Raw genomic sequence first — 72,089 nt, 5'->3', positions numbered from 1 at the left:
CCTGCCAATAAATAATTACAATATTAAGAGATGTTTACACACAATGCTTAAATATTATTAGAATTTCTTGTGTTTTTTTTTTTTTACCATTATGTATTACTCTGATCTGGACAAATGCAATCAATGACTGCCTACCTTACTAGAGTATTGATTTGAGCTGAGCAATTTGTAAGGAAATGTAGAGAATACATGTCATTATACGTATTTATTTGCTACCTTATAATTATCTAGAACAAACTTTATGTAGTCACCTCCTGCAACAGAACTTCTAATTGCCTTAATCTCTTCAAAACCCAGAAAAGACAAAACAAGGGAAGGAGAAGGAGTTTATTATCCTCTTTGTTCTGGGTTAATATCCATTCTACATTTATTTTAATGTTCATCAATTAATAGATGAATATATATTCATCTATATATATGGCACTTTCAAAATTTTTAGTCACATTTCCTTTATCAGAGTGAACTCTTAACTCTATTCTGAGTCTCCCTTACTCATGGAGTAATAATGATTTCCAAGCACGAATAAATTAAATTTTACTAGAAATTGAAATATGAATCTGGTGAATTTAATTTTTTACAATAATTTGAATACAATTGTATGATGTACATTCTTCTAATTATCTGGGACATATTATATGTTCCAAAGATGTTGAAACAATATCCATTATTTGTTCCACAGCTCTTCTAGAACCTTGCAACGTCCCTATCAAGAGGATCCCTTTGGCCCTTTCTTGACCTTGTGGGCTTTTCTGAGTGCTTTAGCCAATATAATATGGCAAAAATGATGCATTTGAATTCTGAGATTGTGTCATGAAAAAGTCGTGAAGTTCCACTTCATTTTCCTTAGGATGATTTTTCTTTGAATCCAGCAACCATTCTGAGAGGAAAATTAAAATAGTCCATGCAGAAAGGCCACAAGAAATGGCTAGGTGTGGTTGCTAGGGATGGCAATTTAGCTGAGGTTCCAACTGCCAGCACACCTCAAGTTTCAGATATGCGATTGAAGATGTCTCCAGACTATTTGAGTTCCATGTTGTTGAGTCACATCACGGAGCAGAGAAAGATTGCGCCATCTGTCCAAATTCCTGATTAAAAAAAATCATGGCTATAATAAAATTTTAATATGTACTACCAGATTTGGTGTGATTTGTTACATACAATAGTAACTGAAAAGTCAAAGTATATACTTTATTTGTATTTTAATTTTTATATTTTAGATACATATTTTAGATACATCGCCGATAACAGTGATGCTACTGTGATGCAAAGACTGGGCTATTCTCAAATGGCTCTGTGCTCTCAGTCTTAATTGTCTGGATAATGTTAGTTGAGTAGAAAATGCCTTCCTGTTCTCACAGACACACAGCTCCCGTTTCCCATTTGTCCTGTGGCTTCTGCAGCTTGCTAGAGGGCCTACAATGTCCCACACTGACCACAACATGTGATGCCAGACAACTCTTAGGAATTGCTGGAAGCCAAATTTAGAATGGCTGGTGCTGGATAAGTAACTCTCACATTTGCCCTATTAGAATGTACAAAGACAACAATATGGAAGATAGTGTCCATCTACTAAATTATGAATGTACATTTATTGTCTGACAGATGACTTGAACTCTGTTCTCTTTATGCAGGTAATGGGAAAATTAGGAATCTGTACATATTATAATTGTTCAACTGGCTTTGTGTTTTTTTTTTCCTTTGCTCGTGCAAGCCAATTTCCTAACTCATGACATGTGACTATACAATTCCTCACAAGCTCTGCTTCAAGTAAGTAATACCCGAGCGCTAACTTATCTTGCGTGACAATTAGGAAGACAGTGTTTAATTATACTTCAAAATGCTTAAATTCAGTATCACATTGAAATATTACTTAAAGCATGTGACTTCAAAGAAATAGAAGCTAGGTAAGAGTTTTAGAAAATTTAATCAGTTTTTTATTGATGCTGCAGTATTGAATAATTAGGTATATGAAACATTCATGTATCAAGCAAATCTTAATCTATTCTCAGATTCCAATTTGCTTTTATAGGAATTGCTCAATTTTCAGAATAATGTTTCTGTTATTTGTAGTAAATATAGTTTATAATTCCTATTTGGCAATCTCCACTCCAATGTTTCTTAGGTTTATGTGATTCTTTTCTACTGAAAATTTTACTTTTTAAATAAAAAAAATCCCATGGCTCAGCTGTTACTTTCACTGAATTATGCATGTTCTGTGTGTACAACACTGCCTGAATTTTTCAAATCTAGAAATGCTCCAAAACAAGTTTTTTGAAAGACCAATAATCTGCTTTTTCATAAGAGTTTCCAATTCTTTGTTACATATTTATGATGGTTAATTCAAGAGTATCTGAGCTTCCAGTTTTATGGAAGGAAGAAACTCCTAAAGAATATATCCATGAAGAGAAAGCATGAAGCTCCAAAGTATTAACCCACATATACTTTGGGTAGATATATATATGCAGTAATAAAACTGCAAGTGGTCAGCTATATTTTCAAACCTACTAGTCCTTATTGGGGTATCTTAAGAGTTGAACTATTTCTACTGACAGTTTTTTGTGATACGGTCTCAAATATTCAATCAAACTGAGCTATGTACATATCAAGCAGATAAAGACAAGTCCTTGGCAAATACACAGAGCATGGTTTAATCCACATGTTTACCAAAAACAGGGCTATATTTCTTTCACTCCTCTCAACATATATGCCTATGGCATTGAGATAGTTCTCTTGCTCCCTATATGCTATATTAGGTTAGCGCTTGATGTCTGTTATGAAGCCCAAAACTGTTCATTTAAGGAATGGCCTGTGCAGGCTTACTCTGATTAAAAAAATCTCTATGCATTGCAAAAATCCTTTGCCAGCTCATAACTTGTCTTTCTTGCTAGGCAATGGGAAAGGAAAATACTGGCATACATCCCCAAAAGATAATAATCTTTTTAAATTTAAAAATGTGAACTATCCTACCATTCACATTTATTTCAAGAGTGAGTTACACAAAAACTATGTTAGGGTTTGCTCAGATTAACAAGCTTTCCCTGGACTGAGCCTGTTTTCAGAGACAGGTATGTTGGAAAGCAGAAGCATGCCCAACAAATAAGCGTCCACCAGGAATTGAGGGGAAAAAAGTATCTATATGGAGAATATGCTGCTTAATATTTGTTACACATACAATGGTTCTCATTGAAACTTTGACTTTTCTATCAATAATCGTATTTTTTTTCTTAAGAAAATAGTCTGGGTGGTGGTTTGCTTTGCTTTTACCCATGAAAGTTGAAATGACTCACCCACAGAACACCACAGTGAGTAAGTCTCCATGTGTCTGCCACTCTTAACAGAAGTGATCATCACAGATCAGATATGAGAAACAAAGGAAAAAGAAATAATTAGCAGAAGTCTGAGGGAACACTATTTTGAGTGAAATGAAAGGAAAATTTATTTTTAATACAAATCATATTGGTTTCGTCTGCCTTATGTTCTGAGTCTTTCAATCATTGCTGTATAAAATGACTCATTCAATTTAGTATCTGGCATGGAAAATAATTCTCTCCTGCTATTTGCCAAGAATTTCCATAAAACATTCTGGCATAGTCAGCATAAGATTGTGAGTAAATTCAGTATTCTGATAAATTATTAAGTAAACATGTGAGGCTTATCCTCCTGTCAGAAGATAATCATTGCGTTGAAATAAGTTAGGTAAGATATTTGTCATTCTTCCCATTCCTGTCTTACCTTTCTATTCTTGCTGATGTGTATGCAATTTAAAAATATGCTATACTTTGTGAGGGCACACTGAAATCTGAAAAGGAAAAGGAAAGTTTGCATTCCAAATGGGATCAACCAAGAGTCCTTCACATAGAGTGGATGACTAAAACAAAATTCTAACTCCGTCTGGGAAACAACCATTTTATCAGATAACAAAATTTTGTATCAAATAATTTAAAAGCCCAATAATAAAATGTGATATTGATTAAGCTGAAAATAGCCTATGATTCTTAACTAAAATTTTATAAATATAAAATTAACCGTAATTAGGACAAAGGATCAAATTTGTGATGGTCAAACAGCATGCATCAAATGAGTGACTGTCGTCTAGAGCTTTTAAAGTTGCCCTAACTAAGACATTGCCTTTCTTTTTGTTGGAGAAAAAGTTCTATGTAAACGCTAAGGAAGAATTTATTGCTAACCTTAAAAAATGTTTAAAGAAATGCCATAAGGCAGCTGTAAAAATATGAACTAGAATCATAATATCTCAAAACTAGGAATATTTAGAAAAACGATTTAGAGTTTGAAATCTGCTAAACAGAGATCATTAACTTTCCATAACAGATGCCAGATGAAGTTACCAGATAGAGTAGAAAAGAGAAGCCTACACTTAATTCTCCAATCTAAAGTTCTGCCTTTGCTCTTTTCCAGACATCTGCTCTAAAGACAGAATAATTTGCATCACCTCTGGACATAATAGACTGTTCCTCTAATTACTAAAGGGCTAATTAAAAGTCAAATTATTGGGAAAGTTTCAATTGTAATTCACCTGTAACTCACCAGTCTGTCTGTAACATACAGAGAAGATTCTGAAGAACCTATAGAATTTTGACCATTAAGATTGTGAGACAAACATGAAAATGAAGTCAAGTTAGAAAAGATTGATTTTTGGGTGATAGAATATTTCAGTGAAGAGCACTGTTCATTTATTATTCCAAACTGAAACCTCTACAGTGCTTTCATGCCACTAAAATTGGATATATAGAACCGATTGGGGGAAATTTACAACTCTGATACTAGAGCTTTAGAAAGTAAAGGTGCCCTCTAACATGACTGCCTCCCTTCCATCTTCTTTTTTTAAACCTCCCTTTAACTATATTATAAAATTGCTTCTTAGTTTTACTTCTATTTTAGACATTATCTCCTGAATCTCTTCAATAGTCAATTTGGATGTTACTCCCTTTTACATATTTTAATAAAACCATGAGCATTTATCTTTTTTGTATTTTCAAAATAATTTAATAACAACTTTTGGTTATATTGATATTTATTGTTTAATTGTAATTTTAAACATTGTTTGCTGCCAAGTAAAGTAATAGCACATTTATTTTATTGTATTATTATTGTTTTGGGATGAATGATTTTCCTTGTGGTGATTCAATTCATTTTCCTATGTGTTTCACTAATTGACCCCTAACTCTGATACAATTCTGAAATATCTAAAAAATAATCTCTATCAGACATTCTAATCTGGTGTTTTGCTCTTCTTTTCTGAATTTCTAAATCTATTACTGTCTGCACGGGTTGCTCTCTATGTACTTCTCTAGGTAGCTTTTACATTTTCTTGATTATTCTTGTTATTTCTTTTTTCATATTAGTTTTCCTCTTTATTTGGTACTATATATTTGTCTTTCTTATCAATTATTTTGCATAACATGTTGGAACAGGGAAAGTGAACATTTTGAGAACATTCAAATCTAAAACTCTTCATATTTAATTTAATGCTTGATTGAGAGTTTGGCTGGATATCAAATTTTAGGTTAGAAATAATTGCAATCCAGAATTTTTAGACTATTTTGTTTTAGATTCAAATGTATTCATTGATCAGTCTCACTGTTATTTCCCCTTTTTAATTTTTAAAAATATATATTTAGGGGGTACAAATGCAGATTTACTACATTCCTACATATTGTGTTGTGGTGAAGTTTGGGCTTTTAGTGTACTCATCACCTGAATAGAAAACTTGTACTCAATAGGTAATTTTTCAGCTCTTACTTCCCCCACACCTTCCCACCTTTTAAAGTCTCCAATGTGTATTATTCCACTTTGTATGTACATGTGTGCAAATTATTTTGCTCTCACTTATAAGTGAGAACTTACGGTATTTGACTTTCTTCTTCTGCATTATTTCACTGAGCATTATGGCCTTCACTTCTATCCATCTTGCTGCAAAAGACACAGTTTAATTTGTTTTATGGCTGAGTTGTATTTGATGGTATATATATACCACATTTTCTCTACCCAACTCGCATTAATGAACACTTAGATTGATTCCATGCCTTTGTTTGCTATTTTTAGTAGTGCTGTGATAAACATACAAGTATAGGTAACTTTTTGATATAATAATTTATTTCCCTTTGAGTATATTCCCAGCAATGGGATTGCTGAATAGAATAGTAGTTCTCTTTTTAGTTATTTGAGAAATCACCATACTGTTTTCCATAAAGCTTGTACTCATTCACATTCCCACCAATGGTGCATAGGCATTCCCTTTTCTCTACATCCTTGCTAACGTCTGTTTCAGATTTTTCAATAGCCATTCTGACTGGTGTAAGATGCTATCTGATTGTGGCTTTAATTTGCATTTCTCTGATGATTAGTGATATTGAGCATTTTTTTCATATGTTTGATGGCTACTTGTATGTCTTCTTTTGAAAAATATCTGTTCCTCTCTCTCTCTCTCTCTCTCTCTCTCTCTCTCTCTCTATATATATATATATATATATATATATGATGGCTATTTATATTGTGTGGCAGGGAGAGTGAACACAGTATCTTCCCAGAGATAATTTAATTATTATAGATGATATTTCATCAAGATACAAATGTATATAAAGGTAAATGTTGAAAGTGCAAAAATAATAAAATGGAAGAGAGAACTTTCAACTTGAAATATTAAGAAGGACTTATAGAACAATTGGTTTAAATTAGACCTTAGAAGATAAGGAGATAAATATACGTATATACTGATAACAGTCCAGGGCAACTTGCATAGACTCTGTGCCGGAGGAAGTGACAGATCTGAAAATTAAGATGTATGTTATGAAGAAGTTTGAGTGTCAAACAAAGGATGTGGCCAACATGAAAATTAGCATAGGTGTTTATTATTAGAAAAGTTACTTATTATGACAGTTTTATTTTTATTATTTTCACTTCTAAATATTGTTTTCTTAGCAATGTGTACTATGGTTCATAGGATAAAGTTTGAAGGCTTTGACAATACTTTGAAGACTCTTGAAAATGAGAGGGAACAAAGTCCTGGCATATGAGTTAGTTCATGTGCATGCAATGGAGAAAACTGTCCTTGCATACTTTTCCATAGGACATGGTGTTTGTTAAGTAGACAGGAGTATAATAAAGAAAGAGATGATGGACCAAATATCTCCAAGAGCTGTAATTTCCAGAACAGTCAAATAAAAAGGGAGGTTTTTATTTTCGGGGTATGTATGGAGAGTGTGAGGTAGCATCGTAAGGAAAGATAATCAATAAAATTTTTAACATTTTTTGAGTTTTGTCTTTGGTGAGCCTAAAAAATTGTCTTGTAACCATATGTACTCTTATTACATCAACTCAAATGTGATTTTTTTAATTTATTAGGATGTTAAGATTTTTCTTATTAATGAGAAAGGTAATCTACTCACATTCATTTCTTTGAAAGTTGTACTTTTTCTATTGTATTCACCTTTATTACACCTATTGTTTTAATAAAAGGCTAAAATGTTGCAAATAAGTGAGCATAAAATGAACTAAATGCTTTCCAAATATGAAGTCTCTATAATCAATATTGATTGACGGTAATTTAATGGGAGAAATGTTGGCAAATTTTTCTAAACGCTTTTACCTACATCATCAATTTCTCCCCCTCTGTAATGAGAAATAAGTTGTCCTCTGTTTATAGTTAAAACCTAGTTTAAATTTTCCTAAGGGCTTTAAAAACAGATGGTAACATCTGTTTAAAGCTGATATGGATATTAAGTACAGAAGTACTTAACCACTATTTAAAATTTTATTTCTCTAAGAGGAACTCTATCTATCCTCCACGTATTCAACAAAAAGAAATACTTAAAAGTTACCTCTATGCTATGAAAATGTAAATAACACAGAGGTATAAAAATTAGATATATAAATGCTGACAGTTTATACTTTGTCTAGTAAGGCTAAAAGTTGTTGACTCAATTTGATTCATTATGTGGGCATATTTTTCCCCTATATGTTAAGCTATTTTGTCTCTAGTAACTTCTCTTTAATTTTTTTTGTTTCCCTTTACAAGAGAAATGTTTGCCATTGGTGTCTCCTGATGTTCTCTGCATTACTTTTAACATAAACAAAGGCACTATCAACACTGGTTGGTTAACCTGTATATTTATGAATCTGTATTAAGCTCTGAACATTAAAGGTCTAGAGAAAAACATCCAGTGTTTAATGGTTCAACTATTGAATAAAATAATTTTATTACTACATATAATAAAAGCCATATTGCCAATCTAAAAGACAAAATTTAGAGGCATAGAAAAGTATTCCAATGAAGAATAATTGCCACAGTCATGGTTTAAACTTAGGTCTGTTTTCAACATTCTCTCTGGAGGTTAGTTATTCAGATGGTCCTACATTTTCAAAAAACGTAGGTCTTGGCCTCTTGGACTCTTCATTAAATGTTCAATGGTATAATTTTTATAATTAACATGAATTAATTACAATACCTTATTAAAGCACTGCTTTTATGCAGTAACAGAAATAGCCAAAGTAGATATTTATTTATTCATTTAAATGTTTCAAAATGTAAATGAATTTAGTATCATTGCATTAGAAAGCTGTGAACTGAAGTGGAGGGTTGAGCCCTTATGAATGACCAGGCCTCTGTAATAAGGTGATAATAAATTGATAATGTGGAAGTGCTATTAATTATATTCTGCATTCAAAAGGTGCAGTGATTTAATTAATTCTCCTTTATTTTAAATGCAGCTTCCCAGAGTCTACATCCTTTTCTGAATTATCAAAAGACTGTGGATATTGATAGAGTAAAGGCAACTCAAACTCTGATATAAATTTTTGAAGTTTAAAAAGTGATAGAAAGTTTATTTTGATTTTAAAATATGTGGTTATTTTTATACAATAATGACAAACCAAACTTACATACTACAGTGAAAAATTTTGGAGAAATACATTATTGTTTGCGAACCATATTTCCAGTTGATTACTAACTTATAAATCCTGCCTAAACTCTCTTCCCGTGGTACTAAAATTAAGTTTTTTTCATTCTTTGAATGATTCCAGGAAATTGCTAAATATGCAGCTCCTAAACTCAGACTATTCTGTGTCTTAATCCAAGAGAAGTCCCAACCACTATCCCTCATTTTGAAATGAAAGAGCCACAAAAGGAACGGTTTATCTACTGATGCCAGACCAATATTGCACAGAATTGTGTCTCAACCCAAGCATATCTCTCTACAGATGTTGAAGGAAGGGTGTCTGTGTACCCACTGATTCTTCTGCTGATGAACAATAGCATGATTGTTCCAGGTGATTCTTATTGATGACTTTCAGAAGCAGCATAGCATGTCTCCTAATATGGAATGGTTTGCTATGCTATTGTATGGCTGAAAGGGTTGACTGGACCATCATGAGAATGGAAAATTCTTCCTGAAGAAATAATAGTGGTGTGAGTGCATTGGCAGTGGGTAACCGATGCTTATGAGAGGACATGTTAGTGAGATCTAAAGGTTCCCACGATTAGGTGGTTGGATTATTCACATTATAGGTTACTTTGAGCAGATATGAAGTCCACAGATCTAAGAGCTATGAAGCCCCGGATTAGGTGGTTCACTTGTCAATCATGTCACCATGGAATTTACAGACTACTGAAGCCTGAAAATATGTTGGTAAAGAGGGAACTGAATGGAAAAGAGTGAGGACTGATAATGATTGGTCTAATTGATTGTGGGGGTGAAGGTGGCAAACATAACACCCCTTATTTTTCTTTCATTTTATTATAATCATCCATGTGAGTGTGAAATTGTGTCACATTGTGGTTTTGATTTGTATTTCCTTAATGCCAATGCTATTGAACATCTTTTTATTTGCTTGTTGGTCATTTGTATGTCTTATTTAGAGAAATGTCTATTCAAGTCCTTTGATCATTTTTAAATTGTGTTGTTCACCTTTTGTTGATAAAGTTTTGTAAACCATTTATATTCTTCATATAGAACCTTTATCGAATGTATAATTTGCAAATATTTTCTCCTATTCTGTGGATTGTCTTTTCACTTTCTCAATAGTGTTCATGGATACACAATGGTTTAAAATTTTAATGAAGTCTAACTTATCTGTTTTCTTTCATCTCTCATGTTTTGTTGTCAAATCTAAGATTCCACTGATAAATATGAGGTCACGAGGATTTACATTTACATTTTCTTTTAAGAGTTTTATAATTTTTCTTGTTATATTTATGTTGCTGATTCATTTTAATTTGATTATTGAATATCAAATGAAGTAGGGATCCAATTTTATTCTTTTGCATGTGTTTATCAAGTTCTAGCAGTATTTACTGAAGTCTGGTCTTTCCCTTTGAATGGTCTTAGCACCCTTGTAAAATAGCTATTGGCCATAAATGTTTATTTGTTTATTCTTAATTATATTACATTTGGCCTATCCTTAGGTCAGTTGCATACATTTTTATAATTGTATAGTTTTGTTGTAAGTTTTGAAATCCCCAAATATTTTTGTACAATTGCATATTTCTTTCCAATTCTGTCAGTTTTTGCTTTACATATTTTAGGACTGTGTTGTTTTGTGTTTATTTCATAATTGTCATGACTTCTTGATGATTTGAACTTTTTATCAAAATACTTGTCCATTGATTCTTGCAACAACTTTTACTTGCAATCTACTTTGTCTTATAATAGTATAGCCACTCTAGCTATTATTTGGTTATTATTGAATATTATCTGTATGGGATACTTTTTTTTTCCATTTGTGTTTTCAAACTATTTGTGTCTCTGATTCTAAAATGAGTCTCTTATAACAATGGAAACTTGTTCTTTTTAAAAAGAATTTCTATCAATCTCTGCCTTTTAATTGGTGAGTAATCAATTTACATTTAATTTTTTTATTGATAATGAAGATTGACATTTCCCAAAGAGGAAGAAATCATCCTTAAAATGGCAACAGAGAGAACTGATACTGCCTAAGTCTCTATCTTACTGCTGTCTGAAATATGGGCTAAGGACTGTAACATCAACTCTTACCTAAATTTCTAGCCTGCTAACCTGTACTACAAATCTCAGACATGCCAGCCTCAACAATCCTGTAAGCCATTTTTTAAATCTACCTTTCTCTCTCCATATGATATGTACATAAACACTATGTATATACAATGTTAAATATAACCACTATATATATTTAACCATTATATATATAAATAATATATATTAAACACAAGAAGTCAAAATACATCAAACTATTTTTTCAATAAGCATTCCAGGGGACACTGCAAGTATTTGACCACAGTCCAGTGTTGGAAAATAATTTATTCTGATAGTTCTTGCCAGCTCAATAATTATTCTCATGGAAGGACTGGTTTCTAAAGCCTCCTACCATCTTCCATAAAATCATGCTGTTTTTTAAATTTATATCTGTTTCATAGTATAATTTTTTCAGATTCTAATTTTTATATATTACTTTTGTGCATATGTGTCCAATATACCTACACGCCATACACACACACACACAAACACACACACACATATATTTCTTCTCTGCATGATCACCCTGTTCCTGGGATTTTGTTTTATACCATCTAGTTTGCCTTCTTTCTATAATCTCTTGTTTGAATTATGTGTTTTCTTGTTTCATAGCAAATGTGACTTTCCTATCTTTCCTTTGTCCTTACCCACCCCCGCCCCCAGTTTATTTTAACTGACAGAAATGGGTAAAGATAACAATTCTCTTCTATCTTAAATCCCAAACCATGGTCTTAAATATTGTCAGATTTATTTCTTTACTTTTACTTTGTATATGTTTTACATATAAATTTCCATTTGTGTTTTCAAACTGTGTCTCTGATTCTAAAATGCGTCTCTTATAACAATGGAAACTTGTTCTTTTTTAAAAAATTACATTTTATCAATCTTTGCCTTTTAATTGGTGAGTTTAATCAATTTACATTAAATAAATTTCAGGATCAACCCAAAAATTAAATAAGTAAATGTTAGGATGATATATTACATATTTAGATATATAAAGATTTTAATATAACAGGCACAGATCTTGATTATCCACACATACTCACACATATAATTGGTGAGCAGTTATGTAATGAATTTAAGTTTAATATAATATTTTGTTGCATGAAAATATATGCAAATCCTCATCTATTCATAGTAATGATAATTTAGTCAGTGAATGAGACTTTTTCTACATGCATATCATAACACAGATAAGCATACACAAGTCTTTATGGTAATTTCTTCAAATATGCATCTTAAGGAACAAATTTCATTTTCAAGTAATTTGTTATAATTATATAGCTGTAGAAATTACCATGTAACATTTTTATTATTAATATATGATTTATTTTATTTTTACTATAGAAGAAAAAGACCTGCTTCAATTCTCAGGCTTAATGAAAACACAACTTTGTAATTAATATCACAAAGCTTTGCTGTGTGTACACCTGATTTAACTACTAATTTTATGTTAAAAATTAATCCATGCTCTCTTTGAAGTTCAGAGAAAATACCATCTTCAATCTTATTTTATACTTGGCTTATCCCAAACCGACACTAAACAAATTTATCATGGCTCTATTACCTTGAAATTAACGTTTCTTGAATTTACATGCTACGGCATGTAGACTTTAAAAACTAAATTACTCATATTAAATTTTTGTATTTTAATTGTTCTTATTCTCTAGTCTTAATAATTATGGGTTATATAGAGTTTTGATCCTTAAGAGAGTAATAAATTATTACATAAATAAATCCTTAAGTAATATATTATTACAATATCTTGAATAGATATGTCTATATAGTTAGAGGATTTTTTAAAAGTTAAAAAAACCTTGTTACTTTTCATTAAGATTTCAGACAAAATATAAATTAGACTAATATAATAAAATGCCTTGAATATTCTTAGAAAAAATATAAATGTCTTTCTCCATTTTAAAGAAGTAGTTTCTCCATTTTAAAGAAAGCAAAGGTAAAGTAACATTCATAATATGAAGATTTACTCTTCTCAGCATTTGTTGGAAAAACAGATGTTTAGGCTCTAACCCAATTTTTAAAATAATTTAACTGTTTTTAAAATGGGTAGTCAGGTTTAAAAATTGATTATACAATTATGGATTTGTTCTTGAATAAGTTCCTCAAGAATTTGCAGACAAATGTCATTGCAGCACGCAGTTAAATGCCAATTCCTGAGCACTACTGCCAGTGGTCCTCCTAAAATAATTACACAAGAGTAAAATCTTCTTGTTGTATCAGCAAACGATATTTTTTACCTGCCAACAATGTAATTGAAGTTAGTGTTTTCTTCAATTTAGAGGGTTTAGATTATCAGTAGAATTTTTAATAATGATTTTTTCATTTCTCAGCAAATATATGCATATGGAAAAGAGGTGGCAGTCATTTATGGGAATTAAAAGAGATAATGTTTTTGATAATATATTGCATGGTGCCCAATGTTCACAGGCATGTAATTGGCCACACCATATGCCAAATTAAAAAATAATAGTAATTTTCCAATTCACACAAGAAACACTATCAGCATCAGCCATAAGACATACATGTATTGACCCCATTTACTTTTATCTAAGCTTGCTTTTATGTAGTTGTTTTTACTTTATCAAATTTTTAAAAATAAACTCATGGAAGTTTATATATATATATTATTTATATATATATATATATATAAAGAAGAAATACTTCTTTTTAAAGACAACAAATCTTTGATACCAGTATGTTAGCAATAAAAAGGGAAACATAAGAAGTATAGATTCATTTTGCATTTGTGCATTATATTACTAATTTTTAAAACTGCTGTGAAATTAGTCAATTAAATTAATGCATTATTTAATCTTACTAGTGTTAGTCAAGAAATTCATCAAAAATGCTAATTTCTATGGTCATTTCTCTATTTATAACCTATTACCAACTATGAGCAACAACCCAAGCTAATTAACTTGACAAAATACTTTCTACAACTTGACTCCGGGGTCCTATTCAGTTTTACTTCCCACATGTCACTCATACCACAACCATTATAAAACCAAATTTTTCTGCGTTTAAAGAATAAGCTTAATATTAATGTCAATATTAATATTAACATCACCTCATTTAAAAAGACTTTTAAAATAATTGTTGACTATTTTTTCACATTGATTTTGTATCCTGAGACTTTGCTGAAGTTGCTTATCAGCTTAAGGAGATTTTGGGCTGAAACGATGGGGTTTTCTAGATATACAATCATGTCATCTGCAAACAGGGACAATTTGACTTCCTCTTTTCCTAATTGAATACGCTTTAGTTCTTTCTCTTGCCTGATTGCCCTGGCATTCTTATACACAAATTACAGACAAACAGAGAACCAAATCATGATAGAACTCCCATTCACAAATGCTTCAAAGAGAATAAAATACCTAGGAATCCAACTTACAAGGGATGTGAAGAACCTCTTCAAGGAGAACTACAAACCACTGCTCAATGAAATGAAAGAGGATACAAACAAATGGAAGAACATTCCATGCTCATGGGTAGAAAGAATCAATATCATGAAAATGGCCATACTGCCCAAGGTAATTTATAGATTCCATGCCATCCCCATCAAGCTACCAAAGACTTTCTTCACAGAATTGGACAAAACTGCTTTAAAGTTCATATGGAACCAAAAAAAAGCCTGCATTGCCGAGTCAATCTTACGCCAAAAGAAAAAGCTGGAGGCATCATGCTACCTGACTTCAAACTATACTACAAGGCTACAGTAACCAAAATAGCATGGTACTGGTACCAAAACAGAGATATAGACCAATGGAACAGAACAGAGCCCTGAGAAGTAAAACCACACATCTACAACCATCTGACCTTTGACAAACCTGACAAAAACAAGAATGGGGAAAGGATTCCCTATTTAATAAATGGTGCTGGGAAAACTGGCTAGCTATATGTAGAAAGCTGAAACTGGGTCCCTTCCTTACACCTTACACAAAAATTAATTCAAGATGGATTAAAGACTTAAATATTAGACCTAAAATCATAAAAACCCCAGAAGAAAACCTAGGCAATACCATTCAGGACATAGGCATGGGCAAGGACTGCATGTCTAAAACACCAAAAGCAATGGCAACAAAAGCCAAAATTGACAAATGGGATCTACTTAAACTAAAGAGCTTCTGCACATCAAAAGAAACTACCTTTTCAGAGTGAACAGGCAACCTACGGAATGGGAGAAAAATTTTGCAATCTACTCATCTGATAAAGGGCTAATATCCAGAATCTACAAAGAACTCCAACAAATTTACAAGAAAAAAACAAACAACCTCATCAAAAAGTGGGTGAAGGATATGAACAGACACTTCTCAAAAGAAGACATTTATGCAGCCAACAGACACATGAAAAAATGCTCATCATCACTGGCCATCAGAGAAATGCAAATCAAAACCACTATGAGATACCATCTCACACCAGTTAGAATGGCAGTCATTAAAAAGTCAGGAAACAACAGGTGCTGGAGAGGATGTGGAGAAATAGGAACACTTTTACACTGTTGGTGGGACTGTAAACTAGTTCAACCATTGTGGAAGTCAGTGTGGCGATTCCTCAGGTATCTAGAACTAGAAATACCATTTGACCCAGCCATCCCATTACTGGATATAGACCCAAAGGATTATAAATCATGCTGCTGTAAAGATACATGCACACATATGTTTATTGTGGTACTATTCACAATAGCAAAGACCTGGAACCAACCCAAATGTCCAACAATGATAGACTGGATTAAGAAAATGTGGCACATATACACCATGGAATACTATGCAGCCGTAAAAAATGATAAGTTCATGTCCTTTGTAGGGACATGGATGAAGCTGGAAACCATCATCCTCAGCAAACTATTGCAAGGACGAAAAACCAAACATCGCATGTTCTCACTCATAGGTGGGAAGTGAACAATGAGAACACTTGGACCCAGGAAGGGGGACATCACACACTGGTGCCTGTTGTGGGGTGGGGGGAGGGGGGAGGGATAGCATTAAGAGATATACCTAATATAAATGACGAGTTAATGGGTGCAGCACAGCAACGTGGCACATGTATACATATGCAACAAACCTGCATGTTGTGCACGTGTACCCTAGAACTTAAAGTATAATAATAATAAAAAGATAATCGTTGATATCTGGAGAGAAAAAGATAGAGATAAAGATAGAGGTAAGGAAAGGCAGAGGGAGAAAAAGAGAAAAGAAAATGATACGACTACTACAACTATCAATGCAATTACTAACTACACCAATATAATACCTCGTTATTTCTCAGACTATACTGCAAATTAATCATCTCTTTCTGTGTTTGTTATACATTATTTGTTCTGTGGCATAGATTCTTGGAATAGACAATATAGTGTTCTATTTCATAATATTACAATCATCATCATAAATATTACTATTATTGTGTTTATTATTGTAAGTATTATCTTATTATATGCCATCACCTGCAACCTCTCAATCAGTCCCTGGAAAATAAGTAAGCCATCAAATATTAAGATAGGGTCAGTAAATGCATGCAATTTAAAAAAATAACAGCAGCTTCTAAAACAAAACACACACAGCAGTTGTCAAAGCCCAACTGTGTACTAGTAATTAAAAATCTGTGTTTAATTATTCATCCACTTTACCTTTCATTTATAAACAAATATTTTGTTAATGTTTAAATGCATCACAAACAATGCTTCATAAAAGAGAAAGAAATATAATTATTAACAGATGATTTCTTTCAATAAATGAAGTATCCAGGCTAGAAGGAGAAATGCCTGTTCTGGCTAGTTTCACAGTCTGTGCTCTCTCTCCTTTCCATGCAGATTCACACACATCTCCTCTCATCATTAGAAGTTTGCTACGAACTCAGGCGAGGATGAAAATAATTTCTGATAAAGTATGAGAAGCATGTAGCTTCCAAAACCTTGAAGATGATAATTTAGTAAAACTCTCAACTAGAGTTAAATGAATATGTATATATACTTCAAAACATTATGTTGTACCTTATAAATACATATAATGTTATATGTATACTTAAAAATACATTAAAAATAAATGTCGTTAATAAGGAGGCATGTGAGAATTGTGAGCCCCTGATAGGATGCAATAAGAACACAGCATCTCTTTTTATAACCTGAGTCTAAACACAAGGAGACGTTAAACCAACCTAAATTTAAAATATCTTTAAAAAATAACTAGCCTACAATCTTCAAAAGTGCCAAAGACATAGAAATCAAAGATAAACAAGCATTCCAGATCGAAGGAGAGACTAAAGGAAAATGACAAATTCAAGAGTGATTCCAAACTGAATTATTTTAGAATAATGCTAGAAAGGGCATTATTAGAGCAATTGGCAAAATTTTTATATGGTCTGCGGATTAGATGGGAATGGTTGATCAACGTCCTTTTCCTGATTTTGATGGGTATAGGTATTACGGTTACACAGGAACATGTCCTGCTTGAGAGAAAATACATAATAAAGTTTCTGGGAATCAGACTGGCAATTTGTTTCATTTTGTTTTAAAAAATGAAAAGTTCTTTTCACTATACTTTCAACTCTTCTATAGGTTTGTGATTATTTGAGATGTGAATGTAGTTTAAAATGTTTTAAACAAACCACCAATATATTAAAACACCTCTCTTGTCAGAAAGGGATGGAATGTATGTAATTACATTGTTTTGACAAAAAATTGTCTCTAGACCATATTATTTTTCTATTATTATATGAGCTTTAGAATGAGAGTTTTGTAATATATTTTAATTTTTCTGCACTATCTGATGTAACAAGCTCATTACCATATGATTCTCACATATATAATAATAAGTCACATGTGAAATAATATTTTCTACATCCTACAAATCATATATTTCGATGAATTTCATTGCTCAAGATTGTGTGAACATTTCTAAAGATATTAAAAGTTACCATATATATACATGGAAGTGAGTATGGCTAGAATAATTTTGAATAAAAAGTATTGGGCTTAATCAACTCTGTATAGTTGAATATCAAGCTTTTGAAGTAAGAGACTGAAGTAAAAGATAAAATATTTAGAAAAATAAATCTGTTCTATCACATTAAGATATTTAATTTTCTTCTTTATTTCTATCCTAACTGATTCTGGTGAGGAAAAAAATGACCTTTCTTGCGCAATGACAAAACTATGTTTCTCAATGCTGGTGTCATTTATTTAAGTCATAGTAGCCATTTTGCACTATTATTTGGAAATAAATTTTCCTTGTAAAACACAAAACTCGGTTTAACACTAGGCATTAAGTCTTTTTAGAATATAGCACTTTCCCCATAAAGCAATAAAAAAAGTAATTGGAGGCTGAGCAGCTTGGAGAAGTTCATATAAATGTATTAAAAATGAATATGTGTGAGCTATGAACTTTTGCATTTCTTAATATAGAAACAGAAGTTACAGTCAGACCTCAGAAAGGACAGTATTTTTTTCCTTCTAGAAAATGTCATCATATCTTTAAAATCTTGCTCAGGTCCATTTCAAAAGATAGTTCATTCAGAACTTTGACCAGATTAAGAAAATATTCTCACAAAATGTCTGATAGATAAAGTTTGTTTCACACTTGGCTCTATCAATTTTTACAAGAAATGTTTACTATTTTTCTTGTTCCCAGTAACTGTATATTGAAAATTTAGTGCAATCAATGATGGCATGTTCTCTTAAGTTAATTGATTCTCTAAAAATATTTAGAGCCTTTTAAATTTTCCATATCTCTGCGTGAGTTATACATTTATTTTTAAAAGAATTCCCCATTTACTCAAAACTTTCTCTTTATTGACTTAAAATTGTTTAAGTTACCTCTTATTTTCTTTTTATATTCATGAGGGTGTTCCTATTTGCATTGCTGACATTCATACTTTCTATTTTTTCCATTAATGTTTTCTTCAGTTTTATGGAAGAATTGTTAAATTTAATAATCTTTTCAAAGAACTAATAGCTCTGTTTCAACTTCATTATATTATACCTCTAAAATATATTTTATGAATTTATGTTCTTATTTTTATGATGTGATCCATTCTCTATTTTTATACTGATTTTATTTTGATTTTCTTGGTTTCTTGAGATGGAACATTTAATCACTGAATTTGTACCTCATTACTTTACAAATATATGCAGTTAAATCTATAACTTGTTTTCTGAAAAAGTTAAATTGCATCCCACTAGCTTCATATGTTTCTAATTATCTTTCGTGGAGTTTTCTTTTAATATTTATTAACCATAGGATACTTAATAGTGTTTTTTCCTGATTTTGATGGGCATAGGTATTACGGTATAATGTAGAAAAAGAATATATTTTAATGATTTTAATAATTAATGACACAGCATGTGGTTAGTTTTGGTAAATGTATCCAATGCCATTGAAAACAACAGGGATTTTCTTATTGTTTGGTATGGTCTATAACTGAATTAGGTTATTTTTACCATGTTGCTAAGATATTTTATATTCGTACTTTTTTTACTGATCTTATCTGCTCTTAAGGGATGCAATGGTCTTACAGTTTAATTATGGAGTGGGTAGACATTTAATCCATTTTGTTTATATTTAAAGGAAAATTATATTTTAGATTTTAAAAATAATATTTAATAAAGATAAAGTATTTTAGGCTACATCAGGAAAATCTTCATGTTAATTTTCTACATAAAGATGTTAATTGGAATAAAACCTTAGAACATAATGTATCATTTTATAATACAAGCGCAAATATTTTAATACATACATATGTAGTGAAATAATTATTTCTTAAAACATTTTTCAATATCTGTAAATATTAAATCCTTAAATAATTTTTTTGGAAGAGAAATAATTAAAATAAAAATTTGTTTTTTGATAAGGTAATAATTCTTAATGAGTGATAATAATATGGTGTAAAGTAAAACAAAAATGTCATATAATGGTTTTATATATGTTGTATATGTACTTAAAATTATTTAATATTTTTATTATAAATTACTCGATCTGGTTATCAGAAACCATACATTCAAAAATGACCTTTACATATGGGAAGAAAATGGTGGTTAGCAAGAGGATTATTATCATTGACTTCTCTACCATAGATGTCTCAGAAGAAGAAACAATGGAAGTCAAATGTGCTTGTGGGGAGAAATTCTATATATCAGAATTTGTAACACACATTCAATATTATTTACTAACAAAAAGTTAATGGACAGCCCTAATTTATAAAATAATTTTAGCAGGTCACACTTGATTTATCAAGATTGCTGACTGTAAGTAAATTTGGTCTTCATAGATTTATAGGATCCCTGGCTGTCTAGATAATCAAAACCAGTCCAAAAAGCCACTAATCAATGACTATAAACTGGAAATATTTTAAAATTAAAGTGGCTTTCTTTTGTGTAGCAGTATCTCCATTTATACTGCTCAGAACCAACATCTTCTGTTAGATTTCAAAACAAAAGTGGGTCCAAATGCAGGTGATAAAAATCATTTTGGTGCAATTGCATCTGGAAATCTGAGTTCTATAAAGAAAGAATGTTTAACCTGTGACTGTTTTTTCACTGCAACTTTTTGGATATTAGTAACTTTGGGTCCTTGGAAAGATCCCAAACACATTTAATTCTTATTGACAATTCAATCTTTCCTTTTACTACATATATTGGGCCAACAGCATTATTGACTCTCAGGCCCATGTATCACAATGGTTAAGACAGTTTTTCACAAGAAAACTGAGGTTATAGAAAACACCATAACCTAACACGGGTTCAAATGCTCACAGCTTGCTGAGTCCAGTTAAGAAGAGCAAGGTCTGGTAGAAAGTGACGTTATTAACTAAAACTACTAAAGGGGAAATGGCTGGATTTCCAGCCAAAGCAACCACTTTAATTTGCATCCAGAAGTTGGGGAGACAGGAGTTTAAACAGGGAAAATTTGATATGGAATGCCTGCAAAAATTGTGTTGAATACAATGTCTGTGTATCTTGTTCTGGTGGCTATCTTGGGTCCCAGTCCACCTGAATCTCAGGCTGGCCTCATTTCAACAATGGCCATGTTGTTGACTATCTGCCTTGAAGTAATCTCTTGAATTTTGCACCTAGGTCTCCAGGCTTAGTCTGTCTGTGTCAAGATTAGCCCCTGGAACTGCTAAGAAGGCACATAGTTAGACATTGGAATACAGTTAAATAAATGTGAAGGGAGATATACAGTGAGAAAAGGAGGGACATGGAGTCTATCTTAAGGCTAGGAGACAAGGCTTCTGCAGTTCCTTTCAATGTTATATCTTGAAACCCAAGAGAAAGGGAAAGAAAAGTTTTAAAATTCATTTTGAAGTTAAGCTGCCTTAACAACATAATGAAGTTTTAATGCAGGGACAGTTTCCAATGTGTCACTAATATGAAACCAGAGCTTTGAAAAAGATTGTAGGGGAAAATATTCTACTTCTGCAATTTGGAGGGAATAGACATTTGCATGGGGCAATTGGCTAAATGAATAGACAGTGTCTAGAAGAAGGACAATTAGCAAACAATATATCCTCTGACAATTTTTAGTACCCCAGATAAAAACTAGACATAGAAAGGAGGAAGCAGAAAGATTCATACAGAAAAAAGGAAGACCAGTTTTTCCCCAATATAAGAAAAACTTAGGCTTCATGGTCATTTGGAGAGACACCATGCTCATTTTCAACATAACTCTATTAAGAATTCTGATTGTCTGAAAGGCTATACATGTATAATGAGACCATGGCCAGTTAGCACGAAACTCAGAGTGGAAAAAAATCAAGACTTTTTACTGAGAAATATCAGAAGTCTGATGAATCCCTGCTAGCATGTACTCTCAGGACAAATATTCAGAGAAGCACACCACTAATTTTGATAGTTTTAGATAAAAGAGTTTATATGAGTTAACAATCGATTTCTCAGTGGCTGCAAATGTTGTGAACCCACTCTTTCAGACAGTAGGACAATTGATTGAGCAAAGAATAAAAAAAAATTCAATTCAGCAGTTACTCAAAGGATTCGCTGGCTCACTATTTCCCCATGAAAAAATGGAACACTTCCATCAGTGCATTAGGAAGTTTTGAATGCAGTTAACTCTAGGTTGGTTTATGATATTCATAGAGATGAACCTCATTTTGTCATAGCCCAGGACAGATAATTTGACTTGGGAGCTTTCCAATCTTGAAAGCCTTATATGAGCTTTCAAGTGGGTGAAAGGAGAGAAGTCAAGAGGAAATTTTAGAAATAGTACCTGACCTGTTGGTCCAGTTACCAGTCAAGGGATTTGTCAAGTCTCTCCTGGCAAAGACAGTGTGGGAACACAACAACTGTTAATTAAAGTTGGGTTTGTTACTTGTTGCCAAGAGGGAGAACACACATCATGGGGGATTGTGGCATGTCTCCAAAATTTTTCATTCTTTCATCTATATAATTTATCTTCCTCTTTTACCTTAATCATAATGAAATGCAGAGAAATATGCTTTAATTCTATATAGACTTTGTTTTAAATGTTCACTTTACTGCTTGTGTTATCACACGATTTCTCACTCTGTCTCTTTCTCTGTGTGTGTGTGTGTGTGTCTGTGTGTGTGTGTGTGCGTGTGTAGTTCCCTAGTTCCCTAACTCTCTTTCTTCTTTGCTGGCTTCCTACTTCATAATGGGCAAAACGCCTCAGGGCTCAATCATTAACCTTTGTTACTTTTCTACATAGTCTGTCCATGATATTTCATCTAATTCCACATTTTAAGGATTGTGTGGTGATTATTCACAAAACTTAATACACATGCTAGTCCTCTCTTAAGCTCCAAATGACTCCAATGCCTATATGCCATCTTTAGTTGAATTTTAATAGGTCTTCTAAGTGTAAGATTTATTGAAGTAAAGAAAAAAAGGGCAGCAACAAACACACCCTATTCAATACATACCTCAAACTTTTTACTCCCCCAGATGCACATCATTGATCCCGTTACCCAGGCCTAAACCCTTGCAGTCATCCTTGATTTCTCTTTCCGTCATGCCTGATATATCGTCACTACTCAACATACACACCACTGATAACCTGGTCCAAGCCAGAACTTGACTGGCAGTTCTGACTCCACTTAAGACTCACTATACTCACTATAGTTTCTACTCTGCAATGCAGTATGGGTACATTTTATTTATTTATTTATTTATTGCTGTCATTAAAACTGTGGCTCTCTCTCTCTATATATATATAGATATAGATATATGTACATATGTGTATATGTACACACACCTACCCATTCTCACATATATATGCACATATAATATTTCAATAACTTTGGGGGTGCAAGTGGATTTTGATTACACGGATGAATTGTATAGGATGAAGTCTGAGAATTTACTGCACCTGTCACCCAAGTAGTGTACATTGTACCCAACATCTAATTTTTTTATCTCTTACCCCTCTCACTCTCCCCCCTTCTGAGTCTCCGGTGTCCATTACACCACTCTGCATGCCTTTGAGTACCTTTAGCTTAGCTCCCACTTATAAATGAGAACATATGGTATTTTGTTTTCCATTCCTGAATTACTTCCCTTAGAATAAAGGCCTTCAGTTCTCTCCAAGTTGCTGCAAAAGACATTATTTCATTATTTTATATGGCTAAGCATTATTCCATGGTGTATATAAGATGTTTTCTTGAAGAACTCATCAGCTGATGGGCGCTTAGGTTGGTTTCATATATTTGCAATTGTAAATTGTGCTGCAATAAACATATGTGTGCAGGGGTCTTTTTAATATAATGACTTTTTTTCCTTTGAGTAGATACCCATTAGTGGGATTGCTGTATTGAACGGTAGATGTACTTTTAATTATTAGAGAATTTCCATACTGTTTCCTACAGAGGTTGTATTAATTTGGATTCCCATCAACAGTATATAAGCATTCCCTTTTACCACATCCACAACATCTATTATTTTTTGACTTTTTAATAATGGTTATCTGGCTGGGATAAGGAGGTATCTCATTGTGGTTTTAAACTGCATCTCCCTGATGATTAATGATGTTAAGCATTTTTTAACATTTGTTGGCCATCTGTGTTTCTTATTTTGTGAAATGTCTATTCATGTCATTTGCCCACTTTTTGATGAGATTTTTTTTCTCTTGCTGATTTGTTGAGGTCCCTATAGATTCTGGATATCAGTCTTCTGTTGGATACGCTTGTCAAATAGTTTCTCCAATTCTCTGGGGTGCCTGTTTACTCTGATAATTATTTCTTTTGCTGTGAAGAAGCCTTTTAGTTTAATTACGTCCTATTTATTTATTTTTGTTTTGATTGCATTTGCTTTTGGGGTCTTAGTCATAAATTATTTGCCTAGGCTAATGTATAAAATAGTCTTTCCTAGATTTTCTTCTAGAATTTTTATGGTTTCAGGTCTTAGATTTAAATCTTTTATCCATCTGGAGTTGATTTTTGTTTGTGGTGAGAGATATGGATACAGTTTCAGTCTTCTACATGTGGCTATTCAGGTTTTTGAGCACCATATATTGAATACGGTTCTTTTTCCCAATTTATGTTTTTGTATGCTTTGTCAAAGATCAGTTGGTTGATAAGAATTTGGCTTTATTTCTGGATTCTCTCTTCTTTTCTATTGGTCTATGTATCTACTTTTACATTAGTATCATGCTGTTTTGGTTACTATACCCTTGCATTATAATTTGAAGTTTGGTGATGTGATGCTTCTAGATTTGTTCTTTTTGCTTAGGATTGCTTTGGCTATTCAGGCTCTTTTTTGGTTCCATATGAATTTTAGGATTGTTTTTTCTAACGCTGTAAAAATGATGTTGGTATATTCTAATAGGAATTGCATTGAATCTGTAGATTTCTTAGGGCAGTGTGGTCATTTTTATGATGTTGGTTCTTCCAATCAACGAGCATGGGATATTTTCCATTTGCTTGTGTCATCTATGATTTATTCCAGTAGTGCTTTGTAGTTTCCCATGTAAAAATCTTTTTACCTCCTTGGTTAAGTTTATTTCCAGGTATTTTATTTTTATTTTTTGCAGCTATCATAAAAGGGATTGAGTTCTCCATTTGATTCTCAGCTTGGTTGGTGGTGGTGTACAGCAGTGCTACTAACTTGTGTTCATTGATTTTGTAACCTGAGACTTTACTGAATTCATTGATCAAATCTAGGAGTCTTTTGGAGGCATTTTCTAGGTATATGATCATATCATTAGCAAACAGAGATAGTTTGACCACCTCTTTTCCAATTTGGATGCCCTTTCTTTCCTTCTCTTGCCTGATTGCTCTGGCCAGGATTTCCAGTACTATGCTGAATAGAAGTGAAAGTGGGCATCCTTGTTTTGTTCCAGTTCTCAGGGGAAATGCTTTCAAATTTTCCCCATTCACTATGATGTTGACTGTGGGTTTGTCATTTATGGGTTTTATTATTTTGAGGTATGTTCCTTCTAGGCCTAGTTTCTTGAAGATATTTGCCATAAAGGGATACTGGATTTTGTTGAATGCTTTTTCTGTATCTATTGAGATGATCACGTGGTTTTTGTTTTTAATTCTGTTTAAGTGGAGAATCACATTTATTGACGTGCTATGTTGAACCACCCTGTATCCCTGGGATGAAACTCACTTGATCTTGGTGAACTATCCCCTTGATGTGCTGTTGGACTTGGTTTGCTAGTATTTTGTTGAGGGTATGTATTTGCATCTACGTTCATCAGGGATATTAGTCTGTGGTTTTCTTTTCTTTTCTTTTCTTTTTTTGTTATGTCCTTTCCTGGCTTTGATATCAGGGTGATGATGCTGGCTTCATAGAATGAGTTATGGAGGACTCTCTCTTTCTCAATCTTTTGGAACAGTTTCCATAGGTTTAATACCAATTATTCTTTGAATGTCTTGTAGTATTCGACTGTGAATCTGCCTGGCTCTGGGCTTTTGTGTTCTTGGCAATTTGATTATGGATAATTTTTCAACTGACAAGTAATAATCAAATGCAAAAACATATACTTTTAAATGAACAACTGAATAAATTTTACAATATGAGAACCCTTTTATAACCATGGCCCAGGTCAAGAAATATTACTCACACTGCAGAAACTTTCCCAGTTTTATATCCTAATAATGACGCACTCCTCATCCCACGATATAACCACCATCTTGTCTTCTAATACTATAAGCTTAGTTTTGACTGGTTTTAAATTAATTTGAATATGTATCTGTGTTGCATCTTTATCCAGTATTGCTTCCTAAGTGTCACCCTTGCCATGCGTAGGTACATTCTGCTCATTCTTCATCATTTCACTATCAGTGAACATTTGGTCTGTTTCCAGTTATTTGCCATCTATTTATAATGCTGCCTTGAACATTGTTGTGATATTTCAGTAAACATAAGCACTCTCAAATACCTATAAATGGAATTATTAAATTTGCATTCATGTGTAATTCATTTTACTAGAAAATACTAAATGACTTTCCAAAGTTGTGCTATTGATTTATAACCCCACAAGCAGCATTCGAGAATCCATTTGCCTCACAATCCAATACTTGTTATCGTCAGGCCTTTAAATAGTATTCATTCTGGGAATCGTTAGTACTATCTCATTTTTATCTTAATTTGCATTAATCCAATCATGAGTTTCTGTTAATTTGCTTTCAATTTGCAGTAACATAATTGCTAATAAAATGATGCTCCTTTTCAAATGTTTGTTGGTCATTTGGAGATACTGTTTCACGCCATGCCTGAAAAATTATCTTGCACATTTTTTCTATTTTGATATTCTTTTACTATTGATTTGCAAAACTTTTTCATATTTTAAGGGAAAAAAGACTCTTTTATGGCTTGCTTTTTGCTCTCATAATGATTTTTGGTAAGAAAAGTTATAATTTTAATGTAGTTCAATTTAGTAATATTTTATGTTTAATGCTGTTCAACTCCTATTTTAAAAATGTAGATTTCTTCCCCCAAATTCACGTTAGTGATTCCCAACATAATTCTCAATATAAAGGCAGCCCAATATTCAATAGCTTCAAACAACAATATTCATTTTTGCTCAAAAGTCTTCAGGAGGGTTCGTATTGGCATACTGACTGCTTCTCAGTGCACATCTGTGATTCAGATATGTTGCCTCTTCTCTGGGGTTCAACTCAGTGAAGATAGCTGTCCAAGTGTCTCTCACCCTCCGCCTACGACCAAAGGGCTTGCTGGTGCACATTCTTCACAGTGTGAGAACAGAAGTGAAAAATACATAAATAAATAAATAAGCCACTTTAAACCTCCTAAGCCCTAAGCTTTTAAACAGCACCCTGTCACTTCTGGCTCATTTTAATGACCAAAACAACCCAAATTATCAATCCAAAGTCAGACGGGGACAAGGAGGGGGGATGAAGGTTTTCCATCTTTTCAGGAGGAAAAATAGCAAATCACAAGCCAAAAACTTGAGTTAATAACTGTATCAAATTAGTGAAAATAGTTTCACACGTATTTAACATAATTTAATGGATGAATATTCCACTTAGATGTAAATTTTACTTAATCTTATTTGTATGAATGGACTGCAGCATGTATTAAGTTTTATTTGCTTTTTGTATATGTACATCCCAACTTAACATCACTATTTATTGAAAAACAACTTTCCTATTCTGCTCTGAAATGACCTTTTTATAAATATTGGTCTACTTTGGGTTCTTATATAATACATGTTTTATTATGTGCTTATACATGTGACAAATGCACATTATTTTGTTACTATAGCTTTATATTAAAATTGGTATTTAATAGAGTAACTCCTCCCATAAATTTTTATTCTTTTTCAAGAATGTTTTGGCTCTTACTGGAACAAAGTACTTCATACAAATTTTAGAATCAGATATTCATTTACTACCAAAACTAATTTGATAGAGATTTAACTGCAATTGCATTGAATAAATAGATAAATTTGAAGAAAGCATAAATCTTTGCAATGACTAGACTGTATAGAGTCTAGCACGTTTTGTTGCAAATTTTAGCTAGCCATTTGATATTTTTCATTCAGTTGTATTGTGTCATTTAATTTTATTTTATATTTTTATTTTTTAGAAACAGGGTCTCACTTTATACCCAGTCTGAAATGCAGTGGCCCTATCGTAGCTCAATGCAGCTTCTAACTCCTGAGTTCAAGCAATCTTCCTGATTCAACCTCATGCCTAGCTGAGACTACAAGCACGTGCCACCATACCTGGCAAATTTTTAATTTTTTTAATAGAGGCAAAGGCCTCACTATATTGCTTAGGCCAGTCTCTAACTCCTGGCTTTCTGCCATCCTCCTGCCTCAGCCTCCCAAAGAGTTGGTATTACAGGCATAAGCTATCACATCTGGCCATATTACATTATTCTTAAAGTCATTTTTTATGTCACAGATAATAGGAATTCATTGACTGCAACCAATAGCCTTGAAAATAGTAAACCTAAACCATTAGATCCATTTACATTGAATAACAGTCTTTTTTTTTTTTTTTTTTTTTTTTTTTTTGAGATGGAGTCTCGCTCTGTCGCCCAGGCTGGAGTGCAGTGGCGCGATCTCGGCTCACTGCAAGCTCCGCCTCCCGGGTTCACGCCATTCTCCTGCCTCAGCCTCCCGAGTAGCTGGGACTACAGGCGCCCGCTACCACGCCCGGCTAATTTTTTGTATTTTTAGTAGAGACGGGGTTTCACCGTGTTAGCCAGGATGGTCTCGATCTCCTGACCTCGTGATCCGCCCGCCTCGGCCTCCCAAAGTGCTGGGATTACAGGCGTGAGCCACCACGAACAGTCTTTTTGAAGATTCTTTATGGTTTTCTAAGAATAAATCATATTATATTGTAGGAATATCAGTTCCTTGTTAACTTCTTATACCTTCCATTTCTTTTTCTTTGCCTATTACAGTGGCTAAACCAATAGGAGCCTGTTAAATAGTGGCCAAGTGGTTAATTATCAGTCACAGAGAGAAACCTTTCACCAGCTATGTTGTAAATTATGAATGAATTCAATTTACTTTCCATCTCTAAATACCATAATGTTTTCCCATCCAAGATAAAATCTAAACAGTAATGGGAGCCTGGCTACCTCTAACTACTTCTGCATATATCCCTTGACTATTCCACTTTAATTACATTTGAACATTTGCTGTTTATTTGCTTTTTTATTTAACAAACACGTATAGTGTTTTCTATGGGCTGTGGAAATTTAACACTTTTCTCTAACATGCTATATTGTTCACACCTAGAAATCTAATTGCTGCTCTTTTTCCAGCATTGTATTTTCATTTTGAAACTGTTTCAGATTATTTTGCACAAGAGGTTGCAAAAATAGCACAGAGTTCATGTTTGCCCAAGAGTAATATCTTCCATAATCATAGGACATTGCCAATACTGGGAAAGAGATATGAGTATAATACCATTACCTCAGCTACATAGCTTATTTGGATTACACATTTTGGGAGGAGTAGGATGGATTTGTGGGCTATCAATTTCCATGAAGTTTTATTTCTGAGTATATTTGAATAACCATCACCATAAATAGGATACACAACTGTTATATCCCCGCAGAGAAATTTCCTCATGTAATATCCTCCTTCAAGCCTAAACCCCAGCGTCCTCACAAAGAAATCTCCTCATCCCTCCTTCAAACCTAAAGCCTGGCAAACACCTATCTATCATTATTGTAATTTTGTGTCTTCAAAAACGTAATATAAATACAATAATTCAGCATGTAACCCTTTGAGATTGGGTTTTTTACTCAGGAAAATGTCTTTGGGATTCATACATCCTTTTTGTTACTGAGTAGTAGTCCAGCATATGGCTGTAGTATTCCAACATAATAATATGCTAATCCATTTACCACTAAAGGATATCTGGGTTGTTTCTGTTTTGGATATTATGCAAAAAGCCACTATGAACATTTATGTACTGATTTTTGTATGAATATTTCTCCAGTATTTTTACCTGTTTCTCAGTTTTGTTTCATTTATTCAAGTTTGTAATCAAAGGAGAAGTCCTTAATTGGACATTGCTTGATTTTACTTTCCATATTAACACCCCCACTTCAGTAATTCCATACCATTTTACTGATTTTGAATATTTTTCGTAGTACAAATATGTTTGTATATAAGTATACATACACACACACCCTATTTACTCTATATACAATTTTGCAAGACTTCCATTATAAATTAACTCCTTATGGGAACGGACTTGTTTATCTTACTAATCTCTGATATCCTGACACCTAGAGCAACATGTAATATACATTATTACCCTAACTGCTAAATGCTACATGTTAAAAAACAAACTACTTATATTTCTTGTTCTTTTGATCCACATTTCCAACTTACCTTCACATATTCCAGTACTAACCTCCGTTTCCCACTGAGCCCTTGATCTTAGAATCTCATGTTTAATATCAGAATGCTTGCTGTCCTTCAGTGCAGATAGCAAAAGTTACTATAATGCTTCCTTCATATGCAAAGCATATGTCTACTGCATTTCTGGTGTAATTCTCAACTTTAATTCTTAAATAAACATCATCAATGCCCTTGAGGAGTGACAGTGTTGTCCTCAACTTCTCAACTGTATAATGTAATTTTGGTGAAATGTTTTTCCTGTCAACATGTTAGCTTACCACTGCTTATGCAACCAGCTGTTTTATTTTGAAGTGTTATGAATAAATAATAGCAGTAATGTAGAAGTTTAGAAATATATGCATGAAAAAATAAATCATTTCCCTACAATATAAAGCATATTCATAAGACTACAACTTCATATGATGTTATAAAGGGCAGGCAGTAAATAATAGGAGATAGTCTAGATGCATGTACAAATTCATTCATTCTGAAATAGCCATCACTAGTTTTAGTTAAAGTGTGGGTATGCTAATTGTGAGCAAAAGTCATAAACACTGAGGTGATGCTGACATCTCAGCTTGTTCGTTTTCTCTATGACATTAAGAACAGAATGTTTTGGTTCAGTAGTTTACTTGGACAGAGTATGGTGCTAATAATTCACAGGACAGTTTTTATTTTAACCACTTAAAAACCATACATATTATCTGATAGAGACAGACAAAAAGCTGCATCCTGAGCCATGTATAAATATTTTTACCTATAAAAATACAAATGCTCCTTGACTTACAATGGGGTTACATCCCAATAAACTTATCTTAAGTTTAAAATATTATAATTCACACATGTATTTATACAAATAACCTACTGAGCATCATAGCTTAGCTTAGCCTACCTTAAATATGCTCATAATACTAACATTAGCCTACAAAATGTTAAGCTAGATAAGAAAAATTATCTAACATAAAGCTTATTTATAAAGTATTGAAAATCTCATGAAACTTATTGAATATTTTACTGAAAGTGAAAACAGAATGGTTATAGAGGTACTTGTATGGTTTCTACTGAATGTGGTTTTTGCACCATTGTCAGGTAGAAAAATAGTAAGTTGAACCATCATAAGTTGGGACCATCTTCATATAACTTCAATAATTGAAAGTTATCAAACACACACACAATGTAAGAGGGGAATGGTTTTCAAATTCTAAGATGGGAAACGTACAAACTCCCCCTTCTGATTATTTCCTAAGTAATTTATTCTCCTGAAAAATTTACAAAGTATTTTAGAATTTCAAATAGATGTTCTTTCTATAAGTACCTTAAGATCAACAAATCGAAATAGTTATAATTTATGTATTTACGTCATGGGATACTTGGGGTGTTGCTTTGCCAGCCAGAAACCTCTGCGGTCAGTGGCACCTTTGCCTGAGTTTTGCTTGGCCCCGCTGGGCTTGGTCCACCCACTTGGCCTGGCAGGTCGCACTTGGCTTGCGCTACTGGCCTGAATCCAATGCCCACCAAAGGTGAGCCAGGCACAGAGTGGCGAAGGGTGTATGAGCGAGCGCAGGGTCTGGCCACTGCGCACATCCAGGAATGCCTGCTGCAGTGGGGTGGAAGCTCCAGGTGCAGGCATGGGCACCAGCTCCCTGCAAGGTTCCTGCTGGACCAGCCGTACCTCAAACACCTTTCACAGCTGGCACCAGAGAATGCAGTGGCGCCAAAACCTTGGAATCACCAGTAACCACAGAATCCCAAAGAGGGTTTCACAGCCCTGGTGAGAGGTGACAGCGTGCTGGCAGTCCTCACAGCCCTCGCTCGCTCTTGGCGCCTCTTCTGCCTGGGCTCCCACTTTGGCGGCACTTGAGGAGCCCTTCACCCCACCGCTGCACTGTGGGGGCCCCTTTCTGGGCTGGCCAAGGCCAGAGCCGGCTCCCTCAGCTTGCAGGGAGGTGTGGAGGGAGAGACATGAGCGGGAACCGGGGCCGCGCGCGGCGCTTGCGGGCTAGCTGGAGTTCCGGGTGGGCGTGGGCTTGGAGGGCCCCGCACTCGGCGGGAGCAGCCGGCGGGAGCAGCCGGCGGGAGCAGCCGGCGGGAGCAGCCGGCGGGAGCAGCCGGCGGGAGCAGCCGGCCGGCCCTGCCGGCCCGGGGCAATGAGGGGCTTAGCACCCGGGCCAGCGGCTGCGGAGGGTGTACTGGGTCCCCCAGCAGTGCCAGCCCACCAGCGCTGCGCTCGATTTCTCACCAGGTCTTAGCTGCCTTCCCGCGGGGCAGGTCTCGGGACCTGCAGCCCGCCATGCCTGAGCCTCCCACCCCCTCCATGGGCTCCTGTGCGGCCCAAGCCTCCTCAGTGAGCGCAGCCCCCTGCTCCATGGCGCCCAGTCCCATCGACCACCAAAGGTCTGAGGAGTGCGGGTGCCCAGTACGGGACTGGCAGGCAGCTCCACCTGCAGCCCCGGTGCGGGATCCACTGGGTGAAGCCAGCTAAGCTCCTGAGTCTGGTGGGGCCTTGGAGAACCTTTATGTCTAGCTCTGGGATTGTAAATACACCAATCGGCACTCTGTATCTAGCTCAAGGTTTGTAAACACACCAATCAGCACCCTGTGTCTAGCTCAGGGTTTGTGAATGCACCAATCCACACTCTGTATCTAGCTACTCTGGTGGGGCCTTGGAGAACCTTTGTGTCCACACTCTGTATCTAGCTAATCTGGTGGGGACGTGGAGAACTTTTGTGTCTAGCTCAGGGATTGTAAAGGCACCAATCAGCGCTCTGTCAAAACAGACCGCTGGGCTCTACCAATCAGCAGGATGTGGGGGGCCAGATAAAAGAATAAAAGCAGGCTGCCCCAGCCAGCAGTGGCAACCCGCTCGGGTCCCCTTCCACCCTGTGGAAGCTTTGTTCTTTCCCTGTTTGCAACAAATCTTGCTACTGTTCACTCTTTGGGTCCACACTGCTTTTATGAGCAGTAACACTCACCGCGAAGGTCTGCAGCTTCACTCCTGAAGCCAGGGAGACCACGAGCCCACTGGGAGGAACAAACAACTCCAGACGCGCCGCCTTAAGAGCTGTAACACTCACCGCGAAGGTCTGCAGCTTCACTCCTGAGCCAGCGAGACCACGAACCCACCAGAAGGAAGAAACTCCGAACACATCCGAGCATCAGAAGGAACAAACTCCAGACGCACCACCTTAACAGCTGTAACACTCACCGCGAGGGTCTGCGGCTTCATTCTTAAGGTCAGTGAGACCAAGAACCCACCAATTCCGGAAGCACTGGCTTGGGGATTTCCCAGGTCTGAGCTCCCTGTAGGGCTGCAGCTCTTCTTTCCTTCTCTCTTCTCTCCTTCTTGTCACCCACAACGTGGCAAGCAAGGGGCATGTTTCAGCCCTGTTTGTGTCTCATTCCTCTTAACCCTGCCAGTAGGCAGTGCCGGAGTTCTTGTCCTGCACCCAGGAAGAATGAAGTACGCAGACAAGTGGAGGGTGAGCAAGGCAATGAGGAGTTTTATTGAGCAGCTCAGAGGAGACCCACAATGCATAGCTCCTCTTTGCTGTCAGGGTGACCCAAAGAATGTTCAACTCTGAGCAAAGAAGAGACCCTGGAGTGGGTGGTTCATCTCCACAGCTTGCCATCCTGTCATGTCCTCAAGTATGGCTCAGTTCAGGGCTTTTATGGACCTCAGAGGGGAGGAAGTGCATGCCGATTGGTCCATGGGCGGCCATGGTGGGCCCCGAAAAAGCCCCACAAGTCCCCATTCTAGTCCGCAGGACCCGCAGCCTGCCCTGGGATTCAAGTCCTCCCAGCTTGAAGGTGGAGCTTTATTAGGGACACGTCCCCTTCCACCTAGGAGCCTGTCTGTCTCTTGCCGCTGTTCATGGAGCCCAGGCTGTTTACGTGAAGCGGCACCTGCAGTACAGCACTGAGCTGCCCTTCACCTCCCCTCAGCTTCCCTCACATGCTCGTCAGCACCCAAAGTCCGGCGGGGGCGACATAGCGGGGAGCTTGCGTGTCAGCGCTACCCCAAGCATGTGTACACCCGGCCAGGCTGTGAAAACACCTGGATTCAGCACCAACCTCCCTTCAAGATTGGTGCCAGGAGCTGGAAGAAGTCAGGCAATGGGAGCAGACATCTCTGAGCCTGAAAGCGGGGCAGGGTACAGAGATGGCCGGGTCCGCAGCCGTGGCTCTATAGCTGTACCCAGGAGGGTGAGGCTACCGCTTGATATCAGCTCCCGCCCGCGCCATGGAGCATGCAGCCCAGCCACACCTACCCCACTGCAGCTGGTGTCTTGGCAGCAGCCACTGCTCATTGCTGCCATCATTTACATTATAGCAAATCACTTAATAAACATTTGCTAAGTGGTATCTATATGCTAAACATTATCCTTTGTTGTTGTAGATTTATCAGAACAGATATTATCCTTAAAAACTTAACATGTATAGGCCAAGCGCGGCGGCTCACGCCTGTAATCCCAGCACTTTGGGAGGCTGAGGCAGGCGGATCACAAGGTCATGAGATTGAGACCATCATGTCTAATACGGTGAAACCCCGTCTCTACTAAAAATACAAAAAATTAGTCGGGTGTGGTGGCAGGTGCCTGTAGTCCAGCTACTCAGGAGGCTGAGGCAGGAGAATGGCGTGAACCAGGGAGGTGGAGCTAGCAGTGAGCCGAGATCATGCCACTGCACTCCAGCCTGGGCGACACAGCGAGACTCGGTCTCCAAAAAAAAAAAAAAAAAAGAAAAGAAAAAAGAAAAAAAAGAAGAAAACCTTACATGTATATACACAATTCACATTCACATGCATTGGTACACACATGCACGTGCTCGTGCACACGCACGCACACAATGTAGAGGAGTCAAAAGAGAATGAGAAGAAAATTCCACCGTAAAAAAATGTGAAAATAATCCGAGAATGAAAACTGATAATGTCTATTGAATTTAGCAACATGAAAGTCAATGATAACCTTAGGGATAAAAATGTAGGTTTATTGATGTGTTGTAAGTGTTATGAAAGGAAGATCATGAGTATACAACTTAAGAGGAAAGAAATGGGCTAGTAACAGGAGAAAAAAGTGTGAGATATAAACAGACACTGTTATTGTGTGTGTATGTGTTCATATGTTTTGCTTTTTATTTTATCAGGAAAGACTAGAGTACACTTCAATATGTGGATGTAGTTAAATTGTAAAAATAAGGCACTGAAAATACATTTGAGATAGGATAAGATATGTGCCTGGCTCCATATTCTCTCTCTTTCTCTCTCCTCCTTTTTTTTTCATTTTTAAAATTTGAGACAGAATGTTACTCTGGAATAAGTGGAGTGCAGGCTGGAGTGCAGTGGTGCGAACACAGCTCACTCCAGCATTGACCTCCCATGTTCAAATGATCCTCCCATCTCGGCCTCCCAAGTAGCTGAAACCGTAGCTGTATGCTGCCACTCCTGCCTAATTTATTTTTGACTTTTGTAGAGATGGGGTATTGCTATGTTGCCCAGGCTTGTCTTGAACTTCTGTGCTCCAGTGACCAGCCTCAGCCATAACATCTTTTTCTAATGAAATCCATGGTCTCCCACTTAATTAGTGCATTGAGGAAAAAGCTTACAAAATTATTTGTTTTCGTAGAGAAGTTCCTCCTCCATTCTTCATTCTACTCTCAATTGTCATAATGGAATTTACTGTAAGTAAGAAATACTAGATTATTGTGAACAGAAATAACCCACTTCAAATTTCCTATTTTGTAAAGGCAATATGATAAAAATATAGAATTCACTAATGCTAACTTAATTATTGATTGATGAATTGCATCCATGTATGTTACGATCTAAATGTTGAGGACTGTGAAAAAGAACAAAGATTTCTAAAGAATAAACTTCTGATGTGAAATAGTGAAGGTATCAGAAGAAAATGAAATATGACATCATGAAGCAAAGACAAATTATTCCTGGAAACTAGCAAAATAAGATATGCCGTAGCCCTGAAAGTAAATAGCTAAATCTCTGATCTTGGAAGTAAAAGAAAGAGGCAATGCTTAAAATTTGATTATTGACTTATACTCAGATTACCTAATTTAATGGGACTGAATCCTTGATTGATTATGCTATTTCAGTACCTACTCTAAATGATAAAGCTCTTCACCTTCCCTCACTTTATACTGTTTATTATGTTATTAAATTATTCAACATATTTACTAGGTATCTAACTTGTATTACTCTGCAAAGGTCTACAGATAATAAATATGGTTCCCTTTGTGAGGGCATTTAATACTTGGCAAGAAACATGCATATATGCTATAAGCTGCAATAAAACTTGCTACATGTTATTGCAGATCTTACATAAATGTGCATGGGAACAAAGAGGACCGGCAATTATATACCTAGGGAGTTGGGGGATGATTTATTGAGAAGGTGGCATGTAGAGGTTTCCTGAGAAGTAAGTAAGAAAATCTTCACGTCCATTAAGAATGAGGGAGATTGATTTTTCTAGGGAGAAGAAGTAGTTAATTCAATAGCATGGAACACGAATTGGGCAAGGAGAAGCAAGGATGATAAGTCATCTTCTATTGTGCATTTTAAGTGCTCACTAGAGGAATTGGCATGTAACGTAATAAACTATCACATGGTAAAAACATGCATAATATGCTCAAATCACTCATATATTTATGTTCTCAAGTAGAATATGCATTTCTAAATTGTGCCCCTTTTTATTGTGGGAATCATCCATTATGTATCAATAGTGTCATTAGTGCTTCCTTCTAAGGATATTTTAACCATCATATTATAGCTAGTCTACTAAAGAGGCCAAAGCATTCTCACGAGTCTTGTAAGTTTTTAAGAGAAATAAATAAATTGAGGCTGAACAATGAATCTAAAAATGAAATATGTTCCCGCTAGAAATGGATAACTTCATATCATCATTCATCTGTTCATTATTTCATATTTATTCCTTTTATTTAGTCATGTCTTCAGTGCATGATTTTTTTTTAAAGTTTTCTATCTGCCAATGTATTATGCTACAGTCTGTGAATAAAACAATTAACGAAACAGACTTAGTCCCTACCTCACAAGGTTTATATTTGAAAGGAGGTAGTGAATATGCATTCAGTCAACCTTGACAAAATTAATTATTCAATTAAAATTGTGTTGAATGCTACAAAGGAGAAGTGCATGTTGTTTTAGGAAAGCATAAGTGGAACTAAACTTGCTAAACAGTCAGGGAATTTTTTTTTCCCTCAGGAAGATAAAACAGAGATTGGAATTACTGTGAGAGAATACAGTTCCTTCTGCAGCTGATGTTATTAATATTATTTCAAATTAATTATCGGAGCATTTTATCTTCCATATGCCTGATCGCTATTCACTTTAGCTATGTTTAGTCATCAATTTCCAACACTTTAAAAAGTAACTGTAGTCGTAGTTTGAGATTCACTACCACTCCCTCCTCTTGCCTGACATCTAGTGGAAGAGAGAATCAGTGGGAAAATCACCCAGAGGAATTAAAAATAGAGACCAAGCAGTAAAGAAAAATAGCAAAGGAAATATCCTCTTGAATCACTATATTTTAAGAATGGGTGATAGTATACACATTTCATTGTTATACAACTATTATATGTGCTTGAACTATAACAATCCTAATTTTAATATATTTTTCTATAAAATTCCCGAGTAATTGGCTAACAATACTATTCACTGATGTTGCATCACTGGCAGAAAAGTAGCTTTCTCCTCATTAAGGCTTTCTTCTTTCACTAATCTTGAAACATAAGATGCATATATGCAGAATATGCACTCAAATTAGCTCATTCCAGCTTTCCCTAGAATGTGAGTACACTCTTTAATGGTGTTTAATTTTTCTATAAAGTCCAATTTTCAAACTCATACAAATGAGAGTAAATTAGTACATGGGTTTCCAGGTTATGAAGGCAGCACTTTGATTCAAACACTAACCAATACACATGCCTTTTAGATGACATTACCCAACATATCATTGTAGATAAAGTAAAGTAGTAATTGTGAATAGCCTTAAATAATATACTAAAAATTGCTCAGTTCAGGTAAGATTTAATTCCAGGAAAACAGAAGTAGTAGATGACTTTCATAGTTTAATTACCAATAGCTCTATTTGCTCTGAACAGTCCATTATTTTGTGTGTGTGCATTTGTGTGTGCATGTGTGTGTGTTTGTGTCTGTGTGTAAGCATGATGGTGTATCTTTTATATAGTTTTCAAGTTTCTCTCATAAAACTAATACTATAAGAGGTTATTTCATTTTTCTACACAATGAGGTAAAAACAAAACTCAAAAAGATTGAGATATGAATATATGATTATCTTCCTTAGGCAGGCTCACAGTGATTAGTAAAATAGCAAATATATTTCCTTTGGGAAGTTTAAAAGTACCTCTACATCTTTAATCTCCTTTCCACTTTATATTTTATTTTCTCTGACTTCAGTTCTTTAGAAAATTTTCCTCCTTTTGCCTTTTTTGAAGGTATGTTTTATTGTTTTCTACTGTTTGTGTTTATTTTGACATTTTTAATGTTATTGTTTGTTGCCTTTTGAAAAAGAAACTCTAAAAATGTTCTGAATGGCACTGTGTAATGATCACAAGAAAACTGTAGTAAAATTCATATTTCAACAAGGATAATGGGTCAAGTAGGTTATGGTATATTAAGAGATTTTCTATAATTGGTAATTTTGTTTAACTTAAAAAGAAAGCATTTTTACAAACCAATGAAATATCTGAAAAGAAACATAAAGATAATAAAACTGGTAGTATAAGAAAAAGAAATGAAAAAAGAGAGTTGAGGGTTATCGAAAACAAATTTAATTGCCAATTATAACAGTGGACTATATCTTTAGGCTAAATAAACAAATCCATTATGGAATATAATATAAAAGCAGATATAATTCTAACATTGTAGATATCTAACATGCAATCAAAATTTGATTACCCCAATAGGGAATAATAATAACTAATTGTCATCAACACAGAGGAAATTAGCAAATTGTGATCAAATGCCTGTGAACCCATATGTTACTTAGGGGAAAAGAAAATGATTGAGCCGTTGGAAAATGAATATGCTTTAAAAAATACCCTTTAACTTAAAAAAATAGGTATTGAAAAATTGAGCTAAAAGCAGAATTCTTTTAGTCTTTTGGAAACCTAGAGGCATATGATAATTTTTAGAAAGTAATTTAAGTTATTGAATACTTTTCAAAAAATAATAGTTTCCAAATTGCACACATGAGCTACTTTGAGGGTCCTGATCCTGTTTATAGCCAAAACATAGAACTATAGTATATCAGAAGTTGAAACAGCTTTTGAACATGTAATGGAGCTTTTCAAGAATGTGCTACATTGATGCTAATTCCATGACAAAAAATAATTTATTAATTCAAATACTCATGTATTATACATTTGCCATAGAAAGCCGTGCTTACATGTGAATAATATAATCTTGATCCCATGTGAAGCCATGCAAAAGTTTTCTTGAATATCATTTCAATGTAAAAAGTCCTAAGCTCTCTCCTAAAATGAGAAAACAGGTAACCTAGCCTCGACTGGTCTGACATTTAGCAAAGAAAGCACAAAGCACACACATTTTAGGCAATGTTTGTGGAATGCTGGAACAGAAACACATCCAGGTGAAATTGAAGAGAAACGATGGAAAATTCTTGAAGATATAGAGTGGTAAAGGAAATTTGTCGCTATACCCCTCCAAAGGTGTTTCCTCTAACATCTTATACACAGCATCGTTTACATATGAATCTCTGGATCAGAGTCGCTATACCCCTCCAAAGGTGTTTCCTCTAACATCTTATACACAGCATCGTTTACATATGAATCTCTGGATCAGGCCTGATACAGGCAGAGGAGGAGCATGGCAGTTTCAGAAGAATCGCTCTGGTCAATGTCTCATGTTCTGGTCTAAGCTGCTTAGATGCAATTGCATGCTCTTATGACTTATCATCATGACTCTGAGATCCATCCAGGCCATGCACAAAATCACTAAAAACCTTCAATTTAAAATATATAATAGTGTTACCTTTGATTTTTTTTTCTTTTTTAAACAGAGTCTCACTTTGTCGCCCAGTGCGGAGTGCAGTGGCGTGATCTCAGCTCTGCAACATCCACCTCCTGGGTTCATGCAAATCTTCTGCCTCAGCCTCCCTGGTAGCTGGGATTACAGGCGTGTGCTACCACACCCAGCTAATTTTTGTATTTTTTGTAGAGATGGGTTTCACCATGTCGTCCAGGCTGGTCTCGAACCCCTGACCTTAAGTAATCCACCTGGCTCAGCCTCACAAAGTACTGGGATTACAGGCATGAGCCACCGAACCCAGCCCTGAAATGTGTTTGTTACTTCATTCATTCATTATCTATTATCAATTCACCACCGCACATTGAAAATATTTTAAATTATTCATCATTTTTGAAAGGGCAAATAAACAAACCCTGTCTTTCATGTTATAAACTCTAAGTGCTTTTTAATTGCCTAACAGGATAATGGCCACTCTCTAGAGTATATTAATAAATCACAATTAGAATTGCATGGTGGATAATATCATAATTGATCATTCCGTTTTGCACAACACCACTTCTTGGAAAAATGGAACTTTTTAGAAACATTAATGCTTAGTTCAAATATCAAAAATAGAATACTAGAAGACTTTTCGTTAGAAAAAGTAACTTATTCACATATATTTGATCCTCAACAATACATGTGCTAAATGTATGTGTGTGTGTGTGTGTGTGTGTGTGTATATATATATATATATATATATATATATATATATATATAGTTTGTTTGTTTGTTTGTTTTTGAGACGAAATCTCACTCTGTTGCCCAGGCTGGAGTGCAGTGGTGCGATCTTAGCTCACTGCAACATCCGCCTCCTGGTTCAAGCTATTCTTGTGCCTCAGCCTCCTAAGGAGCTGGGATTACAGGTGCATGCCACCACGCCAGGCTAATTTTTGTATTGTTAGTAGAGATGGGGTTTCACCATGTTGGCCAGGCTGCTCTGGAACTCCTGACCTCAGGAGATCCACCCACCTCTGCCCCCCAAAGTGCTGTGATTACAGGTGTGAGCCACAGTTCCCAGCCATCCTAATACATTTTTAAAGAATAATAATAAGACAATGGGGTTTTCTAGATACACAATCATGTCAACCCAAATGTCCAACAATGACAGACTGGATTAAGAAAATGTGGCACATATACACCATGGAATATTATGCAGCCATAAAAAATGATGAGTTCATGTCCTTTGTAGGGACATGGATGAAATTGGAAATCATCATTCTCAGTAAACTATCGCAAGAACAAAAAACCAAACACCGCATATTCTCACTCATAGGTGGGAATTGAACAATGAGATCACATGGACACAGGAAGGGGAATATCACACTCTGGGGACTGTGGTGGGGTGGGGGGAGGGGGGAGGGATAGCATTGGGAGACATACCTAATGCTAGATGATGAGTTAGTGGGTGCAGCACACCAGCATGACACATGTATACATATGTAACTAACCTGCACAATGTGCACATGTACCCTAAAACATAAAGTATAATTTAAAAAAAAGAATAATAATAAATGGTGAAAAGGAGTTTCAGATTGATTTTATAGATAAACTTAATTATAAATAATAAGAAAAAAATAATCATTGCTTTTAGGAGAGTTATGCCCTGTTATGGTTCTGAATATCTCTAAGATCATTTGCACCTTTTATTAACTGCTTATTAGAATAATAAAGACAACTCTTAGGAGCCAAAAGTCATTAGAGCATAAGGTACACACAGACAAGCACATACGAAAACATACATATTATCTATATTAGAAAAAGCTTATGACTCCAATATTATAACCAGTCTTTCTATGAATCTGTTCTCCTCTTCTCACTTTTAAGCAATTGGCTTTTGAAATGGGATACATGGGCCTATAAAGGAATTGATCTTGTTTTTATTTTGTATCTTATAAACTATTTTTCATAAAATCATCTCATAGTATCCTAACACAATCACTGTCAAATTCTGTGTTGAAAACATTGCAGATTATTTAACATTTACACATATGTATGAGAATGAGAGAGAGAGAAAGAAGGTGACAGAGGAGAGTGTGTGTGCAGGTGCATGGGAATACAAGTGCTGAAGTAAGTTTCATGCCTGAGAATCAAATAAAAAAAATGCTAAGTGTGGGAGGGCAATTTCCCTACTGGGTTTGTGAGTGTATGTGTGTGTGTGTTTGTGAGTGTATGTTTGTCAGGAGAAGCAAATTGCAGAATATTCTAAATCTAAAGTAAGTACACCAGAAAACCATCAATGCCAGAAAAGTTTTTGTGAATAATAGGTCAATCTCTGCTGCTGGGATGATGTGAAATCACTTTGTTAAGTATCACAGAAAATTTCAAAAGTGTTTTATGGAATTCCCTAATTTATTTTATTCTGTAAAAATATTAGAATTGTTTATGACTGACTGCTTCAAAATTAGTTCCTCAAAATTGGTTAGATCATATATGTGATCTTGGTATAATCAGGATTTCTGTTCCCATAAAAGACTTCCAATTGACATTCTTATTCTTCATCCCTCCATTGGCAACACTGGGCTAATCTCTAACCAATTAAGCTACACTTTCTACTTTCTGTCTCTGCTTCCAGGCTGCTCTCAATGTTTTGCAGTGCTTAGCAAAATATGATTAGCCCTATTGCATATTTATTGCTTCTGGGATGATCCTGTCCCATCTATCAATAATATTTTCTTCTGTTCCTTGTAGTGTCAACTCTACAGCTGTTTTATGTTTCCATATATCTGTAGAAATTTTATTTACAGATTGAGAATTTTGAGGTTACCTTACGATTTTCCTTCAACTGTTCTTCTCACCTGCAGAAAACCTGTATTTTTTTAACCTCCATTTAGTCTCTCTTCTTTTCACTCACATTTCCTTCCAGCTTTCATAAATATCTTTTTTGACCAATTATTTTTTTGCCACCTTGCCTCTGATCCATCAAATTTTCTCTGCAGTGACTCCATCTCTCCCTCACTCAAATGTGTTTAACATAATCTTATTTCTGGTGACATTTCTAGTTAGCATTCCTTCTTCTTGCCAATGAACCATATTAATGAAGCAAAAGTAGGAATTCAAGTTAACCACTTGCACAAACACACACTCTCTTTGGAATGCGTCTTATTGTCTATAACTATATTTAAATTGTTGTTTCAAATGTTCCTATTATCCCAGTACGTGAAAAACCTAAATGACAACATCACCCATTCATTGATTCAGTAAACATTTGTTAAGAGTACCATAGATCAAGAACTATTTCTAGTACTGGCAAAACAGAACAAGAGATTGGTTACCAAACTTAGAAGGCTTCTGTTCAAATGAGGTGCATAGGGGTTAAACACATACAAAGACAAATTGATCTACAAGGTCACGATAAACTATTAAAAATCAAAGTTTGGTGAGGAAATAGAGCAATGTATGTGCTGTCGTAGACAGAATGATCAGCAAGGCCCCTCTCTCATGGCAACTTTTTAGCCCAAATTTGAGGAGAGGGGATTTAGAGGGGAGGGGAAGACGAAGCATCTAAAGCACAAGCAAGCTTGGTTGGCTCCAGGAACTTAAGGAGTATACAAGGTAATATATTAGGAAAGAGGGTTAGGCAATTGGGCAACATTGCATAGGCTCAAAGTAAGAAGAGACCAAAGGTAGAATTTTGAATTATAATTCTACTGATATGAGAAGTCTTTTATATGTTAAGCACGGAAAAGTAATAATCTGACATAAATTATAAAAAGATACCTGTGGGTGTTGTGTGAAAAATAAACAAGTGAGGAAAAGGGGGCAAAATCTCCTTGCAGTGTTGAAAGTTCTTGGTCAGGTGGCCTTGGGGATTTCTCTTTCCCCTTGGCTTCCAGGGCATGGTACTATGCTGCTCTTCTGTCTCCCTATTAGTTTACTTACAAAATCACTCACCTTCTTTCTGTTTTTTTTTTTTTTTTAAGTGTCAGAGCTTTCTCTTTATTGCTTAATCAAAGTATATTCCTATTTTTTCTGGAATCAATTCTCTTCCAGTACTTTAGAAATTACTTAGTGCATACTTCATTTATATACTAGAACATTTTTATTAAAGAATGCGTAACTCATTGTAAGCCCAAGAGAACCAATAAAATTTTATTGGTTTTCAGGTAGAATCTCTCTCTCTCTCTCTGTCTCATACACATGTGTATGAGAGAGAGAGGCAGAATTTGTGTATATGTATAAGTATATAATTTTTAGTTGGCTTGGCATTTCCAGGGGAAATAAACACCACTCTTGCAAAAGTGCAGTAAGAAAAACCTACCAACTCTAAGAGAGATCTACAATTTTGCTTGTGTGAGAATAAGTGCAAAATCTTTGGAAGAAACATCAAAAAGACAAATATTTAATAATTCAAGATCTGAGTGTGGTGGCTTACACCTGTAATCCCACCATTTTTCATTTTGGGAAGCCAAATCACGAGGATCACTTGAGCCCAGAAGTTTGAAACCAGCCTGGACATTATACTGAGACCTCGTCTCTGCTAGAAATTAAAAAAAAAAAAAATCCAGGTGTGGTGACACACACCTGTAGTCCCAACTACTTGGGAGGCTGAAGTGGGAGGATAGCTTGAGTCCAGGTGGTTGAGCCTGCAGTGAGCTGAGATAGTGCCACTGAACTCCAGTCTAGGTGACAAAGGGAGACCTGTCTCAAAAAAAAAAAAAAAAGGGTTATTCAGAAGTTGTACTAGATCAGAATATTGAACCTAATCTCAGGGCAAGGAGAATAGTTGTCTAGTATAATAAGATAGGAAGTACTCAGGACATATTTCTATCCATATCTTGCTCAATACTGTGAGCCCTAAATAAGTATTTTTATTAATTTAAATATTATGTATTTTTATCTTAGGTAATAATAACAATTGTTTATATTTATGAAGTACAATATGATATTTTGAGCTATGTATACATTATAGAGAAAATTCAATTAAACTAATGAACATATCCATCCCCACGCCAACTTGTCATTTTTTTTTTTGGTGAGAATGTTAAAAATATATTATTTCAGCAATTTTGAAATATACAATTTACTAAGAATATTTGAAAATTAGTATGAATTGTAGTCACCATGCAGTGCAATACATTACTGAAATGTATTCCTACAGTCTAACTGAAACTTTGTAGCCTGTGATCAACATTTTCTCTTTCCCTATCCCTCTTACTCTCAGACAGCCTCTGGAAATGACTTTTCTACTCTGTTTCTATGAGACTGACTTTTTTAGATACCACATATAAGTGGGATTATATATATTTGTCTTTCTGTGCCTGGCTTGTTTCACTTAGCATAATATTGTATTAGTCCGTACTCACGCTGCTACAAAGAACTACCTGAAACAGGGTAATTTATGAAGAAAGAAGTTTAATTGACTCACAGTTACACAGGCTGTACAGGAAGCATGGGGGGGCATCAGAAAACACACTCATGGAAAAAGGCAAGGGGAATCAAGTATCTCTTACCATGGCAGAGCAGGAGAGAGAGCAAAGGCGGAGGTATCACACATTTTTAAACCATCAGATATCATGAGAACTCAATTTCATGAGAACAGCAAGTGGAAAATCCGCCATCATGATCCAATCACCTTCATCAGGCCCTCTTCCAACATTGATAATTATTATTCAATGTAAAATTTGAGTGGGGACATAGAGCCAAAGCATATCATTCCACCCCTCGCCCATTCCAAATTTCATTTCCTTCCACATTCTAAAACCAGTCATGCGTTTCCAACAGTCCCCCAATATATTAACTCACTTCAGCATTAACTCAAAAGTCCGAGTCCAAAGTCTCATCTGAGAAAATGCAATTCCCTCCCACCTATGAGGCTGTAAAATAATAAAACAACTTAGTTACTTCCAAGATACAAAGGGGGTACAGAAATTGGGTAAATACTGTCATTGCAAAAGGGAGAAATCAGCCAAAACAAAGAGACTACAGGCCCCCAGCAAGTCCAAAACTCAGCAGGGCAGTCTATAAATCTTAAAGCTCCAAAATGATCTCCTTTGACTTCATGTCTCACATGCAGGCCACAGTGACACAGGGGCTGGGCTCCCAAGGCCTTGGGCAGCTCCACTACTGTGGCTCTGCAGGGTCCAGTCAGCATAGGCTGCTTTCACAAGCTGACATTGAGTGCCTGTGGCTTTTCAAAACACACAGTGTAAGCTGTCTTTGTATCTACCATTTGGGGTTATGGAGGACAGTGGCCCTCTTCTCACAACTCCACTAGGCAGTGCCCCAGTGGGGACTCTGTGTGGGGGCTCCCACATTTCCTCTCTGCACTGCCCTAGTAGAGGCTCTCTATGAGGGCTCCATCCTGCAACAGACTTTACCCTGGACATCCAGATGTTTCCATACATCCTCTGAAATGTAGGTGGAGGTTCCCAAATCTCAACTCTTGCCTTCTGTGCACCTGCAGGCCTAATACTGCAAAGAAGCCACCAAAGCTTGGGGCTTGCACCCTCTGAAGCAACATCCCTAACCATATCTTATCCCATTTTAGCCATGGCTAGAGCTGGAGCAGCGGGGACACAGCATGCCAAGTCTTGAGGCTACACAGAGCAGTAGGGCCCTGGGCCTGTCCTACAAAACCATTTTTCCATTCTTGGCCTCCAGGCTTGTGATGGGAGGGGCTGTCATGAAGCTTTCTGACACAACTTGGAGACATTTTCCCCACTGTCTTGGTGTTTTTCATTTGGCTCCTCTTTGCTTATGCAAATTTTTGCAGCAGGCTTGAATTTCTCCCGATAAAATGGGTTTTCCTTTTTCACCACCTGGTCAGGCTGCAAGTCTTTCGAACTTTTATTCTCTGCTTTCCTTTTAAACATAAGTAAGTTCCAATTTCAGATTGTCTCTTTGTGAATGCATGACTATACACTGCTAGAAACAGCCTGGTCACCTCTTGAATGCTTTGCTGCTTAGAAATGTTTTCTGTCAGATACCCTAAATCATCTCTCCGAAGCTCAAAGTTCCAAAGATCTCCAGGACAGGGGCAAAATACTGCCAGTGTCTTTGCTAAAGCATAACAAGAGTGACCTTTATTCCAGCTCCCAGTAAGTTCCTCATCTCCATCCGAGACCACCTCAGCCTGGACTTCATTGTCCATATCACTATCAGCATTTTCATCACAACCATCAACCAAGTCTATAGGAAGTTCCAAAGTTTCTCACATCTTCCTGTCTTCTTCTGAGCCCTCCAGACTGTTCCATCCTGTGCCCATTACCCAGTCCCAAAGCTGCTTCCACATTCTCAGGTATCTTTATATCAGTACCTCACTCTCAGTACCAATTTCTGTATTAGTCTGTTCTCATACTGCTATAAAGAACTACTTGAGACCGGGTACATTATGAAGAAAAGAAGTTTAGTTGACCCACAGTTCCACAGGCTGTACAGGAAGCATGGCTAGGAGGCCTTAGGAAACATACAGTCTTGGCAGAAGATGAAGGGAAAGCAAGCATGTCTTACCATGGCAAAGCTGGAAAGAGAGAATGAAAGAGGAAGTGACACACACTTTTAAACCATCAGATCTCATGAGAACTCACTCACTATTATGAAAACAGCAAGAGGAAAATCTGCCCCCATGATCCAATTACCTCCCACCAGGACCCTTCCCCAACACTTGGGGATTACAATTTGATATGAGATTTGGGTGGGAACACAGAGGCAAACTATATCAGATGTCCTCCAGTTTTATCCATGTTGTCATACATGAATGAATAAAATTGGTCTATAGACACAATGAAATACTATACAACCTTTAAAAAAGAAAATTCTGGATATATATTTTTAAGGTGTATTTATAAATAAATGTTTTAAATATCATTGAATATTAAGGGTTAAATGTTTAATAAATATTAATGAAAGTTACCATAAAACTCAGATCAGAAAACTAAAAAGCCTTGCAGAAAGCTTTACAATAATGATTTATTGAAGAATAACTTAAAAATTATATTTTTGTGGAAACTGCTTTTAAGTTAAAAATTGAGAGACTACCTTACTTCACATTATGATCCATCTGAGAGGAAGGTATGAATCTGATTTTTATGTTTTAACTACCTCATAATATGCCATAACATGTAGCCTAGTGATGGGTATTAAATATTTTCTTCAGTTTTGATTTCTCTTATGCAAACAATGTTGGAATTAACCTTTTGAGGTACATACCTTTTCTGCATGTAATCAACACTTTAGTAGACAAAGAATGGTAGAATACCTAAGATTGCCATTTATAAAAATCCAAACAAATACCAACTTTTTATTTTGACTTTTTTAACTTAAACATGCAATCTTTTTTCAGTTTGGTTTGTTAAAAAAAAAAAGGATTCTATGTTTTTTCTAGTATTTTACATTGTCACAATATTTAACTAAGATTGACTGTAGAAATCATGAGCTGAATTAGTTCACACATCTTAATTCTTTGTCCCCTCAAACAAGCAATTAATACTATCATTGTTAATAAGCACATTCACCTGAACATTATTAAATTCAATGGCCTAATTGGCCCTCAAAGTAAGCCTTTACATAGACTCTATCTGTTGTGAGTTGATGGTCGCTCCCTTTGCCCTCCCCACTGCTTTGGGCTGCCTAAAGAGAGAAATAGGTCATAGAAAATAAAAGAGCTCTTCAGAAACATTCCATCTCCAAACTCTCCTTCCTTACCTTTCTATGATGTAAAATAAGGGTGCTTTTTCCTTCTCCCATGAAGTATTCATAGCCCCAGATCTGTTCGTCCTATTTATGAGAAGTCCACTTACCATTTTGGCTGGAGGTCTGAGAAATCTTTATGTTGACAGAAATGCATAAATTTTAAATGACTGATAAAACGTATAAAAGAGAAGCTGTATAAAGAATAGAAATAGAATGTTGTATTAGTCCTTTTTCACATTGCTGATAAAGACCTACCTGAGACTGGACAATTTTCAAAAGAAAGAGGTTGAATGGACTTACAGTTCCACATGGCTGGGGAAACCTCATAATCATGGTGGAAGGCAAGGAGAAGCAAGGCACATCTCACATGGATGGTAGCAGGCAAAGAGAGTGAGAATTGTGCAGGGAAACTTCCATTTTTAAAACCGTCAGATCTTGTGAGACTCATTCACTGTCATGAGAACAGCATGAAAAAAACCTGCCCCCATGATTCAATTTCCTCCCACTGTGTCACTCCCACAGCACATGGGAATTCAAGATGAGATTTTTGTGGGGATACAGCCAAACCATATCAAATGTGAACCTCCCAAATTAAGGCAGGGGGAAATGACATAAGTGCTAAGAATCCTATTTAAGGGATAAATACAATGAAGAACATGTGTAATTAGAAAACATATCCTATGACAAGCCAACTTCAATTGCTGAATAAAAACAATAAAGAACAAAAAAGTGAGAAAAATACATATTAAATGATAACATGCAATCACATAATCACAAAACCAACCTATAGAACAGAAGCATCTCTCATAAACGTCGTGGCATCTAGAATGAAAATTAAGAAAACTTTATTTTATGTTTGAGGGGTGGGGGAGAAAAATGTCCATATTCTAATCAGCAGAACCTGTGAATTGTCTTTCACGGCAAATGAGACTTTGCTGATATGATTATATTAAGGATTTTGAGATGAGGATATTATCACAGTTATGCAGGTGGACCCAATGTAATCACAAGGGTCTTTACAGGAGTGAAGCAAGAACATCAAAGTCAGGGTTAGAAGATGTGACATTGGAAGCAAGAGGTTGAAGTGCTGTAAGGAATGGGCCACAAGCCAAGGAATATAGGCAGCTTCTAGAGAAGTTGAAGAAAAAACAGGAAATAAATTCTCTGCTCCAGACTTCAGAAGGAATGCAGCTCTGCCAACAACTTGATGTTAGATTTCTGTCCTCCAGAATTATATGAGAATAAATTTACTTTCTTTTAAGCTTACTTTGTGTTAATTTGTTACACAAGCAATAGAAAATTAGTATATATGTATATACCTATGATATATAAATGACTCATTACATAGATCTACACACATACATATTGCAAGAGCTGTTTTGCAATATTGCAGTTATCTTGTTTATGTGACATATACTTATATAATTAGTAAAACAGTAGCAATTATGTTAACAATGGATAACTAAACTTAAAATTATAAAGTAGGAGCTAAAAGTTTTACCACTTTATTTATTTATTTGTTTATTTAATTATTTGAAATAGAATCTCTTGCTCTGTCTCCCAGGTTGGAGTGCAGTGGTGTGATCTCGGCTCACTGCAACCTCCATCTCCTAGATTCAAGCGATTCTCCTGCCTCAGCCTCCTGAGCATCTGGGACTACAGGCAAATGCAACCATGCTCAGCTAATATTTGTATTTTTAGTAAGGATGGGTTTTCACCATGTTGGCCAGGCTTGTCTTCAACTACTGGCCTCAGGTGATCCACCCACTTCGGCCTCCCCAAATGCTAGAATTACAGGTGTGAGCCACTGCCCACCCAAGTTTTACCACTTTAGATGCACTATTTCCTTTGATCACTTCCTGCTTCAAACTGACACTATAATAATAATTTCTAAATGTCCTGTTATATGATTTAAACCACTAACTGCTTAAGTGTCCACCTTAATGGAACCCTTTTATATTCAGAAGAAATATGGTTTAAGAATAAAGCATTCAGGCCGGGTATGGTGGCTCATGCCTGTAATCCCAGCACTGGGAGGCTGAGGCAGGCAGGCAGATCACAAGTTCAAGAGATTGAGACCATCCTGACCAACATGGTGAAACCCCCTCTCTACTAAAAATACAAAAATTAGCTGGGCATGGCGGCACATGCCTGTAATCCCAGCTACTTGGGAGGCTGAGGCAGGAGACTCACTTAAACCCAGGAGGCAGAGGTTGCAATGAGCTGAGATCGTACCACTGCACTCCAGCCTGGTGACAGAGCAAGACTCCATCTCAAAAAAAAAAAAAAAAAAGAATAAAGCATTCAGAACCTAGAGATAACCTAGAGTAAAACACTTGGGCACAAATCTGAGATCTAGCTTTAATAATTATATTGCTTTAAGTAAGCCACTCGGCCTCTTTGCCTCAATTCTGTTTACAGTAAAATTGGTTTAATAATAATAATAACAATCTCCTTATCTAATGATTAAACTCAAGGAAGATAATAGCTGTGGAATACTCAGGTTTAGCACATAGTAAACCCTTAGCTCTTGTTTCATTTTCCTCCTTTGGTTTGTATATATAATTAAATTTATATCATGATGAAATAAAATAATATAAATATGATTAACTTAATAAGGCTTATAATACAATTGAGATGGGAAAAATAGTACACAAATTCCACTAATTCTCAAAGCATTTTCCCAATTGTACTTTTTATTAAAAGCAATCCTTATCTGAGTAAATGAGAATGTTTATATTGTATTCCTGTATAAGAAAAAATTATTACAGACACAATTTGTAAATTATTTCATGGTCCCTGTTGACATTTAAAATGATCAAACACTCTTTGATCCATTCATCCTTCTTGTGTGAATGTATCTTAAAAAAAAAAAGCCTGATGCACAAAGGTGAGTGTACATGGTATGTTAGATTAAGGGGTTATTAAACATGAAAAAACTGAAGCAACCTAAATATTTACCTGTGTTAGTATGCTAGGGCTGCCCATAACAAATGACAATAAACTAGGGCACTTAAACAACAGAAATATATTTCCTCCCAGCTACTGAGTCTAGAAGATAAAGATGTTGGCAGGGTACGTTTTTTCTGACATCTCTCTCTTTGACTTGCGGATGGCTGCCTTCTCTCTGCGTCCCCACATGAACTTTCCTCTGTGTATGTACATGTCTGTTTTCTAATTGCCTTTTCTTAAAAAGACTCCAGTCACATTGGATTAGCTCTCACCCAAATGACCTCATTTTCCCTCACGGCTTCAAAGGCCATTCTCCAATTGCAGTCACATTCTGAGATACTGGGGGTTAGAAATTCAACATAAGAATTTTGGAGGAACACGAGTTGGCCCCTAACATTATCCAAAATGAAACATTTCTCTTTAATTTTTAAGCAGTCTATTTAAAAGAGAATTGCTAAATTAAATGCCATATGTTGGCATAATTCACAGCCACTAATGTGAAAATATTTCCAGAATATTTCTAAATTTAAAAAATGCTATTTTTATGGTAAGCTTGTATAATCCTCACATGTATACATATATGAACACACAAAAAATACAGGAAAATTGGCAGTAGACAGGAAAATTGCCAGTAGAGGAAAGTGTGAAGAGAGGTATTAATACTCTATATCCTTCTATATCATCTTAAAAGTATTATTTAAAATAACTTTGTTTTTAATAAAAGAAATACATGTTCATGTAAAAGGGAAAAAGGAAGAGACAGGAATAGACAGAAAGCCAACATTTTCTTTGTTTTTCACGTAACAGTGCATTCTATATCAACCAGATAGTGTGTGTGTGTGTGTGTGTGTGTGTGTGTATGTATGTACCTAACCACAGTGATGCATTTACACCTTGAATTAGAGTACATCTCCTTGCTTGCTATCCTCAAAGACTTCCTTTTATTCCTGAAATAAAATACCCAAGTCCAAAACTCTTATTTCACTGTAGACTGCCATCCATTATCTGTCCTCTCACAACTTTCTGATCTTATTTTCTGAAAATTTCCCTTGCTGTATCACACTTACATGAAGAATTAGAAACTGGAATTGTAGTCGAAATTAATGTGTATTACGTTAGTATGCATGTAGTATTTCTTCTTATTGACCTATCTTTGAAATTCTTCATATCATTATTTATAAAAACATAGCATTATATTAGAAGAATGCATAATACTGTATGAATGACTGTGGATAGATTCCATTGTCAGCGGGATGAATTTTGCACCCAGTTAAAACACTGAAAAATAATTTTCTGGAAGATTCATGCATTGTTAATTTTCATAAATTTTGCAGAATTGACATCTGAAAAATATAGCACTACTCTGAAACTCTTACCAATAATTTTTATTTTCAGAAATTTAAATTACTCATAATGTGATAGGTTACAAATGGCATGTCAGTATTCTTTAATATAATTTTCTTATAATAAATTTGGGTTTTATTCCACATATTTGCAGAAAGATAAAATTTTAATTCATTTTCTAATTCTAATATATGTCACATCTTCATTCTTTTCTCACATTTATTTATATTTTTATCCAAAACATTCTTATACTCGATCTATTTAAATATTAAAGAAAATAGGCCTGTATCTTTTGTTTTGTCATTCCCTTTTGCAACACTATGTAATATTTAAGTGATGTTATTTTTTTACTTTAATTTTTAAGTAGTCTAATGCCTCATTAGTTTCCATTATCCTTTGGGTTGTATCAATGCAGGAATTGAGTTTATGTTTCTTAAACAATTATATTGGCAAGTTCTTAAACTATATATACATATATATATTCATTTGCACTAGTTGTAGCAAACACAAGTGCCTTTTTAGGTTCAGTAGGAAGATTTTTAGTGTTCTTATCTTTGTTTATGATGGTGAGTGCTGATAAAAAATAACTATCAATTCACTCTATTTGATTTAGTTAATTTTACAGAATGATTGGAGAATTTTTCAGATAGTCTTATGAAATGTATTGCTGTGTGATATTAATTTTTCTTTGAAATTATAATGTTTAATTGCATTACAAACATGTTAACATAAACTATTTATGCACGATGAGAACAATTTCCATAATTAAAGTTCAGTTGTATTCTCTTTTCTAATTATTTATAATAGTAATAGATATTATTATTAACATGTATTAATTTGCTAGGGCTACGATAGCAAAGTAACACTGGGTGCGTTAAGCAACAGAAATTTATTTTCTCACAGGTCTTCAGGCTGGAAATCAAACCAACATTTTGACAAGGTTAGTTTTCTCTGAGGCCTCTTTCCTTGAGTAGGCAATGTCTGTCTTCCCCCTGGGTCATCACGTCTTCTTTTCTCTGTAGTTGTCTGTGTCTTAAACTCTTTTATATTTGGATATTAATTATACTGGATTAGGTGCACTCCAATAACAGTATTTAACCTTAATTACCTCTTCAAAGTAAACAGGATATCTCTAACTACAGTCACATTCTGAGGAACTGAGCGTTAGGATTTCAACACATAAATTTGGAAGAGGAAGGCAAAATTCAGTTCATAACACTATATGTCACAAAATTATTATACTTATTAACCAACATAAAATGAACATACAATTTCCCATTGGAGGTGGGCTAAACATTTCACAGAGTTTTTCTTATTCATTAACAAAATTAATAATTTAAAATATCAGAAAATTAACCAGCAGCATATTTTGTTTGTGGCCCATATGCATACACATTAACAGATGTTTCACTTCCACTTATTTTTATAATGTTGTTATGCTAACTTCATAAAACAATTTTGAAATAATTTCTTTTCTTTTCTATTGAATTTCAAAATATATTGTATACATGTTTCTTACAGGTGTCTTTTGGTTTCACATGTTATTAACATTCTCTCTTGGTTTTTGACCTTAAATGTCACTACAGAAACCTAAAAGGCCAAAAGAATATATTCTATCTTTTTAGAGCTTTGCCTTCGTTGTGAGATACAAGAACTATTTTCTAAATTTAAACCTTTATTAAATGTACTCTAATTGATTATAATTTGATTTTAATTTTATTTAGAAAATATAGTTGCACATTACATTTCTTTACCTAAGAAAGTTTTATTTTTACTGGATCTTAAACTATTTTTATATATTATTTAGTATTAATCTATTTTTGGGAATTTCAATTATATTTATGGAATTTCTATATTTGTCTGAATATAGCTGTCATTTTTCTTCAATAATTTTTATCTGTTTTCTTTTCATTTTTGTGTCATTTTCTAAAACTTTTTTTTTTTTTTGAGAGGGAGTCTTGCCCTGTCACCCAGGCTGGAGTGCAGTGTCACAATCTCGGCTCACTGCAACCTCCACCTCCCAGGTCCAAGTGATTCTCCTACCTCAGCCTCTCGAGTAGCTGGGATTACAGGTGTGAACCACCACGCTCGGCTAAATTTTTTTTATTATTATTTTAGTAGAGATGGGTTTTCACCATGTTGGCCAGGCTGTTCTCCAACTCCTGACCTCAAGTGATCTCCCTGCCTCGGCCTCCCAAAGTGCTGGGATTACAGGTGTGAGCCACTGCACCCGGCCCTAAAACATATCCTTTACATTCATGAATTTATTTTTAGCCAAGTCTGTTCTGTTTCTTTCTGTGACTAAATGGCTTTAATTTGTTAATAGGTGAATCTTTCACATAGTTACTGAATCCTCCAATGCCGTTTTATCTCATTTACTCTCTTTAATAATTATATATCTTTTCTTTCAAATCCTACTTAGATGTTTTTATAAAATATTTTTCCTCATAATATTTGAAGCTAGATAAATTATCTGCTTGAAATTTTGTTCAGAATTCTGAACATTTCTTTCTCTGTTTCATATTTTTCATCTACCACGTTTTGAATATTTTTACTCATTAAATTTTCTTTGTAACATCTGTGCATGGATGTTCTTTCCTGCTTAATATTAATATTTAAGTATCAAAAGGCTTGTCTCTATCTCTCTTTGTTCAACAAAAATATTTGAGTTTGAGAAAGTATCTTGGGGAAAGAAAAGTTACCAGCTGGGTTTAATTGAAAACAATGTGTTTGACTAGTTCTCTCTCATCATGTGTGTCTTCTTCCTGTGAAGCCATATGTCTCCCTGAATTTCGAGAATTCCTTTTGGGATGAGCGTATCTACTAGGTGAGAGCTCATATGCCTTTAAACTAGCCAGAGTGCTCTCTTTACTGATGTATAGTGCATTTATCATGCTTCAACTGACTCTAGAAAGCATTTACAAAGTCACTGACACTTGATCTCTTTACTCTCATGATCTCACCTCCAGGCCATTTTTCTTGGTTTGGAAGAAAAAGGACGTGTCACCCCTGCTATATATCTCTGATGTAGTAATGGGTCAGAATAGGAACGCTCCTTCTATTTTCCATGACCGTCTAACCTGAAAACCTGGAAGGCATCATTCTCTAGTTATGTTATTCTTTACCTTTTCACGATCATTTCAGTTAGCTTTATCTTAATTTTATTTAAATTTGCATATTTGATAGATATTAGTAAAATGTAAACTCTATTTTATTATTTATAATTCAGTTGAATATGAAGCTTTTTAAAAATTTATTATTATGCATGTTTTTGGAAAATAAAGACTAGAATAAAAATGTCTATATTTTTCTATCTTTACTCAAATATTTCATATAATAATTTTAACACCTTATTTTAATGTAGCTACAAACTTTGTTTTCAGACCCCATCTGTTACATTTTATGCATATGAGTATATCCACTATGTAAAATATGAGGAGAGTAATATGTGATATTAATGTATACGTAAAATGTAATGTATGTATTGGTAAAATCTACATATTTCTGATATCTGTCTTTTAATCTTTTCTTTTACTCCTTAAAATGCAGTAGATTTGTATGTACATTTTTGAAAATAGTGAAATTCATGGTATTTTTTTCTTTTTTGGACAGGATATATTCCATCTGACCTCCTCCCACTTCTACTTTTTTATGGTAAAAAGAATCTGAAATTAGCACTTGGGAAATTAGACTGCATAGAAAGATTTTCTCTCATCATATCTAGTAATATAAGTAAGCAAGCATCGGAGTAATAGCACTTATTTTAAGTAGTACCAGAGGCCAATAACCTAGTTTACTTACATGTTCTTATTTATTTAACTGCACGCAGTTATGGAGATATAATATAGTGACAATTTGATTATAGGCACACAGATTCTCTAATCCTTATTTTTTTTTGAAACATCATGTATCTATTCAGGGAAAGACACTTATCAAAAACTTTTATTAATTTGCATCTTAAAAACTGAAAGTCATTGCAACTATGATTGGAAAAGCTCACCTCACTTCCAAATTCTCCCAGGCTCCTTTCTCTAAGGAACCACCCACACAATCATTACAGGCAGCAGAATTCATTGAGTGGTATGGACAAGCATCTTTCCTTCCTGCTTCCAGGCCCACTGTAGACAGTGTGCAGTTTGAAAGCTGGCAGACAGTATTACAAGGTGTGCAGAAAAATCCCATAACTATGCTGCAACTCCAGGGTAAAAAATTATCCTCCCAACATACCACTCCTAAAATACCAAAAGGTAAGACCTATCAATAGCCTTGCTTGTTTCTATAAATTTGTGGTTATTTTTATTATCTACTTTTTAAATGTTTTAAAGAGAAATGTAAAAGCAAAAACCAAAATGGAGGGGAAAGTATAATAAACATCCATGTGCTTATTGTTTATGTCTAAGATTTATCAACCTTTTTACCACTTCATTTGTTCTACTTTCTGTGTTTTGCAATTGAGCCAGCATATTTTAAAACAAGCCCAAAACTTTATGTCATTTTTCTTATAGATTCCATAGTATGAATGGCTAACTGATAAGAAGTTTGGTTCATAAAACAACCATAGCATTTATCACATATCAATGGCTAAGTCATGTGATTTCTCCCATAGTTCTCCCTCTTATCTGTATTCCTTACCCTAATTTGGATCACTGTTATTCTACCTAGTTTTCTCTAACAAATGTCTAACTATATTTTTCCTCCAGTATTGTTTTTCTTGTATCTATTTCTTTAAGGGCAGCTGCCGTGGTCTTTCGAAAAGCAAATCCGATCGTATTGTTCCCCAGGTTAATTAAAAGCTGTTTATTACTTTCTGAATAATGCACCAATTATTTAATATGCTTCATATGGTCTTTCATGACTGGTTTCTTTGCCTGCCTTATCTTGCACCCAATTGAATTTTAATGGCAGAGTAGTCAATATTTTTTCTGGGTATCCATATACTGGAATAATTTATATACTGGCTGGAGTAATCGTTTTCTCTTCTTTGTTAGTCTTTTAGGTTTAGCTCATAAATTCTTGCTGCATGAAATATTGACTGCTGTCCTAAGTTCTGGTTACCTCTCCTTTCCAAACGCTCTCACAGCCCACTATGATTTCCTTGTCAATTACTACATTGCACTGCAAGTTTCTAAGCACATGTCTGTATCATTCTTGATTTACTTTTAACCCTATACCTAAATAATTAGTAGACTTGGTTGATCTTACCTTTGAAACAATTCCAATGTGTTCAGTTCTCTTCCTATGTACTGCTACTAATCTCCTCAAGTCACCATATCTTATGACTTAATTCCTGGTATCTGTTTCATTTTCCTACTTTAATTCAACACATAATATCTACAATATATATTTTTTTAAATACCAAGTGACTCTTGCTCCCAGGCCATTTATACACCCTATGATTACTGATTAGTTTTGGAATAAGTTACATTATGCCCACGTGACCTATGTATTCTGGCCCTTGCCTACGCCTCCAACTTTATCATTTTATGTCACTGTGTCCCATTTTCTCGTACTGTTCAAATCACACAAGTTTTCTTTGCTTCTAAAATATGTTGAGATTATTTTTGGTCAACTTAAGGGAATTTTTAACCCTGCTTCCTCTCTCTAGATTGTTCTTCCAACTACTTTTGCCAATGTCTCCTTCCTACCTTTCATGTTAAATGTTATGATCACAGAAGTCATCTTTGAATTCTTTCTTTTATCTCAATACCATTCTGTATTTGTGGGCTGTTTAATTTGTGGACTTAAATATAACCATTTTTGTTTTTTTGTTTATGAATATTATGTGGATCTGTAAAAAAAAAAGCATTCTCTCTTTAATTGCAAGTCTATATTAGTAGGGTTCTCCTAAGAAAATTAATCAAAAGGATATGTTTATATGTAGAAAGATATTTATTATAAGGCAGAGGCTTGCACAATTATGAAGGCTGACAAGTCCAAAATATGCTGGGTAGGCTGGCATGTTGGAAACCCAGGGGAGCTGTTGCGGCATCTTTAGTTCAATCCAAAGGCTGTCAGTCTAAAGCCTCAGAGGGACCAATATTCCAGGCCAAGTCTGAGAGCTCTCGGCTAAAAAATGTTATTTTATTTGAGGGACAGTGACCTGTTTTGTTCTGTTCTTGCCTTCAACTGAATGGATGAGGTTCACCTACATTTTGGAGGGTAATTCACTTTACTCAAAAGTCCATTGATTTGAATGTCAATCTTAATCATGAAACATTCTTACAGAAACACGCACAGTAATGTCTGACCAACTATCTGAACAAGTTGGCCTAGTCAAGTTGACACATAAAATTAACCATAGCAAAGGACAAGTTCCATAGTTATGTACAGGTCTCCTTTATCTATTATTATGTGGTTTAGATCTTCTCTATCCATATAGCCTTTGGTTCAATTTTTGTATCTTATAGATGTATTGGTCCTATGCTTTTTTTTTCCCTTGCATCTCCTATAGTTTCAGATTTCTGAAAATTAGGACTGTGCTGATTTTTAGATGAGTAATTATTAATATTCACTGTATAAGACTTCCGTGGTTTTTTGCAACCTGTACCATAAAAAAAAACTTTTTAAAAATCTCATTTAATGATTGACTGTATCAACTCTGCCTTGTGTAATATCAAGAGTATCATTCTGAATTTTGTTTATTTGCATCTTGCATGTATTTTACCATTATTTTATGTTTAACCTTTCAAAAATTGTTTAGTGTGTCCTTCCATACTGAATGGCATTAGATTTTTAAGTAAATGTGAAAATATTTATTTAATTGATCAACTGAGAGTACTTATTTTATTAACATAATTAATATTTTTACATTTCACTTATGTTATATAATTTACATTTTATTACCATCAAGTCAATATAGTCTTTTACTATGTCCTCTTTTGTGCTGTCCTTTTTAAAGTTTTTTTTATTATTAGTGAAGGTTTGTATTTTTATACTAATTACGCTTATACTAACAACTTTATAAAATATCCTTTGCAGGCTGGGCGCGGTGGCTCACACTTGTAATCCCAGTACTTTGGGAGGCCGAGGTGGGCGGATCACGAGGTCAGGAGATCGAGACCACCCTGGCTAACACGGTGAAACCCCGTCTCTACTAAAAATACAAAAAATTAGCAGAGCTTGGTGTCGGGTGCCTGTAGTCCCAGTTACTCGGGAGGCTGAGGCAGGAGAATGACGTGAACCCGGGAGACAGAGCTTGCAGTGAGCGGAGATTGCCCCACTGCACTCCAGCCTGCGAGACATGCTCCCCCCACCCCACCCCCCGCCCCCCACCAAAAAAAAAAATTCCTTTGCTCTTTCTTTTAAATAGGGTTTATAATTTTTCTGAAAGTCTTATGTTAACCTTTATATCAGTCACTTTAGCTGTCAGTTTATTCTCAGGATGGCTCAAATAAATTATTCTATGAGTGAACCCTTCATGTTGATACTAATATATCTCTGGGCTTCAAATATAAAAGTAACTGTGTATGTATATATCTTTGGCTCATAGTCTCTCTTTAAGTTACTTCATTGTCTTCTGACATGTAGTACTAATGTTGAAATGTAGGATGACCTAAGTTGTTCTTTGTTTCATTTTATTTTTTGATTGATTTGATCTTTTTGCCTTCCTGCAAAAAAAATATTTGGTGTGCCCTGTCAACACTTAGCTTCACTTAACAACAATAAAAAAGTAGTAAATGTTAGCTTTCAGTATTTTTTCTAACTACAATATTTGTATACTACTTCAGTATTTGCTTTGGTTTTCCTGAGACTCATATTCATTAGTTGCATTTTAAACATCTGTATTGATATATAATATGTGTACAATTTTATAGGGTACATGTGGTATTTTGTTATATGCATAGAAAGTGTAATCATCAAGTCAAGCTATCTAGAGTATCCATCACCATGAGTTTTTATCACTTCTATGTGTTGGGAACATGCCAAGTTCTCTCTGCTAACTATTTTGAAATACACATTCCATTAATTTTAACTATAGTCAACCTACCGTCTTACCAAACATTGGTACTTATTCCTTTTATTTAACTGTAGTTTGTACCCATTAACCAACGTTTCTTCACACCCCACCCCAAAGACACCCTTCCCAACCTCTGATAACTATCATTCTACTATTTACCTCCATGAGATCAACTTTTTAGCTTCCAAATATGAGTGAGAACATGTGATATTCGTCTTTCTGCACCTGGTTTATTTCTCTTAAAATAATGACCTCCGGTTCCATCCATGTTTCTTCAAATGACAAAATTTTATTTCTTTTTATGCCTGAGCAGTATTCCATTGTGTACATATATGACGTTTTCTTTATCCATTCATCCATTGATGAACACTTAGTTGGATATCATATGCTAGCTGATGTGAAGAGTCCTGCAATAAACATGGCAGTACATGTCCCCCTTTGATATACTGATACATTTTCCTCTGGATATATGTCCAGTAGTGGGATTGCTGAATTGTAGGGTGGTTCTATTTCTAAATTTTGGAAAATTTCTATGTTTTCCATAATGGCTGTACTAATTTACATTCACACTAACAGCATATAATTTCCTTTTTCTCCTCGTTTTTGCCAGGACCTGTTATTTATTTTGGTCAATTTAATAATGGCCATTCTAACTGGTGTAAGGTATTATTTCACTGTGATATTTATTTGCATTTCTCTGATGATTAGTAATATTGAGCATTTTTTCATATACTTGTTGGCCATTTATTTATCTTCTTTTGGGAGATGTCTGTTCACGTCCTTTCCCCACTTTTTAATGGAATTTTTCTTTTTTTTTTTTTTTTGCTGTTGAGTTGTTGGACTTCCTTGTATATTTTGGATATTAGTCCCTTTTCAGATGAATAGTTTACAATTTGTTTTCTTGTACAACAGATTATCTTCACTCAGTTAATTGTTTATCTATACAGAATGTTTTTAGTTTAATATAGTCCCATTTGCCTATTTTTGTTTTCATTGCCTGTACTTTTGAGATCTTGGCTATAAAATATTTGCCCAGCTCAATGTCCTATAATAATTCTTATATATTTTTAAAATAGTTTTATAGTTCTGGGTCTCAAGGGCTTTAATCCATTTTCAGTTGATTTTTGTATATGGTGAGAGATGGGATCTAGGTTCATTCTCCTGCATATGGATATCCATTTTTCCGAGCACCACTTATTAAAGATGATGGTCATTCCTTAATATATATTCCTGGTGCCTTGGTTAAAATTCAGCTGGCAGTAAATACGTGGATTTCTTGTTTCTTTATTCTTTTCCATTGGTATAGTGTCTGTTTTTATGCCAATACCATGTTCTTTTGTTTACCATAGCCTTGTAGTATAGTTTGAAGTCGGGTATTGTGAGCCTCCGCATTTGTTCTTTTTGGTTAGAATTGTGTTGGCAATTCAGGCTTTTTGTGGTTCCATGTGAGTTTTAGATTTTTTTTCTATTTATGTAAAAAATGACATTGGCATACTGATAGGAATTGCATTGAATCTGGAATTTGCTGTGAGTAGTATGGTCATTTATTTTTCTGATCCATGAGCATGGGATGTCTTTTCATTTGCTTTGTCTTTTTCGTTTTATTTCATCAATGTTTTGTAGTTGTTTTTGAATAAGTCTTTCACATCCCTGGTATAAATTATTCCTAGGTGTTTTATTTATTCTATGTAGCTATTATAAAGGGATTGTCTATTCTTATTTCTCAGTTAGTTCATTATCAGTGTATAGAAATGCTACTGATTTTTGTATATTGGTTTGTAAACCGAAATTTTAATGTACTTATTTATAAGATCTAAGAGATTTTCAGTAGAATATTATTTAGGTTTTAGGTTTTTATAGACATTATGTTAGATTGTCAGCAAAGAAGGACAACTTCTTTTTCTCTAATATGGATATCTTTTATGACTTTCATTTGCCTGATTGCTCTGATTAGGACTTTCACTACTATGTTGAATAGTCAAAGTGGGCATCCTTGTCATATTTTTGTTCTTCGAGAAAAGGTTTTCAGCTTTTCCCCATTCAGCATAATGTTAGCTTTTGCTTTGTCATATAGGACCTTTATTTTGTTGAGTAATATTTCTTCAGTACATAGTTTGCTGGGAGTTTTTATCATGAAATGATGTTGAACTTTATCAAATGTTTTTTCTGCATCTATTGAGACGATCTTATGGGTTTTGGCCTTTGTTTTGTTGATGTGGTATATCAAATTTATTGATTTGTGTATGTTGACACTTCTTCCTTGTCTCTCTGGGATGAATACTACCTGTTCGTGGTATAATAACTTTTTGGTGTACTGTTGGATTTGGTTTACTAGTATTTTGTTGATGATATTAATATCTGTATTTATCAATGTATTATTTGTCTGTAGTATATTTTTTGTTGTGCCTTTGCTTTTGGTATCAGGGTAATGCTGGTCTCATATAGTGAGTTAGAGAAAATTTCCTCTAGGTCAAGTTTTTGAAATAGATTAAGGAAAGTTCATTTTAGTTCTGTGAAAGTTAGGTAGACTTTGGTAGTGAAAGCATTTTGTCCTGGCTTCTTTTTGGAAAGGGGAAAAATTTTATTACTGATTAAATCTTATTACTCATTGTTGGTTTGTTCAGCTTTTTTTTCTTGACTCGATCTTGTTTAGCTGTATGGGTTCAGAAATGTATCCATTTCCTCTATGTTTTACAGTTTGTTATTGTTTAATTGCTAATAAGTTTCTGATTGTCATTTTTATTACTATCATTTATAATCTCTCCTTTTTCTTTTCTAATTTTGTTTATTTAGGTCTTCTTTTTGGTTAGTGTAATTGGTGTTAACTTTGTTTATGTTTTTGAAAAAACTTTTCATTTCATTGATTCACTTTTATTTTATTTTATTTTATTTTTTAGCCTTTTGTTCATTTAATTCTGGTCTGATCTTTTTTTTTTCTTCTTCTTCTACTAATTTTTGGATTGGTCTGATCCTTAGGTACATTGTTAGATTGTTTATTTGAAATATTTCTACTTTTGTAATATGGGCATTTATTACTATAAAATACCCCTCTTGGCACTGCTTTTGCTCTATCCCAAAGGTATTGTTATGTTAAGATTTTTTTTTTTCAAGCGTTGAAAAAATCCTCCTTAATTACTTTCTTGGCCCCATGTTTATTCAAGAGCCTGTTGTTTAATCTTTATGTATTTTTAGACTTTTCAAAGCTCTACTTGTTATTGATTTCTAGTTTTATTCTAGTGTGGTCTGAGAAGACACTTGATATGATTTCAATTTTTTAAGATTTGTTTTATGTCCCTAAAATTTCTATCCTGGAGAATGTTTCATGTGCTGGTGAGAAGAATATTTATTTTGGAGCTATTGAATGAAATATTCTGTAAAAGTCTGTTAGTTCCATTGGCTCAAAAGTACAGTTTATATTCAACATTTTTAAAAAAAATTTTCTGTGTAGATGACCAATCTAATCCTGACAGTGGAGTTTTGAAGTCCCTATTATTGTATTGGAATCACTCTCTCTCTTTAAATCTGATAATCTTTACTTCATATATCTGGATACTCTGGTTTTGGATGCACATATGTATAGAATAATTATTTCTTCTTGCGGATTTGATGCCATTATCATTCTGTCATGACCTTTTTCTCCCTTTTCACTATTTTTATTAAGGTCTGTTTTATTTAATATAATTACAGCTATGCCTGGTTTCTTTTTGCATGGAATATCGTCACTTTCTTTACTTTCAGTCTATAGGTGTCTCTGCAGGTGAGATAAGTTTCTTGTACACAGGATATAGTTGGGTTATTTATTTATTTATTGCAGAAAAGAGAAATTTTTAATACTCTGCTTCACACTAATAAAAATACACTAAGCTCAATTTCCATGTTCTCTGAAATAATATAAGTGATTTTGCAGTAATATATTTACTTACATTTATTCTGCTCATTGAAATATTTTCTTTAAGGAAATATACTTGGAATTTAACAACTTTCTCCACTCAATATCTTCAGCATATATTCATATAGGTAAATAAACAAACAATTTTTATTTAATATTTAAAATATCAAGTAAAACCATCTGAAAGTTATCAAGAATGTAAAGTACTATACAGTAGTTATTTTTTTTCTTAAGAAAACTTAAGGTAAACTTGTCTTTACTTTGATGGGTGGGATAAAAGGAGTAAGTTAAAATTGCTTCTTTCATCCCTGCCTCTTTCTTTTTTTTTAACTTAATTTAATTTAATTTTAAGTTTTGGGATACATATGCAGCATGCGCAGGTTTGTTACAGAGGTAAACGTGTGCCATGTTGCTTTGCTGCACCTATCAACCCATCACCCAGGTAATAAGTCCCACATGCATTAACTATTTATCCTGATACTCTCTCCCCCTACCCTCCTGATAGGACACAGTGGATGTTGTTCCCCTCCCTGTGTCCATGTGTTCTCATTGTTCAGCTCCCACTTATAAGTGAAAACATGTGCTGTTTGGTTTTCTGTCCCTGTGTTAGTTTGCTGAGGATAATGGCTTCCAGCTCCATCCTTGTCCCTACAAAGGACATGATCTTGTTTCTTTTTATAGCTGCATAGTATTCCATGTGGTATATGTATCACATTTTTTTATCCAGTCTATCATTGATGGACATTTGGGTTGATTTCATGTATTTGCTATTGTAAATAGTGCTGCAATAAACATACATATGCATGTATCTATTTTTTTTTCTTTTTCAGATGGAGTCTTCTTGTTCTGTCACCCAGGCTGGAGTTCAGTGACATGATCTTGGCTCACTGCAATCTCCGTCTCCTAGGTTCAAGTGATTCTCCTGTCTAAGCCTTCTGAGTAGCTGAGATTACATGAGCCTGCTGCCATAACAGGCTATGTTTGTATTTTTAGCAGAGATGGGGTTTATCCCCATGTTGGCCAAGCTGGTCTCAAACTCCTGACCTCAATTGATCCACTTGCCTCAGCCTCCCAAAGTGCTGATATTACAGGCATGAGCCAAGATGCTCAGCCTGTATCTTTGTAATGGGATGATTTATATTTTGGGGGTACATGCCCAGCAATAGGATCGTTGGGTCAAACTGTATTTCTGGTTCTAGATCCTTGAGGAATCATCATACTGTCTTCCACAATGGTTGAACAAATTTACAGTCCTGCCAACAATGTAAAAGCATTCCTATTTCTCCACAACCCCACCAGCATATGTTGTTTCTTGAGTTTTTGATTTTGGTTTACATGCCTCTCATGATCAGTGATGTCAAGTTTTTTTTTTTCATGTATCTTGGCTGCATAAATGTCCTCTTTTGAGAATTGTCTATTCATGTCTTTTGCCTGTTTTTTGATGGGATTGTTTGTTTTTTCTTATAAATTTGTTTAAGCTCCTTGTAGATTCTGGATATCAGACCTTTGTCACATGGATAGATTGCAAAAATTTTCTTCCATTCCATAGGTTGTTTGCTCTGATGATAGTTTCTTTTGCTGTGCAGAAGCTCTTTAATTAGATCCCATTTGTAAATTTTTGCTTTTATTGCAATTGCTTTTGATGTTTTTGTCATGAAATATTTGTCTGTGCCTATTCCCTGAATAGTGTTGCCTAAATTTTCTTCTAGAATTTTCATAGTTTTAGTTTTACATTTTAGTCTTTAATCCATCGTGACTTAATTTTTATATAAGATACATGGGTCCAGTTTCACTTTTCTGCATATGACTATCCGAATTTCTCAGAACCATTCATAAAATAGGGAATCCTTTCCCTGTTACTTGTCTTTGTCAGGTTTGTTGAAGATCAGATGGTTGAAGATATATGGTCTTATTTGTGAGATTTCTATTCTGTTCCATTGGTCTGTGTGTCTGTTTTTGTACCAGTGCCGTGTTGTTTTTGTTACTGTTGCCTTGTAATATAGTTTGAAGTCAGGTAGTATGATGCCTCCAGCTTTGCTTTTCTGCTTAGGATTGTCTTGGCTATACTGGCTCTTTTTTGGTTTCATATGAATGTTAAAGTAGTTTTTTTTTCTAATTCTGTGAAGAATGCCAATGGTAGTTTCATGAGATTAGCATTGAATCTATAAATTACTGCAGGCAGTAGGGCCATTTTCATGATATTGATTCTTCCTATCCACAAGCATGGAATAGTTTATTATTATTATTCTTATTATTTGTTTGTCTGTGTCCTTATTTCCTTGAGCAGTGATTTGTAGTTCTCTTTGAAGAGGTCCTGCACATCCCTTGTTAGCTGTTTTCTTAGGTATTTTATTCTCTCTGTAGCAATTGTGAATGGGAGTTCATTCAAATTTGTCTCTCTGCTTGTCTATTGTTGGTTTATAGAAATGCATATAATGTTTGCAGGTTGATTTTGTATCCTAATACTTTGTTGAAGTAACTTACCTGCTTAAGGAGCTTCGGGGCTGAGACTATGGGGTTTTCTGGATATAGAATCATGTTGTCTGCAAACAGAGACAGTTTGACTTCCTCTCTTTCCATTTAAATATGCTTCATTTCTTTTTCTTGCCTGATCGCCCTCAACAGAGCTTCCAATACTATGTTGAATAGACTTGCCTTGTGCCAGTTTTCGAGGGGAATGTTCCCAGCTTTTGCCCATTCACTATGATATTGGCTGTGGGTTTGTCATGACTGGCTCTTACTATTTTTAGATATATTCCATCAATATCTAGTTTATTGAGAGTTTTTAACATGAAGCGATATTGAATTTTGTTGAAGACCATTTCTGCATCTATTGAGATAAACATATGATTTTTGCCTTTAGTTATGTTTATGTGCTGAATTACATTTAGTGATTGTGTATGTTGAACCAGCCTCGCATCCCAGGAATGAAGCCAACTTGATGGTGGTGGATAAGCTTTCTGATGTGCTGCTGGATATTGTTGGCCAATATTATATTGAGGATTTTTGCATTGATGTTCATTAGGGATATTGGTCTCAATAACCTGTCTTATATAGACAGTGGGGTGTTAAAGTCTCCCACTATTATTTTGTGAGGGTGTAAGTTTCTTTGTAGGTCTCTAAGAACTTGTTTTATGAATCTTAGTGCTCCTGTATTGGTTGCATATATATTTAGGATTGTTAGCACTTCTTGTTGAATTTATCCCTTTACCATTTTATAATGCCCTTCTTTGTCTTTTCTAATCTTTGTTGGTTTACAGTCTGTTTTGTCAAAAACTAGGATTGCAATCCCTGCTTTTGTCTGCCTTCTATTTATTTTCCTCAATCCCTTTATCTTGAGCCTATGTGTCTTTGCATGTGATGTGGGTCTCCTGAGTACAGCACACCAGTGGGTCTTGACTCCATCAAATTTGCCAGTCTGTGTATTTTAATTGGGACATTTAGCTCATTTACATTTCATGTTGATATTATTATGTGTAAATTTGATCCTGTCTTCATGATGCTAGCTGGTTATTTTGCAGACTAGTTGATGCAGTTTCTCCATAATGTCATTGGTCTTTGTACTTCAGTGTGTTTTTGCAGTGGCTGGTACCTCTTTTTTCATATTTAGTACTTCCTTCAGGAGCTCTTGCAAGGCAGGCCTGGTGGTTGATGAGTTCCCCTAACATTTGGTGGTTGAAAGGGTTTATTTCTCCTTTGCTTATAAAGCTTAGTTTGGCTGTATATAAAATTCTGGGTTGGAAATTCTTTTCTTTAAGAATGTTGAATATTGACCCTCACTTTCTTTTGGCTTGTAGGGTTTCTGCTGATAATTTACTGTCAGTCTGATGGGCTTCCCATTGTAGGTGACCTGGCCTTTCTTTCTGGTTGCCCCTAACATTTTTTCCCTCATTTCAATTTTGGAGAATCTGATGATTATGTGTCTTGGGGTTGATCTTCTCATGGAGTATCTTATTTGGGTTATCTGGATTTCCTGAAATTGAATGTTGGCCTGTCTTGCTAGGTTGGGGAAGTTCTCCTGGATGATATCCTGAAGTGTGTTTTCCAACTTGGTTCCATTCTCCCTGTCTCTTTCAGGTATTCCGGTTAGTCATAGGTTCAGTCTTTTTACATAGTCCCATAGTTCTTGGAGGTTTTGTTTGTTCTTTTTGATTCTTTATTCTCTAATCTTGTCTATTGGCCTTACTTCAGCAAGATAGTCTTCAGACTCTTATATTCTTTCTTCCACTTGATTGATTCGGCTATTGATGTTTGTGTTTGCACCACGAAGTTCTTGTGCTGTGTTTTTCAGCTCCACCAGGTCATCTATGTTCCTCTCTAAACAGATTATTCTAGTTAACAGCTCCTGTAACCTTTTATCATTGTCCTGTGCTTCTTTGCATTGGGTTAGAGCATGCCTCTTTAGATCAGCAAAGTTTGTTATTAACCACCTGCTGAGGCCTACTTCTGTCAATACATCCATCTCAGCTTCCACCCAGTTCTGTGCCCTTGCTGGAGAGGTGTTGTGATCATTTGGAGAAGAAAAGGGATTTTGGACTACTGAGATTTCAGTGTTTTTTCATTGATTCTTTCTAATTTTCATGTGTTGGTCTAGTTTTTTGCTTGTTTGTTTTGTTTGTTTCTTCTGTTTGTTTTTTGAGACGGAGTCTCACTCTGTCGCCAGGCTGGAGTGCAGTGGCGTGATCTCAGCTCACTGCAACCTCTGCCTCCCGGGCTCAAGCAATTCTCCTGCCTCAGCCTCTCGAGTAGCTGGGACTACAGGCACACACCAGTGTTGGTCTAGTTTTTATCTTTGAGGGTGCTGACCTTTAGATTGTTTTTTTTTGTGGGGACTCTTGTTGATGCTGTTTTAGTTGCTTTCTGTTTTTTTTTTCTTTTAACCATCAGGTGCCTCTTCTGTAGGGTTGCTGTAGTATGCTGGGGGTTCACTTCAGGCCCTATTTACATGGGTCCCTTATGCACCTGGAGATGTCACCTGAGGAGGCTGGAGGACAGCAAAGATGTTTGCCTGCTCCTTCCTCTGCTATCTCTGTCCTTGAGAAGTACCAACCTGATGCCAGCAGAAACACTCCTGTATAAGGTGTCCATTGACTCTTGTTGGGGAGGTCTCACCCAGTCGTGGGCACAAGACTTGGGACCCAGTTAATGAAGCACTCTGGTTGCCCCTTGGTGAAGGGGATGTACTGCACTGGCACAAAACCCACTTGTTTAGGCTGCCTGGATTTCTCAGACCCAGCATGGGGAAAGAGCAAGTCTGCTGGTCCCCAAAGACCATGGCCACCCATACCCCTAGGAGCTCAGTCCCAAGGATATCAGAATTCTGTCTCTCAACCCATGGCTGGAGTTGCTGCAGGGATGCTCTGCCAAGAGAGGAGGGGTGGGTCAGGGTCCAGCCTAAAGAGGCAGTCTGGCAGCGATCTGCTGCAGCCAGTGGACTGTGCTGTGGGGAATATCTCTTGGGTCCAAACTGTTCAGTCTCCCCAGAACCAGCAGGGGAAAAAACGTGGACTGAAGCTGCAGTAATGGCTGCTGCCCTTCCCCTCTGGGAGCTCAGTCATCTTAGGCAGGAGGCAGCTTAAGTGATTATGGCTTCCCCTCCCCTGGGCAGCTCAGTCATCTTAGGCAGCAGGCAACCACAGTGATGATGACCACCCCTCCCCCTCGGAACTCGGTAGTCTTTGGCAGTCCTCAGCATAGTGGCTGTTGAGAATCTGTGCAGATCTGTGGTTGAGACTCAAGGCCCTGGTGGCGTGGGCTCATGAGTGGGATCTCCTGATCCATGGGTTGCACAGATCCATGGAAAAAGCACGGTTTCCCAGGCTGGGTAGCACAATCACTCACCACCTCCTCTGGCTGGGATGGAGGCTCCCAATGCCCCATGTGGCTCTCAGGTGGGCTAATGCCCCATGTTGCTTTTCCTTGCTCTTCGTTGGTGACACCAACTGCCTAGTCAGTCCTGATGATTGAAAGAAACTTGATACCTCAGTTGCCAGTGCAGGATTCACATGCTGTTTTAGTTCTTCTTGGTGGGACACTCTGCCTGCAGCCGTTTCTAGTCGGCCATCTTGGCCCCACCTAATTGGGTCATTTTTAGAATACATTTAACCAGTCTATATATTTGTAGTGAAAAATTTAATCTGTTCACATTCAACGTTATTATTGATACGTGATATGATTAGATTCTTTGTCCCCACTCAAATCTCATCTCAGATTATAATCCTCACATGTTGAGGGAAGGAACTGGTGAGAGGTAACTGGATCATGGGGAAGGTTCCCCCATGTTGTTCTCGTGATAGTGAGAGAGTTCTCACAAGATCTGATGGTTTTTAAAGTGGCAGGTTTCCCTGAGCTCTCTCTCTCTCTCCTGCCACCTTGTGAAGAAGGTCCTTGTTTCCCCTTTACCTTTTGCTATAAGTTTCTTGAGGCTTCCCAAGCCCTGTGGAACTGTGAGTCAATTAAACCTGTTTTTTAAAATAAATTAACAAGTGTCAGGTAGTATCCATACATTGTGATAACAGACTAATACAGAAACTTGGTACCACAGAGAGTGGGGCACTGCTATAATGATAACCTGTGGAAGCAACTTTGGAAATCTGTAAACAGGCACAGGTTGGAACAGTTTGGAGGGCTCAGAAGAAGACAGGAAGATGTGGAAAAGTTTGAAACTTCCCAGAAACCTGGTGAATGGTTGTGACCAATATGCTGATAGTGATAAGGGCAATAAAATTCAGGCTGAGGTGCTCTTAAATGGAGATGAGAAACTCACTGCGAACTGGAGCAAAAGTCACTCTATGCTTTAACAAAGAGACTGGCAGCATTTTGCCCCTGCTCTAGAGATCTGTGGAACTTTGAACTTCAGGGAGATGATTTGGGGTATCTGGAAGAAAAAAATTCTAAGCAGCAAAGCATTCAA

The 72,089-nt window shown here is 35.3% G+C and overlaps 1 long non-coding RNA gene across 1 annotated transcript; it reads right to left on the bottom strand.

Annotated features, from left to right (window-relative positions):
* Positions 1–45,529: 45,529 nt before the first annotated feature.
* Positions 45,530–50,104, bottom strand: LOC117980165 (uncharacterized). Its single transcript, XR_004671337.3, has 3 exons — positions 49,335–50,104; positions 49,047–49,225; positions 45,530–47,862 (listed from the first exon to the last, which is right to left on the bottom strand). It is a non-coding gene; the product is annotated as an uncharacterized LOC117980165 (long non-coding RNA).
* Between the last annotated feature and the right edge of the window lie 21,985 nt (positions 50,105–72,089).

This window comes from Pan paniscus, chromosome 4 (assembly GCF_029289425.2).
Source record: "Pan paniscus chromosome 4, NHGRI_mPanPan1-v2.0_pri, whole genome shotgun sequence".
NCBI classification, from domain to species: Eukaryota; Metazoa; Chordata; class Mammalia; order Primates; family Hominidae; genus Pan; species Pan paniscus.
This window is presented reverse-complemented; position numbering and strand designations above follow the sequence as displayed.